The sequence below is a fragment of the Mesoplodon densirostris genome, chromosome 15 (genome assembly GCF_025265405.1).
Source record: "Mesoplodon densirostris isolate mMesDen1 chromosome 15, mMesDen1 primary haplotype, whole genome shotgun sequence".
NCBI classification, from domain to species: domain Eukaryota; kingdom Metazoa; phylum Chordata; class Mammalia; order Artiodactyla; family Ziphiidae; genus Mesoplodon; species Mesoplodon densirostris.
This window is the reverse complement of record NC_082675.1, coordinates 39,688,524-39,760,612: the sequence shown is the minus strand read 5'-3', so window position 1 is coordinate 39,760,612 and position 72,089 is coordinate 39,688,524.

The window sequence follows — 72,089 nt, the reverse complement described above, 5'->3', positions numbered from 1 at the left end:
AGCACCGAGCTGATCTCCCTATGCTATGCGGCTGCTTCCCACCCGCTATCTGTTTTACATTTGGTAGTGTATATATGTCCATGCCACTCTCTCACTTCGTCCCAGCTTACCCTCTCCCTCCCCGTGTCCTCAAGTCCATTCTTTACGTCTGCGTCTTTATTCCTGTCCTGCCCCTAGGTTCTTCAGAACCACTTTTTAAAATTTTTTATAGATTCCATATATATGTGTTAACATACGGTATTTGTTTTTCACTTTTGACTTACTTCAATCTGTATGACAGTCTGTAGGTCCATCCACCTCACTACAAATAACTCAATTTTGTTTCTTTTTATGGCTGAGTAATATTCCATTGTATATATGTGCCACACCATCTTTCTTCATTCATCTGTTGATGGACACTTAGGTTGCTTCCATGTCCTGGCTATTGTAAATAGAGCTGCAATGAACATTGTGGTACATGACCCTTTTTTAATTATGGTTTTCTCAGGGTATATGCCCAGTAGTGGGATTACCGGGTCATATGGTAGTTCTAGTTTTAGATTTTAAGGAACTTCCATCCTGTTCTCCATAGAGGCTGTATCAATTTACATTCCCACCAACAGTGCAAGAGGGTTCCCTTTTCTCCACACCCTCTCCAGCATTTATTGTTTGTAGATTTTTTTGATGATGGCCATGCTGACTGATGTGAGGTGACACCTCATTGTAGTTTTGGTTTGCATTTCTCTAATAATAGTAATGTTGAGCATACTTTCATGTGTTTGTTGGCAATCTGTATAATTTCTTTGGAGAAATGTCTATTTAGGTCTTCTGCCCATTTTTGGATTGGGTTGTTTGTTTTTTTGATATTGAGCTGCATGAGCTGCTTGTATATTTTGGAGATTAATCCTTTGTCCGTTGCTTCATTTGCAAATATTTTCTCCCATTCTGAGGGTTGTCTTTTCTTCTTCTGTATGGTCCTTTGTGTGCAAAAGCTTTTAAGTTTCATTAGGTCCCATTTGTTTATTTTTGTTTTTATTTCCATTGCTCTAGGAGGTGGGTCAAAAAGGATCTTGCTGTGATTTATGTTATAGAGTGTTCTGCCTGTGTTTTCCTCTAAGAGTTTTATAGTGTCTGGCCTTACATTTAGGTCTTTAATCCATTTTGAGTTTATTTTTGTGTATGGTGCTTGGGAGTGTTCTAATGTCATTCTTTTACATGTAGCTGTCCAGTTTTCCCAGCATCACTTACTGAAGAGACTGTCTTTCCTCCATTGTATATTCTTACCTCCTTTATCAAAGATAAGGTGACCATATGTGCATGGGTTTATCTCTGGGCTTTCTATCCTGTTCCATCGATCTATATTTCTGTTTCTGTGCTAGTACCATATTGTCTTGATTATTGTAGCATTGTAGTATAGTCTGAAGTAATGGAGCCTGATTCCTCTGGCTCCATTTTTCTTTCTCAAGATTGCTTTGGCTATTTGGGGTCTTTTGTATTTCATACAAATTGTGAGTTTTTTTGTTCTAGTTCTGTGAAAAATGCCATTGGTAGTTTCACAGGGATTGTGTTGAATCTGTAGATTGCTTTGGGTAGTATAGTCATTTTCACAATGTTGATTCTTCCAATCCAAGAACATGGTGTATCTCTCCATCTCTTTGTATCATCTTTAATTTCTTTCATCAGTGTCTTATAGTTTTCTGCATATGGGTCTTTTGTCTCCTTAGGTATATTTATTCCTAGGTATTTTATTCTTTTTGTGGCAATGGTAAATGGGAGTGTTTCTTTAATTTCTCTTTCAGATTTTTCATCATTAGTGTATAGGAATGCAAGAGATTTCTGTGCATTAATTTTCTATCCTGCTACTTTACCAAATTCATTGATTAGCTCTAGTAGTTTTCTGGTAGCATCTTTAGGATTCTCTATGTATGGTATCATGTAATCTGCAAACAGTAACTGTTTTACTTCTTCTTTTCTGATTTGGATTCCTTTTATTTCTCTTTCTTCTCTGATTGCTGTGGCTAAAACTTCCAAAACTATGTTGAATAATAGTGGTGAGAGTGGGCAGCCTTGTCGTGTTCCAGATCTTAGTGGAAATGGTTTCAGCTTTGCACCATTGAGAACGATGTTGACTGTGGGTTTGTCATATATGGCCTTTATTATGTTGAGGCAAGTTCCCTCTATGCCTACTTTCTGGAGGATTTTTATCATAAATGGGTGTTGAATTTTGTCGAAAGCTTTTTCTGCATCCATTGAGATGATCATATGGTTTTTCTCCTTCAATTTGTTAATATAGTGTATCACATTGACTGATTTGCATATATTGAAGAATCCTTGCATTCCTGGGATAAACCCCACTTGATCATGGTGTATGATCCTTTTAGTGTGCTTTTGGATTCTGTTTGCTAATATTTTGTTGAGGATTTTTGCATCTATGTTCAGCAGTGATATTGGCCTGTAGTTTTCTTTTTTTGTGGCATCTTTGTCTGGTTTTGGTATCAGGGTGATGGTGGCCTTGTAGAATGAGTTTGAGATTGTTCCTCCCTCTGGTATCTTTTAGAAGAGTTTGAGAAGGATAGGTGTTAGCTCTTCTCTAAATGTTTGATAGAATTCGCCTGTGAAGCCATCTGGTCCTGGGCTTTTGTTTGTTTGAAGATTTTTAGTCACAGTCTCAATTTCAGTGCTTGTGATTGGTCTGTTTATATCTTCTATTTCTTCCTGGTTCAGTCTTGGAAGGTTGTGCTTTTCAAAGAAGTTGTCCATTTCTTCCAGGTTGTCCATTTTATTGGCATATAGTTGCTTGTAATAATCTCTCATGATCCTTGTATTTCTACAATGTTAGTTGTTACTTCTCCTTTTTCATTTCTAATTCTGTTGATTTGAGTATTCTTTCCTTTTTCTTGCTGAGCCTGGATAATGGTTTATCAATTTTGTTTATCTTCTCAAAGAACCAGCTTTTAGTTTTATTGATCTTTGCTATTGTTTCCTTCATTTCTTTTTCATTTAATTCTGATCTGATCTTTATGATTTCTTTCCTTCTGCTAACTTAGGGTTTTTTTGTTGTTGTTCTTTCTCTAATTGCTTTAGCTGTAAGGTTAGGTTGTTTATTTGACATGTTTCTTGTTTCTTGAGGTAGGGTTGTATTGCTATAAACTTCCCTCTTAGAACTGCTTTTGCTGCATCCCATAGGTTTTTGGTGGTCATGTTTTCATTGTGATTTGTTTCTAGGTATTTTTAAAGTTCCTCTTTGATTTCTTAAGTGATATCTTTGTTATTTAGTAGTGTGTTGTTTAGCCTCCATGTGTTTGTATTTTTTACAGATTTTTTCCTGTAATTGATATCTAGCCTCATAGCATTGTGGTCAGAAAAGATACTTGATATGATTTCAATTTTCCTGAATTTACCAAGGCTTGATTTGTGACCCAAGATATGATCTATCCTGGAGAATGGTCCATGAGCACTTGAGAAGAACATGTATTCTGTTGTTTTTGGATGGAATGTCCTATAAATATCAATTAAATCCATCTTCTTTAATGTATCATTTAAAGCTTCTGTTTCCTTATTTGTTTTCATTTTGGATTATCTGTCCATTGGTGAAAGTGGGGTTTTAAGGTCCCCTACTATGACTGTGTTACTGTCGATTTCCCCTTTTATGGCTGTTAGCCTTTGCCTTATGTATTGAGGAGCTCCTATGTTGCACATAAATATTTACAATTGTTTTATCTTCTTCTTGGATTGATCCCTTGATCATAATGTAGTGTCCTTCTTTGTCTCTTGTAATAGGCTTTATTTTAAAGTCTATTTTGTCTGATATGAGAATTGCTTCTCCAGCTTTCTTTTGATTTCCATTTGCATGGAATCTCTTTTTCCATCCCTTCACTTTCAGTCTGTATGTGTCCCTAGGTCTGAAGTGAGTCTCTTGTAGACAGCATATATACAGGTCTTGTTTTTGTATCCAGTCAGCCAGTCTATATCTTTTGGTTGGAGCATTTAATTGAGTTACATTTAAGGTAGTTATCGATATGTGTGTTCCTATTACCATTTTCTTAATTGTTTTGGGTTTGTTATTGTAAGTCTTTTACTTCTCTTGTGTTTCCTGCCTGGAGAAGTTCCTTTAGAATTTATTGAAAGCTTGTTTGGTGGTGCTGAATTCTCTTAGCTTTTGCTTGTCTGTAAAGGTTTTAATTTCTCCATCAAATCTGAATGAGATCCTTACTGGTAGAGTAATCTTCATTGTAGGTTTTTCCCTTTCATCACTTTAAATATGTCCTGCCACTGCCTTCTGGCTTGCAGAGTTTCTGATGAAAGATCAGCTGTTAACCTTATGGGGATTCCCTTGTATGTTAACTGTTGCTTTTCCCTTGCTGCTTTTAATATTTTTTCTTTGTATTTAATTTTTGATAGTTTGATTAATATGTGTCTTGGCGTGTTTCTCCTTGGTTTTATCCTGTATGGGGCTCTGTGTGCTTCCTGGACTTGATTGATTATTTCCTTATGCATATTAGGGAAGTTTTCAACTATAATCTCTTCAAATATTTTCTCAGTCCCTTTTTTGGTCTCTTCTTCTTCTGGGACCCCTATAATTCGAATGTTGGTGCATTTAATGTTGTCCCAGAGGTCTCTGAGATTTTCCTCAGTTCTTTTCGTTCTTCTTTCTTTATTCTGCTTTGTGGTAGTTATTTTCACTATTTTATTTTCCAGGTCACTTATCCATTCTTCTACCTCAGTTATTCTGCTATTGATTCCTTCTAGAGAATTTTTAATTTCATTTATTGTGTTGTTCATTACTGTTTGTTTGCTCTTTAGTTCTTCTAGGTCCTTGTCAAATGTTTTGTGTGTTTTCTCCATTCTGTTTCCAAGATTTTGGATCATCTTTACTATTATTACTCTAAATTCTTTTTCAGGTAGACTGCCTATTTTCTCTTCATTTGTTTGGTGTGATGGGTTTTTACCATGCTCCTTCATCTGCTGTGTATTTCTCTGTCTTCTCATTTTGCTTAATTTACTGTGTTTGGGGTCTCCTTTTCACAGGCTGCAGGTTCATAGTTCCTGTTGTTTGTGGTGTCTTCCCCCAGTGGCTAAGGTTGTTTCAGTGGTTGTGTAGGCTTCCTGGTGGATGGGACTAGTGCCTTTGTTCTGGTGATGAGGCTGGATTGTCTTTCTGGTAGGCAGGACCACATCCAGTGATGTGTTTTGGGGTTTCTGTGAACTTATTATGATTTTAGGCAGCCTCTCTGCTGATGAGTGGGGTTGTGATCCTGTCTTGCTAGTTGTTTGGCATAAGGTGTCCAACACTGTAGCTTCCTGGTTGTTGAGTGGAGCTGGGTCTTAGCGTTGAGATGGAGATCTCTGGGAGAGCTTTCGCCATTTGATGTTACGTGGAGCCGGGAGGTCTCTGGTGGATCAATGTCCTGAGCTCGGCTTTCCCACCTCAGGGGCTCAGGCCTGAAACCCAGCCAGAACACCAAGACTCTGTCAGCCACATGGCTCAGAAGAAAAGGGAGAAAAAAGAAAGAAAGAAAGAAAAAAAAAAATAAAGTAAAATAAAATAAAGTTATTGAAATAAAAAAGTAAAAAAAATAAAAAACAAAAATAGAGAAAGAAAGAAGAGAGCAAGCAAACCAAAAACCAAATCCACCAATTATAACAAGAGCTAAATCTATACTAAAAAAAACCCCAAAAAGCGGACAGTCAGAAACCTAGCACAAATGGCAAAAGCAAAGCTATACAGACAAAATCACACAAAGTAGCATACATATACACACAAAAAGAGAAAAAGGAAAAATTAAAAAAAAACATATATATATATAAAGGAAGAGAGCAACTGAATCAGTAAACAAATCTACCAATGATAATAAGCTCTAAATACTAAACCAAGATAAACATAAAACCAGAAACAAATTAGATGCAGAAAGCAAACCGAAGTCTACAGTTGCTCCCAAAGTCCACCGCCTCAATTTTGGGATGATTCACTGTCTACTCAGGTATTCCACAGATGCAGGGTACATCAAGTTGATTGTGGAGATTTAACCCGCTGCTCCTGAGGCTGCTGGGAGGGATTTCCCTTTCTCTTCTTTGTTCTCGCAGCTCCTGGGGCTCAGCTTTGCATTTGGCCCCGCCTCTGTGTGTAGGTCGCCGGAGCGTGTCTGTTCTTCACTCAGACAGGACAGCATTAAAGGAGCGAGTGATTAGGGGGCTCTGGCTCACTCAGGCCAGGGGGAGGGAGGGGTATGGAATGCGGGGCGAGCCTGTGGCAACAGAGGCCAGCATGATGTTGCAACAGCCTGAGGCGCGCTATGTGTTCTCCTGGGGAAGTTATCACTGGATCACGGGACCCTGGCAGTGGTGGGCTGCACAGCCTCCCGGGAGGGAAGGTGTGGTTAGTGACCTGTGCTTGTACACAGGCTTCTTGGTGGCTGCAGTAGCAGCCTTAGTGTTTCATGCTTCTCTCTGCCGTCTGCGCTGATAGTGGCGGCTTGTGCCCATCTCTGGAGCTGGTTTAAGCAGTGCTGTGAATCCCCTCTCCTTCCACACCCCGAAACAACAGTCTCTTGCCTCTTAAGCAGGTCCAGAGTTTTTCCCAGACTCCCTCCCGGCTAGCTGTGGTGCACTAGCCCCCTTCAGGCTGTGTTCAGGCAGCCAACCTCAGTCCTCTCCCTGGGGTCTGACCTCTGAAGCCCGAGCCTCAGCTCCCAGCCCCCGCCCGCCCCGGCGGGTGAGTAGGCAAGCCTCTCAGGCTGGTGAGTGCTGGTCGGCACTGATCCTCTGTGCGGGAATCTCTCCACTTTGTGCTCTGCACCTCTGTTGCTGTGCTCTCCTCTCCATGGCTCCAAAGCTTCCCCCCTGCCCCCCCCCCCCCCCCGTCTCCACCAGTGAAGGGGCTTCCTAGTGTGTGGAAACTTTTCCTCCTTCACAGCTCCCTCCCAGAGGTGCCGGTCCCATCCCTATTCATTTGTCTCTGTTTTTCCTTTGTTCTTTTGCCCTACCCATGTATATGGGGAGTTTCTTGCCTTTTGGGAAGTCTGAGGTCTTCTGCCAGTGTTCAATAGGTGTTCTGTAGGAGTTTTCCCACATGCAGATGTCGTTTTGATGTATTTGTGGGGAGGAAGTTGATCTCCATGTCTTATTACTCTGCCATCTTGAAGGCGCCTCGATTCTTTTTTGTTGATGCAGTAGGTGTTGAAATGAAAACCCATGACTTGAAGGGTCAGGGCACAGGTGAATTAAGGTGGAATAAGGAGTTTAGTTTTCCCCTTTCTGGATTACAGTCAGACCTTTATCATTAACTGTGTGACTACCATTAACTGTGTGACTTCCTATGTTGGACTTTCTTCCTTTTCCTTATTTGTAAAATAAAGGCTTTAGCGTTTCTGTACTCTAGGATTCTAGGTACTTACAAAATCCCACGATTTGAGGATGCTGTGAGTGTAGAGTGTAACAGAGCATCAGTATGAGATGAGTTTAAGAACCAGTGATCAGCACTGTGAACCCCCTGAAGTCAGAGAGCATGGCTCTGGAGTGCATTGGGTGAATTGCTGCTGTGAATCAGTGAAAGGGTCATTGTGAAGAAGTTAGCTGGAGAGGAGATGATTGCCAGAGAAATGTCCAAAAGGACTTTGAGGACATGAGCCTGGCCCAAAGTTGTGGGGTGGGAATGGTGGATAGGGCAGGTCAGGAATATTAGTTGACCTAGTTTGCTAGTTAGAGCTGTGATGAAATGCCTGCTGAGAGAGTTTGGGCTACCAATGAGAGTGAATGAGACACAGAGGGGTTGATGGAGGAGAAAGAAGAAAAGCATGAATGGTCCAGAGGTCAAATGAGGTCAAACAGCAGAGGGAGAAATGATATTCAAGGAACCAGTAGATGCTGTTGAAAAACCACTTCCTGATTCTAAAATAGATTTTACCAAATGGTCTGTAAGAATACTTTTAGCTATATCTAGTATTTTATGATGCCACTGAATCTTTGGTGAATAAATGACGTCCTTATCACCCAAAGAAAGTTTCATAAGGGAATCTTAGCTTTAGTTTGGAAATGCCTCTCTTTTATGAGCATTCTAAACATGACACTAAAGCATATCACTTTACAAGGAAACATTTTATGTTATTTCATTTTACTTTTTTATAAAGTGATAAATGATAAGGACTGAATGATGACAAATGAGCTGGCCACTTCTACATTGTAGGCAATGGATACCACAACTTTTGAATTAAAATGTTACAACCTCTGCATCATTGCTTTGTATGAAACATGAAATCTCTCAATTCTTCTAAACATTCTTTCCCAGATCTTTGATTGCCACAACCTAATTTTGTTTGTTCACATGACTTAATTAAGATGATGAATATCATATCAGGTCTGTGGACACTCGTTTACCTTGACACTAAAACAACAGTGGTGACAAAGAACAGGTCGAGGCGTAATGGATCTCCCTCTTCTGTGGAATTACCCAAGACAGACTAATAGAATCATCAGATACTGCACTCATTATTGTGAAACTTTGTTCATCATGATTGCTTCTGAAAACTCCATTACAGAAAAGCATTTGCTGAGAGTCTTCTTGGTTCTCAGAGAGAAAGGTATCAAATGTACCATTTTTATTTTTAGTGCCTCTGTGGACAAAGACAAAACAAAAGTGAGGAATTAAATGACATCTGGAAAATTTGACCCAAGGTGTCAATGAAATGTAAAAGTGCTGTCCTTAAGGTCCTTCTGGTTTCTTAAACATTAGGGTTTGCTTATTTGTTTGTTTCCTTCCTCCCTTTATCTCTCTCCCTCCCTCTATCAGTTCTTTGGTTAATTACCTTATGTTTTCATTAATTTATTCATCAAATATTTGTTGAGATCTACTCTGCCAGCTGCTGTGCAAGGCACTGGAGCTTTAGCAGATTTAGTGAGAGAAATGTTGAACTTTCATTTGGATTTAACAGTCTAATGGAGAAGACAGATATTAAACAAATAATTATAATGAAATGATGAGGGCTATTGTTAAGTCAAATCCAGAGTATTATGAGTGTCAGGCATGTATAAAACCAACTCTAAGTTTTGTGGGAGATTTCTCTGAAAAATGGAAATATAAATTAGTTATAAAAGACAGCTAGATATTAGTCAGGGATAGTGAATATGTGAGGTACAGGGCAAATATCCTAAATCAAGAGAAGAATATTTGCAATGGTCTGGATGTGAGAGAGAGCACAGCATGTTTGAAGAACACTGGAAGTAATTTAATAATGCTGGAGCATAAAGTGGAATTTGGGGAATGGTGAAAAATGGTTCTGTAGGGGTAGGTAGGGATGAAACCATGTAGAGTCAACAGCCATCATTGCAATTTGGGGCTAATATGATCAGATTTGTGTTGAGGGAATCACTCTGGCTACAGTGTAAAGAATGGATGGCAAATGTCAGAAGTGGAGGGGAGAAACTCATGTTTTCAGCCTTGAGGAATAAATAGGGTTTAGACTTATCCTTCCTCTGTAAACAATGAGAAAACTGGACAAAATATAGGAAACAACTATTTTCAGATATTATACAACAGGCAGCACAGGATTGCAATCACCGAGAAAAGGAAAACAGATGATATAAGGCCTGTCATCATTAAAGCATTCAGTCTGGAGGTTATTTCCAGTCTTAGGTGTAGGAAGCATGAGCTCAAATAGAATTCAGCAATCTTTCAAAATTCCAGGAAGCTGAAGCATTTAGAATTTTGGGGGCAGAGTACCCAAGAGGAGAGAATTATTCAGAAGGGTTCAAGAAATATGCACGGAAGTTCCCTTGAGGCTTTGACTGAATATCAATACACACATGCATAGGGTAAAACCCACGAGGCCAAGCAAGAGTAAACCTCAAGGAAAGAGTTATTACTGGAAAGCTGTGATACAAGTAATTTCCACAGCTCAAACAGAGCTATGAATTGTTCTAATTCCCTTCAGCCAAGAGGAGAGACCTTATTAAATATTTGAGGCATTTAACGGAGACCCCAGAATAGTGATACCTTGGAAATGGGGCTAAATTACCTCCAGATAAAGTACTTTACATCTACTGTAAAAGAACTTAAAAATAAGCCTCAAAAGATTAAACCACTTTACAAATAACCCTCTACCAGAAAAAATCGAGCAATCCTAAAAACAATGCAAAATCCAGCATTCAACATATACAATTCAAAATGTCCAGCAACCATTAAGCAATTACTAGACATACAAAGCAGTGAAAAATGTGACCCATAGCCAGGAATAAAAGAGTAAATAGAAACAGACATAGGATAACAGAGAAAATAGAATTAGCAAAAAAAGACATTAAAATAATTATTATAAATATGCTCCAGAGTGTAAGGGAAAACATAAGATATAATGCTATAAAATTAATGTTATAAATTACAAAAAAGATCATACCAAAGCATATGCTTCTATCATAAGAAATTAGAAGAATGAAAGCAAATTAAACCTGAAGTTAGTAGAAGAAAGGAAATAGAAAGCAATAGAATTAAAAAATAGAAAAACAATAGAGAAAAAAGAATGAAACCCAAAGCTGGTATTTTGAAAAACCAATAAAATTAAAATGCTAAGTACTCTGACTATGAGAAAAAAGGACATCTCTAGAGATCTTATAGATATTTAAAGAATAAGGAAATATTTTTAAAAATATGTCAATAAATTGGAAAACTTAGATGAAAAGGAAAAATTCTTTGAAAGACAGTTTATCAAAACTGACTCAAGAAGAAAGAGAAAATTGGAAGAACCCTACATGTATTAAGGAAACTGAATTAATAATTGAGGACTTTCACACACACACACACAACCTCAATCCAGATGTCTTTACTGGTGTATTATATTCAAATTTAAGGAAGAAAGAATACCTATTCTATACAAACTCATTCAGAAAAGAGAAGAGATGGGAACATTTTATAAATTATTTTTGAGACCAGATTTACTCTTCTACCAAAATCAGATAAAGATATTACAAAAAAGGGAAAACTAAAGACCAGTATACTGCATAGACATGAATGCAAAAATCCTTACAATATATTGGCAGTATAAAATCCAATAATGTATAAAATGATGCCATGCCCATTTGGGATAAAAACTCTCAGCAAACTAGGAATAGAAGGGAACACTCTCAACCTGATACTGACAGAATATCTGTGAAGAACCTACACTTAACATCATGATAAATTCTGAAAAACGAAATGATCTCTTAATAGTATTGGGCAAGGATGCCCACTCTCACTATTTATACTCAACATTGTGCTAGAGGTTCTAGTCACTGCAAAAAGGCAGAAAAAAAAAAAACCTAACCACAAACAAAAGGCATGTAAATTGGGAAGAAAGAATTCTGTTTTTATTTGCAAATAATATGATTATGTTTGAAAAAAATCTTACAGAGTCTACAAAAAGCTACTAGAACCAATAAATGAATTTATCAAGTTTCCAGAATACAAAGTCAATAGACAAAAATCAGTTGTACTTTTATATACCAGCAATGAATAATTGTAAATAAAATTAAAAATATCATTTGCAAGAGCATCAAAAAGTATGAAATACTTAGGAATAAATTTAACAAAATAAGTACAGAGTCTTTACAACAAAAACCATAAAATACTGCTGGGAGAAATTAAAGAAGATATAAATAAGTTAAGAGATAGACCATGTTCATGGATAGGAAGATTCAATAGTTTTAGGATATCTATTCTCTGCAATGTGATCTAATTAACACAATCCCAGTTAAATTCTAGCAGGACTTTTTGGGTGGAGCAAAAATTTCTAACCTCATTCTAAAATTTTTATGGAAATACAAAAACTATAAAACTTCTGGAAAATGATGAAAATCTTTACATCGCTGGGGTGGCCAAAGATTCCTTAGGACACAAAAAGCATGAACCATTAAAGAAAAATTTGATAAGCAGAATGGTCAAAGTTAAAAACTTCTGCTTTTTGGAAAACATTGTAAAAAATATAAAAGTTTATACTAAAAACTGTGAGAAAATATTCACTATATATATTTAGCTGCCAAAGGAATTCTATTCAGACTACATAAAAAACTTACAATTCAGTAATAAGTATACAAACAACCCAATTTTTTAAATGAGCAATATATTTAAAGAGACACAACCAAAAAATTATATACAAATAGCTAATAATCACATAAAACGATGTTCAACATCATTAACTATCAGGTAAATGCAAATTTAAACTACAATAAGATATCAATATACACCCTCCAGAAAAGCTAAAATTAGAAAGATTGATGATACCTAGCACTGGCAAGGATGCTGGCAACTGGAATTCTTATACATTGTTGATGGGAATGCAACATGGTACATCCACTTTGGAAAAAAATCTGGCAGTTTCTTATGAAGTTAAATATATGTGTAGCATACAATTCAGCAATCCTCCTAGATAGTTACCCAAGAGAAATTAAAACACATGTCTAAATAAAGACTAATACAGAGAAATTAAAACACATGTCTAAATAAAGACTAATACATGAATATTGATAGCATATTTATTCATAATAGCCAAAAACTAGAAACAACTCTAGTGTCCATCAAGAAGTAAATAAAACAAGGTTGTGGTATTTCCATACAATGGATTTACTAAGATTGGGCACAAGGGAAATTTTGGGATAATAAAAATGTTCTATATCTTTATAGTGGTGGTGCTTGCACTGAGGTGTAAATTTGTCAAAACTCATTGATATGTACAATTAAGTAGCTGCACTCTATTTTTAATTTATTTTTAACATCTTTATTGGAGTATAATTGCTTTACAATGTTGTGTTAGTTTCTGCTTTATAACAAGGTGAATCAGCTATACATATACATATACACCCATATCTCCTCCCTCTTGCATCTCCCTCCCACCATCCCTATCCCACCCCTCTAGGTGGTCACAAAGCACCGAGCTGATATCCCTGTGCTATGCGGCTGCTTCCCACTAGCTATCTATTTTACATTTGGTAGTATATATAAGTCCATGCCACTCTCTCACTTTGTCCCAGCTTACCCTTCCCCCTCCCCATGTCCTCAACTCCATTCTCTTCGTCTGCGTCTTTATTCCTGTCCCGCCCCTAGGTTCTTCATAACTTTTTTTTTTTAGATTCCATATACATGTGTTAGCATATGGTATTTGTTTTTCTCTTTTTGACTTACTTCACTCTGTATGACAGACTCTAGGTCCATCCACCTCACTACAAATAACTCAATTTCGTTTCTTTTTATGGCTGAGTAATATTCCATTGTATATATATGCCACATCTTCTTTATCCATTCATCTGTCGATGGACACTTAGGTTGCTTCCATGTCCTGGCTATTGTAAATAGAGCTGCAATGAACATTGTGGTACATGACTCTTCTTGAATTATGGTTTTCTCAGGGTATATGCCCAGTAGTGGGATTGCCGGGTCATATGGTAGTACTATTTTTAGTCTTTTAAGGAACCTCTGTACTGTTCTCCATAGTGGTTGTATCAATTTACATTCCCACCAATAGTGCAAGAGAGCTCCCTTTTCTCCACACCCTCTCCAGCATTTATTGTTTGTAGATTTTTTGATGATGGCCATTCTGACTGGTGTGAGGTGATACCTCATTGTAGTTTTGATTTGCATTTCTCTAATGATTAGTGATGTTGAGCATCTTTTCATGTGTTGTTGGCAATCTGTATATCTTCTTTGGAGAAATTCTATTTAGGTCTTCTGCCCATTTTTGGATCAGGTTGTGTGTTTTTTTGATATTGAGCTGCATGAGTTGCTTGTAAATTTTGGTGATTAATCCTTTATCATTTGCTTCATTTGCAAATATTTTCTCCCATTCTGAGGGTTGTCTTTTCATCTTGTTTATGTTTTCTTTTGCTGTGCAAAAGCTTTTAAGTTTCATTAGGTCCCATTTGTTTATTTTTGTTTTTATTTCCATTACTCTAGGAGGTAGGTCAAAAAGGATCTGGCTGTGATTTATGTCATAGAGTGTTCTGCCTATGTTTTCTTTTAAGAGTTTTATAGTGTCTGGCCTTACATTTAGGTCTTTAATCCATTTTGAGTTTATTTTTGTGTATGGTGTCAGGAAGTGTTCTAATTTCATTGTTTTACATGTAGCTGTCCAGTTTTCCCAGCACCACTTATAAAAGAGGCTGTTGTTTCTCCATTGTATATTCTTGCTTGCCTCCTTTATCAAAAATAAGGTGACCATAAGTGTGGGGGTTTATCTCTGGACTTTCTATCCTGTTCCATTGATCTATATTTCAGTTTTTGTGGCAGTACCATACTGCCTTGATTACTATAGGTTTGTAGTATAGTCTGAAGTCGGGGAGTCTGATTCCTTCAGCTCCATTTTTCTTTCTCAAGACTGCTTTGGATATTCGGGGTGCTTTGTGTTTCATACAAATTGTGAAATTTTTTGTTCAAGTTCTGTGAATAATGCCATTGGTAGTTTGATAGGGGTTGCATTGAATCTGTAGATTGCTTTGCATAGTATAGTCATTTTCACAAGTTGATTCTTCCAGTCCAAGAATATTGTATATCTTTCCATCTTTTGTATCATCTTTAATTTCTTTCATCAGTGTCTTACAGTTTTCTACACACAGGTCTTTTACCTCCTTAGGTAGGTTTATTCCTAGGTATTTTATTCTTTTGTTGCAATGGTGAATGGGAGTGTTTCCTTAATTTCTCTTTCAGATTTTTCATCATTAGTGTATAGGAATGCAAAATATTTCTGTGCATTAATCTTGTATCCTGCAACATTACCAAATTCATTGATTAGCTCTAGTAGTTTTCTGGTGGCATGTTTAGAATTCACTATGTATAGTATCATGTCATCTGCAAACAGTGACAGTTTTAATTCTTCTTTTCCAGTTTGGATTCCTTTTATTTCTTTTCCTTCTCTGATTGCTGTGGCTAAAACTTCCAAAACTATGTTGAATAATAGTGGTGAGAGTGGGCAGCCTTGTCGTGTTCCAGATCTTAGTGGAAATGGTTTCAGCTTTGCACCATTGAGAACGATGTTGACTGTGGGTTTGTCATATATGGCCTTTATTATGTTGAGGCAAGTTCCCTCTATGCCTACTTTCTGGAGGATTTTTATCATAAATGGGTGTTGAATTTTGTCGAAAGCTTTTTCTGCATCCATTGAGATGATCATATGGTTTTTCTCCTTCAATTTGTTAATATAGTGTATCACATTGACTGATTTGCATATATTGAAGAATCCTTGCATTTCTGGGATAAACCCCACTTGATCATGGTGTATGATCCTTTTAGTGTGCTTTTGGATTCTGTTTGCTAATATTTTGTTGAGGATTTTTGCATCTATGTTCATCAGTGATATTGGCCTGTAGTTTTCTTTTTTGGGGGCATCGTTGTCTGGTTTTGCTAGCAGGGTGATGGTGGCCTTATAGAATGAGTTTGGGAGTGTTCCTACCTCTGTTACATTTTGGAAGAGTTTGAGAAGGATAGGTGTGAGCTCTTCCCTAAATGTTTGATAGAAATAGCCCGTGAAGCCATCTGGTCCTGGGCTTTTGTTTGTTGGAAGATTTTTAGTCACAGTCTCAATTTCAGTGCTTGTGATTGTCCTGCTTATATTTTCTATTTCTTCCTGGTTCAGTCTTGGAAGGTTGTGCTTTTCTAAGAATTTGTCCATTTCTTCTAGGTTGTCCATTTTATTGGCATATAGTTGCTTGTGGCAATCTCTCATGATCCTTTGTATTTCTGCAGTGTCAGTTGTCACTTCTCCTTTTTCATTTCTAATTCTATTGATTTGCGTGTTCTCCCTTTTTTTCTTGATGAGTCTGGGTAATGTTTTATCAATTTTGTTTATCTTCTCAAAGTACCAGCTTTTAGTTTTATTGATCTTTGCTATTGTTTCCTTCATTTCTTTTTCATTTATTTCTGATCTGACCTTTATGATTTCTTTCCTTCTGCTGACTTTGGGGTTTTTTTCTTCTTCTTTCTCTAATTGCTTTAGGTGTTAGGTTAGGGTTTTTATTTGTGATGTTTCTTGTTTCCTTAGGTAGGATTTTATTGCTATAAACTTCCCTCTTAGAACTGCTTTTGCTGAATCCCATAGGTTTCGGGTTGTCATGTTTTCATTGTGATTTGTTTCTAGGTATTTCTTGATGTCCAGTTTGATTTCTTCAGTGATATCTTGGTTATTTAGTAGTGTATTGTTTAGCCTCCATGTGTTTGTAGTTTTTACAGATATTTTCCTGTAATTGATATCTAGTCTCATAGCATTGTGGCTGGAAAGGATACTTGATATGATTTCGATTTTCTTAAATTTACCAAGGCTTCATTTGTGACCCAAGCTATGATCTATCCTGGAGAATGTTCCAGGAGCACTTGAGAAGAAAGTGTATTCTGTTATTTTTGGATGGAATATCCTATAAATATCAATTAAGTCCATATTGTTTAATGTATCATTTAAAGCTTGTGTTTCCTTATTTATTTTCATTTTGGATGATCTGTTCATTGGTGAAAGTGGGGTGTTAAGGTGCCCTACTATGACTGTGTTACTGTTGATTTCCGCTTTTATGGCTGTTAGCATCTGACTTGTGTATTGAGGTACTCCTACGTTGGGTGCATAAATATTTACAATTGTTATATCTTCTTCTTGGATTGATCCCTTGATCATTATGTAGTGTCCTTCTTTGTCTCTTGTAATAGTCTTTATTTATTTATTTATTTATTTATTTATTTATTTATTTGCAGTACGTGGGCCTCTCACTGTTGCAGCCTCTCCCGTTGCGGAGCACAGGCTCCGGACGCACATGCTCAGCGGCCATGGCCCATGGGCCCAGCTGCTCCATGGCATGTGGAGTCCTCCCGGACCAGGGCACAAACCCATGTCCCCTGCATCGGCAGGCAGACTCTCAACCACTGCGCCACCAGGGAAGCCCATAGTCTTTATTTTAAAGTCTATTTTATCTGATATGAGAATTGCTTCTCCAGCTTTCTGTTGATTTCCATTTGCATCGAATATCTTTTTCCATCCCCTCACTTTCAGTCTGTTTGTGTCCCTACGTCTGAAGTGAGTCTCTTGTAGACCGCATATATCTGGGTCTTCTTTTTGCATCCATTCAGCCAGTCTATGTTTTTGGTTGGAGCATTTAATCCATTTACATTTAAGGTAGTTATCAATATGTATGTCCCTATTACCATTTTCTTAATTGTTTCGGGTTTATTATTGTATGTCTTTCCCTCCTCTTCTGTTTCCTGCCTGGAGAAGTTCTTTAACATTTATTCTAAAGCTGGTTTAGTGGTGCTGAATTCTCTTAACTTTTGCTTGTCTGTAAAGGTTTTAATTTCTCAATCGAATCTGAATGAGCCCCTTGATGGGTAGAGTAATCTTGGTTGTAGGTTTTCCCCTTTCATCACTTTAAATATGTCCTGCCACTCCCTTCTGGCTTGCAGAATTTCTGCTGAAAGATCAGCTGTTAACCTTTTGGGGATTCCCTTGTATGTTATTTGTTGTTTTTCCCTTGCTGGTTTTAATTTTTTTTGTTTGAATTTAATTTTGGATAGTTTGATTAATATGTGTCTTGACATGTTTCTCCTTGGGTTTATCCTGTATGGGACTCTCTGTGCTTCCTGGAGTTGATTGACTATTTCCTTTCCCATATTAGAGAAGTTTTCAACTATAATCCCTTCAAATATTTTCTAAGTCCCTTTTTTATCTCTTCTTCCTTTGGGACTCCTATAATTTGATTGTTGGTGCATTCATGTTGTCCCAGAGGTATGTAAGCCTGTCCCAAATTCTTTTCATTCTTTTTTCTTTATTCTGCTCTGTGGTAGTTATTTCCACTATTTTATCCTCCAGCTCAGTTATCTGTTCTTCTGCCTCAGTTATTCTGCTTATGATTCCTTCTAGAGAATTTTTAATTTCATTTATTGTGTTGTTCATCCTTGTTTGTTTGCTGTTTACTTCTTCTAGGTCCTTGTTAAACGTTTCTTTATTTTCTCAATTCTATTTCCAAGATTTTGGATCATCTTTACTAACATTACTCTGCATTCTTTTTCAGGTAGACTGCCTATTTCCTCTTCATTGGTTTGGTCTGGTGGGTTTTTACCTTGCTCCTTTATCTGCTGTGTGTTTCTCTGTCTTCTCATTTTGCTTAACTTACTGTGTTTGGGGTCTCCTTTTTGCAGGCTGCTGGTTCATAGTTCCTGTTGTTTTTGGTGTCTGCCTGCAGTGGCTAAGGTTGGTTCAGCGGGTTGTGTAAGCTTCCTGGTGGAGGGGACTGATGCCTGTGTTCTGGTGGGTGAGGCTGGATCTTGTCTGTCTGGTGGGCAGGACTGTGTCCGGTGGTGTGTTTTTGGTTGTCTGTGACCTTATTTTGATTTTAGACAGCCTCTCTGCTAATGGGTGGGGTTGTGTTCCTGTCTTGCTAGTTGTTTGGCATAGAGTGTCCAGCACTGTAGCTTGCTGGTCGTTGAGTGGAGATGGGTCTTCGCATTGAGATGGTGATCTCTGGGAGAGCTTTCACCATTTGGTATTATGTGGAGCCGGGAGGTCTCTGGTGGACCAATGTACTGAACTTGGCTCTCCCACGTCAGAGGCACAGGCCTGACACCCGACCGAAGCACCAAGACCCTGTCAGCCACACGGCCAGGTACGTGGACAGTTTCTTGCCTTTTGGGAAGTCTGAGGCCTTCTGCCAGCATTCAGTAGGTGTTCTGTAGGAGTTGTTCCACATGTAGATGTATTTCTGATATACTTGTGGGGAGGAAGGTGATCTCCACGTCTTACTCCACCATCTTGGAGGTCTCCTCTGCACTCTTTTGTATGAACTGTATCCTAATAAAGGTCTTTAAAAAGACAGATGGAGGGACCATTTAGGGGATTGTAGCTGTGTCCATGTTGGAGACAATAGTGGTCTCGGTTAGAGGATTGGCACTGGGGATGGAGAGAAGTGACAAGAAGTAGATGGATTTGAAAGATGATTGAAAGTGAAAGAATCTTGCACTCTATTTCCTTTTCATCTGAGTGAACACATCTGATATTTTAAAAATGGAGAAGTCAGAGTGGAGAGGAAGTTTCTGCAATATTTGGTGTGGATGAATAGATAGATAATTTTTTCAGAAAATAGGAAGTAATCTTTACTGATGATTACATTGAGCTCTGAAGGTCCTGGAGATAAAGTTTCATGTAGGCATGATTTGCTAGGAAATGCCAAGTGATACTAACTTATATGGAAAATGCATTAATATTCCATGTCTATAATAAACAATGGCATGTAGATTTTTATGTAATTGAGTTACTTTTCTCCACCCTCTGGAACCAGGAATTAGTGAGTATCTTCTCACCTATTCATATAGAGCAAGGATTTATTTAGAAACTCCTTATGTACTCTTCAAATTGTATATGCCAGAAAGAGGTAAATTGACTATATATCCTCAAAAAATTTAGATGGAAACATTTTGTAATAAATATTTGGAGATCAAAAATTTATTTTGTTTTGTTAAGTAAGGAGGATAATTATATAGGAAGTAAAGATTGTTCTCAGCATTTAAAAGTATATAATTTTCAAGTTTTATATTCTCATTGAGGAAAATTTGAAAATCCAGAAGAGCAAAAAGAAAAAATTCAAATTACGCCTAGTCCCATCACCTAAACAACTACTGTTAATATTGTTTTGTTTCCTTCTAAGCTTTTCTTTCCTTAAAGATTGGTCTAACAAAATGGTTGTAATGATAATATCCACACCATTTTCTAACCTATTTTTTCATCGACAGTTTAACCTAGAATATTGATTTACTTGTTTATTCACAAATAATTCATTCAACAAATATTTATTGAAAGTTTACTCTGTACCCAGTATTGATGAAAAGAAACAAATAAAAAGAAATGATTTCTGTCCTCGGGTATCTTCCAATCTAGGAGAAAGAGAGGTGGTAAGCAAATATACAACAACAAAATAAATGTGTAGTTACAAATTGTTTCCAGAAAGGAAATAAACAGAGTATTATGAAAGAGAATAATGGGGAAAATTAAATTAGATTGGGAAATAAGGAAAGGCAGGTTTGAGGAAGTAAACTGAAATGGAAAGATGAAGGATGTGTGGGACTGGTCAGTTGGAGTGAGGAGAAGATCATTCCAGGCAGAGGGCATGGCAGGAAGGAAGATACAGGAGAGTGACAAGAGTTCAGTGGAGCTGGAGCACAGAGTGGGATGGGGAGAGTGTCCTGGGGGGAAAGCAGAGTTGTAGGCAAGAGTCTGATGATGCAGGACTTTCTCATCTAGGCTAGAAATTTGCAATGTATTTTAAGAGCAATAGGGAACCATTGATCAGCTTTAAACTAGGGAGAAGAAATAAAAGTAGAAATAAGGGGCTTCCCTGGTGGCGCAGTGGTTGAGAGTCCGCCTGCCGATGCAGGGGATACGGGTTCGTGCCCCGGTCTGGGAAGATCCCACATGCCGCGGAGCAGCTGGGCCCGTGAGCCATGGCCGCTGGGCCTGTGCGTCCGGAGCCTGTGCTCCGCAATGGGGGAGGCCACAACAGTGAGAGGCCCGCGTACAGCAAAAAAAAAAAAAAAAAAAAAGTAGAAATAAGGAGATTGGTTAGGATGGCATAGAAGTTGCCTAGGTGAAGGATGAGGTTGCTTCCACCAGGAAGCAGAGAAGAAGAAAAATGAGAGGATTTGAGAAATATTTTGCAGATAGAAATATATGTTGAATCATGTGAAATTGTCATTTTTGTTAAGTCAAAGAGGTCACACTGACAATTTCACACAGTTCTGCCTAATAATAGGATTTAGTGTTGCACTGGATGTGGGGGACAAGGAAAAGGGGACTAGGAGGAATGGTTCTACAGTTTTGGCTTGAGTAAGCTGGTGGACACAGGAGCCATTGAGATGGGGGAAATTAGAGGACCAGGTCTGTCAGGTCCTATCACACGTTCAACCCCCTCCCACTGTGTAGCAGGGACAAAGTTTTAGGAACTGACTCTAGCCCTGGGGGTCATTAGTGATTACTCTTGGTTTTCCCATTTTTCTTCCAATGGCTGGTTTGAAACAGGCTTTATATGTTCTTATATGTTGAACTATAACCAAAATACTGATAATTTCTACTGCCTTGATTTCTTAGCATAAGGGATAGTTTATATGACTGTATAAACTAAATCAATACATAAGTCCAAGTTCCAAAACTGTCTAACTTTATTCACAGCATTTAGGAACTGAAATCACATTTTTTTTCCTGATAGAAAGTTCTAAGCCAGATTTACAAGAAAGGTACAAGACTTCCCAGTATTTCCCACCTGTTCATTTGCTCAACTCAGAAATGTTTTCTTTGCACTGTATTTAACCTACCAAGTGATAGTGCTTTTTGTAATCTGAATTATTATTCTTTAGGAACAAAGAAATGAGATACTCTGATTGGGCTATCTTTCTGTCTTTAATCCTCGAAGTTTTCATTTGTTTAATTTATTTTTCCTCTTCTTATAAATTGAATAAAAAGAAACAATTATTCATTCATTCATTAGTTTTAATATTTTTATTTCTCACAATGAGGGGCCTATCCTCTGAGTTTACTGTATTCTGAGACATCTATATTCCACATTATTAAGAGAATTTTTCTGGAAGAGCTGTAGAAATCTATTTTCTGTGATATATCTTGCTCCCAAAATCAAAGGTATCAGAAGAAGTAGCAAGAACTGACCCTCCCTCCCCAGCTTCCACGGGTTCAAGGTAGAATTTTACATGGAATGAGATAATGGCTCACGTTTCTCTTGTCTTTTTGCTCCAAGTGACACACAAGCTTACATACTATGGTAATCTACTTATTTACACTATTCATGTACTCTTATTTTATATTATCTTGTAATGTTATTTGATTCTATGTATTTTACAACATTACATGTTCTCTGTGAGCAGCGACCTGTTTTATTCTTCTGTATAACTCCCCTAACATTAGTGCCTGGAGCAGAGTAGGCACTATAAAAATCACCATTTTCATGTACAGATGCAGTTGAAAACGCCAGTGGTTTCCCATGAAATCTGTTTTGCCTGGAACTCTTTGCACTTCTGCAGAGTCCTGCAGAAACTCTTTCTAGGTATTTATTATACAGAATCATAAAAAATATTGAGGAAAATTATTATCATCAAAGAGTTGCAGACATCTCCTCAGTTTGGTTTTTCTCTAACATCCTAATGCTGTTGATTACTATCCCAGTCAATAAAAGTCTCTTCCTCTGCCTCTTCTAAAAGTTGTTCTAACAGACAGAGTTTTCTGAGAAAAAGCTAGAACTGGGATCCAACTTGTCAGGCTCTGAGGTTTACATCACTCTTTGGTGTGGTGCCCAGAAAAATACAGTTCGCTTCAAAGAACTGACACAGCTTCCAGAACAGCAAAGGGGCACATGCTGAGAGACTTCTGGTGGTTTCTGACAGCTTGACCAGACACGTCCCTTCCTTGAAGTGACGATATTGTTCTATAAGTGTACGGTCTTTGTTTTGCATGTATATCTTCTAGATTAAAAATTCATGAACATGTAAATTTTCCCCCCTCCAAAAAGGGGAAAGAAATAACAGGTGGATAGAACTCCTCATGCCACGTCTACTACCTCAGACTCTGGTCTTCATCTGTATCTCATTTCTTTCTTACATATTAAACCACCCACTTTCTTACAGGCTCCTGAAGAAGAACAAGAGAGAAACCACTTCCTGCCCTCCCACCGTGTCTTGATGTCATCTTCTCTGGTTCTCTCATCCTCCCCCATTTCTCCCACAGAGATTCAAAATCTGAACCGCTGTGATGTCATACCACTCTAAGTTTCTCACTAAATGTGTGGCCAGTTTAAAAAACACAACAAATCCTTCAATCTAGTTAAAAGCCACTATTTGAAATTTGCCCTTCCATCCCAGATATATTAATGCATGAGTACATATAAGTCTTACTTATTTATAGTCATGGAGCAACAAGTAGAATGTTTATTATTCAAATCTACCAGTATTTTGTTGAATACATGGATCTTTCTCCCCTTCAGTTTTTTACTGTGTTTGCTCAGAAGTGAAAAAACAGATTCAAAAGCATGGTTTGCAGTTTCTTTTCTTCTTAATAGGTAGCACTGTATAATAAGAATTGGTCAACTGAACTGGCTTCCACTGCTGGTCCTGCATGGACTAGTTGGAATGACCTTTGGCAACTTATTTCTGAATGATCCTACCTTATGAAAAATGGAGATGATAATCAGGTTCTCATAGGCTTGTACAAGAACAAGGTGGGTGGTGTATGTCTTATGCCTAGCATAGTGCTCTAGGCTTTCAATAAATATGAGCTCCCTTTCCCCCCTTTCTCTTCTCCATTTATTTCCTCTGCACCTCTGCATCAATAGTAGAACATCTCAAATATGGACAATCTTTGAATAGAGCAAACACAGTGAACATATATCCTGCAACTGGATAATAACAAGTTGACTGTAGCCAGACAGTTCTTGGCAGGCATCATGCTCTGCCTCAGTTTGCTTTACACTCAAACCTGCTTTATAAACACTCCCAGTGAGATGCAAGCTTCAGGTCGATCCTCAAAGTTTGCCATTATTTAGACTCACGCTGCCTATCCAATGCTGCCTCTTCTCACATGGATCCCTCCCAACAAGGCAGGCAGTCTCTTCACTGTAGCATGAACTTGAGTGTTGCACGGGATCTTCCTGTGTGTTTGCATATGTTGCTGGTAATGCCTGAAATTCTTCACTCGTCTTCTCTGTCCTTCCAAGTCCTAGTCACTCCTGAAGATTGTCCAGTGCTGTCCTATAGAATATAATGCAAGCTGCATATGTAACTTTAAACTTTCTGCTAGGCATATTTAAAAAATCAAGTACAATTAATTTCAGAGATGTTTTATTTAATTCACTATATCAAAAATATTATTTCAACTTATGATCAATGAAATATTGTACATTTTTAAAAATTAGGTATTCAAAATCCAGTGTCTATTTTATACTTACAGTACATTTCAGTTCGGACTTCCAACATTTCAAGGGCAAATACCCACATGTGGCAAGTGGCTACCATACTGGACAGTGCACATCTAGTCTGTCAGATCTAGCCCATCTTTGTAATACTGTGTCACTCAGAGACTTTTAACTCGATAAACATGACACCTTACAGTTTTGAAGACTATAGTTTACAAAGAAACACTTTCAATATACTGTCTTCAATGGTCCTCACAGCAATGCCTGTGAGAATGGAAGGGATTTTTATTACCATTTCAGAGAAATAGTAAAGAAACCAAGACATGGTTACCAAGACTCTAAGACATTGGGTAACTTAACTGTACAGAAAGTAGAATTTGTTCTTGAATCCAGGACCTTATGTTCCAATACCCAGTAACAGACTGCTTCTCGAAATTGTATTTGCATAGACTTTAAAGTTTACAGACTTTCCTATAAATCATCTCACAAAAATGAATCTTCACAAAACCATCTGAAGGCAGTTTAATTTCATTTATTTATGAAGAGTTAACTTATGCTCAAGCTACAAAATCCAAAAGGCAATCACATTTACCAGTTTCTTGTAACCTTTTTTTCCCCCTCTTTTTACTAAATGGCTGCACACTATGTGCAGTATTCTACACTTGACTTTTTTTCATGACAGTATGTTTAGTATATTAAGTATATGAGACGATCCTTGCTTATGGTCCAGAAAGGCCTGCCTCATTCTTTGTAGCTGGTGTCATATTCCATTGTCTGGGTCTACCACACTTTATTAACCAGTCCTGCTGAGGAACATTCAGGGTGTTTTCAGTCTTTTGCTATGACAAGTAACACTGTAGTAAATAAACTTGTGCATATGTCATTTCAATATTGAGTATAGCTACAGTATACATTCTACACCAACATTTCTGGGTCAAAGTGTATACGCATTTTAAAATTTGGAAATACTTCCAAACTTCCCTTAAAAAAGATTTAATGATTTTCACTCACACTCAGAAAATGTAAGCACCTGTGTCCTCACACCCGTGAAAACTCTGTGTGCTGTGAACTCACCCTGGTGAGCTTGAGCATCTTTTCACATGTTTAAGTGTCATTTGCATTAATTTTTCTGCAGCCTGACCATTTGTGTCTATATCCTATCCTGTGTTCCTATTGCATTGTTATTCTTTTCTTTTTTATTGTAAGAGCTCTTTACATTTTAAGAAAATTGTGAGGTGAGGTGTGATATTTTGACTTTGGCTTTTTTTTTTAAGATTTTGGGTTTGCTTTGTTGTGTTTGCTATTTATACAGGCTAATTTATAAATCTTTTCTTTCATGGCTTTTGAGTTTTGTATCATGCTTAGAATTTTAGTGGTATATGTCCAAGTTTAATATTTTTTTTCAGATGATTATCCAGTAATGCAATGCCATCATTGAATAATCCACCTTTTCTTTACAGATTTAACATGCCACCCATATTCTATGCAATATTACCTTGTATTTTTAATTTATTTAAAAATTTTTTTCTTTCACTAATCTGTCTGTTCTTGCACCAGTATCACAATATTTAATATCTACTAGGGCTTGTCCCCTCACCATTATCCCTCCTCCTCTGATTTTTTTGGGGTGTCATGTATACTTATTTGTTGTCATATGAAGCTTATCTGGCTTAAAAAGAACACTTCTGTATTTTATTTGGATTGCCTTTTATTCTTAGACTACATTTTGGAGAAGGGTTAGGAAAATCACCTGTATGTAATGAGGCTTACCACCCAATGGTATGCTTTTTCATTTGTCAAAGTCTTCTACTGTGTCTTTCAGTAATGTTTTAAAGTTTTATTTTCATATGCTTACTACCCATTTTTCTAGGTGTTTTATATTTTTGTTCCTATTGTAAAGAGAATCTTTTCTTCCATTATAACTATTTAAGATTTTTATGATAGAAAATTTCAAACACATCAAAAGTAGAGAGACTAGGATAATGAAGCTCCTTGTCCCCATCACTCAGCTTCAATAATTTTCAACTTACAACCAGTTTTATTCCATCCATCCCCCACTTCTCTTTCCTCCCCCACCCAGATTATTGTGAAGTAAATCTGAGACTTCATACCATTTCACCTGTAAATATTTAAGTATGTATCTCTAAAAGATAGTAACTTGAAAAAAATACAACCATATAAGTTTTATATCTTAAAATATTTTACAATAATTTCTTAATATCTTCAAGATTCAGTGAATGTACATATTTCTTTATCTTTAAAGTCTTTTCTGGGTCATTTGTTTGAATTGGGATCCAAATAAAATCCATATATCACAATTGTTTGATATGTCTCTTAAGTTTATTTTAATCTATAGGGTCATCCTCTAGTCCTTTTTTACCTTGCAAATTTTTATTGAAGAATTTGGATCATTTATCCTGTAGAGTTTCCCATAATTTGGGTTTTGCTGATTGGCTCCCCATGGAGTTATCATATTCCTTTATTCCTCTGTATTTCCTATAAATTGGTAATTGGATCTAGAGATGTGATGAAATTCAAGTTGGGTTTTTCTGAAGGAAGACTACATAATATCTGATTGTTTTTCTTTTTGTGGTATTAGAAGTCACTGATAATTACTTCCTATGTCTATTGATTCATTAGGGCTTGCAAATGGTAATATTCTAATTTTATTAATTTTCTTCATTTATTAGATTGGGCTACTTCTAAATAGAGATATTTGTATGTATACTGAGGTACAATAACTTGAGGTGCATTCTTACAGGAAAGGCAGAATAAATACTTCATTCTTTCCCTTTGTTTATTAGTTTTCAAAACAAGTTGGTTCTTAACATTTATCAAAGGTGACCAGCAAGATCTGTTCTGTTTTGTTTTGTATCATGATGAATACATGGATTTTAAACATGTTTGATGTGTTTTAGTCCATTGAAGTTATTATCCTTATTGATGTTCAAATCGTTCTATCTTTGGCCAGTGGTAACCTATTGACATTGGCTCATGAGCTCTTTAGACATGATAAAAATCACTGATGGCTTTTTACTTTCTTGTACAAAAAGATGTACCAGGCTTATCTTGCACATTTCCTGTCCCAGATCCCAAACCGGATATTTTTCCAAGAAGCCTTGGTTACTTTTAGTGGGAAATTATTTTTAGAGACTACAGTCTGGACATTAGGGGTGCTTACTGCTAATGTGTTGGCCATGATTTGTAATCCTTTTCAGTTGATAGAGATGGGAAATGTACGCATGTGGGTGTTTCAAAGATTAATTATATCATGAGTTTATACCAATACTTCCAGCTCAAATTCAGGTCTACAGGGTTTTTACTCAGCCTAATTGATACTGAATCTATATCTCCTTTCTTCTTTGGTAAACATTCTAGTTTCAGTAGGGAGGTTAATACCACAAAGTGAGAGAAGGACAAGAGAGTCTAGCTATATGTAAAAGAGTGGTTATAATTAATTAATAATTAATTAATTATTACTGATCATAGAATTTAAGCTAGGTAAGGAAGGAAGAAGATGAGGGAGATGATGAGATGGAGATGTTAGCTAATGCTATGGTGGTAATCATTTTGCAGTATATAAATGTATCAAATCAACAAATTGTACAACTTAAAATTACACAATGTTATATGTCAATTATTACTCAATAAAGCTGGAAAGAAAAAATGAGAGAGATGAAGAGCCATGACTCTGACGGTATTGTGTGGGTCTCAGTAGGAAGGGATGAAAAAGTGTTGAAGTCAAAGGAATAGAGAGAGAACCGGAAAGGTTGGAGGTGGTAGTCAGAGGGCAGCCATCCTTGAAATCGAGATGATGGAGGAGGTGCAGTTGAGGTAATTATAAAGCCTGGGGTGTTAACATGGGGGTGAGGGGCTGAGGACAGGAGGAAGAGATCCCTGGATAAAGGAAGATGGAAGAACAGATTGGCCAAGATCCCAGAAGGCTCATCCCTGTGGATCTTGAAACATGAAGAATTATGGCAGGAGCGTTGGAGAGAGTGACAGTGAGGCAAAAGCAAAAACATCGAGATGTAAGAGCAGTGACTTGGGAGTGGTAGGTGAATGCAACAATGAGGAGGATGGGTGTTAGAGCCTGAAAAAGTGAAATTCTAGGCTGTGAGTTTTAAGGAAGACAGAGGAAGGGTGGTTAGAAAATGGCAACTCAGAGCAGGGGTAACCATTCCCCCACCACAGGCCCCATGGGAGAAGGTTGCAGGGGAAAGCTGTCCTCCTGAGAGGGCTGCAGGGGCATTGTGTCCTCAGGAGGAGAGCCAGTTCTATGAGAGTGAGAAGCTGAAGGGACTTTCAGAGAAGAGGCTGAAGACTTGAGGATTTTGCTGAAAACTAGCTTTCAGTTCCAGAGGGGAGCAGTGAAAACGTTTCAAAGTTTGGAGAGGGATATGGGGTCAGAAGAAAAGACAGATGGATGGTTAAAGTACAGGGGTTGAGTGATGGTGCAGGGGACCTGGGTTTCTTGTGATGAATGTAAACACAGATAAAAGCATAATAAAATGTTTCCCATTGGTCCCTTGCCACTTCGCGGTGGCAAAGCTATGAGAATTGTAGGCAGGGTGGGCACAGAGGTGTGGAGACCTTGCCACAAGCAGGCAGTCCTGGACCTTCTCAACTCCTGCCTGTGGCAGTGGTGGAGTTGGTATGGAGCAGGTAGCAAGGAGGAAAGGGGTGGCCTTATCCAGAGCACCAGGGGTTCAGGGGTGCCCTTTTTAAAAAAAAAAAAAAAGTTAAACTTTATCTTGAAGAATAAAATACCTGCAGCAAAGTGCACAAGTATTTGGTGTTTTGGCTCATAAATGAACTCAGGTTCATTCACCAATAACCAGGTGAAAAAACAGAGCATTACCAGTATCCCCTGCCCAAAGTTGGTTAATTTTTCTAATAAATAAATGAGTCTAGGAAGAAGGAGTTAGTGGTACAGAAGAATTAGCTTTGTTGCCAAATAAAGCTTATGTTGCCTGCACACTATTTTACAAGTAGAGTAAAACAGATACAGAGAACAAAGTTGATTTGCACCTTTACCGAGTTATTGATAGGTCAGGAAAATTTCAAAACTAAAGAGCAAGGATTCACATTTCTGCATAATAAAACACATTATATAGATCTAATAATTTGAAGAGTGTCACAATGAGTCAAAACTAGTGAGTCCTGAAAAGCCTTGAAACAGATCCTAATATTTACAAATCTTAGCATTTGATTGATCTTTTTAAAAAGCCTTCCAAATTTGTATGAAGAAAGTGACATTAGCATGCAAAAATGAATCTGGGAGAACTGTTAAATGCTTAGGGAAAAATAAAACAAAACCAAAATTATATACCTACTTTCACCCCATCACACATATTAAGCTGGATTATAATATTAAATTTTTAAAAAATCTTTAAAAAGGTAGAAAATACATAGGTGATTTTCTTATCTGATATTGGAGTGGGAATGGCTTTCCTAAACACAAATGGAAAAGAACAAAATACTGGAAAATATTTGACTTTTGACAGGTTTAATTTATACATTAAATAAAATAACTGACAAAAAACAAATAATAAACTGAAAATAAATATTTGAAACATATATGACTAACAGTTATTATATCCTTAACATACATAAAGTACAAATCAGAAAAAAGAAAGATGTACATCCTAATAGAAAAATTGGCAAAAGACGTAGACAAACAATTCACAAAAGAAGAAATATAACCCCCCAAATATGTAAAAATACTTATTTCAACTATACTTGTAATCAAAGAAATGTAAATTAAAACATTTTCCCCACCTAATTGGCAGAATTTAATACTCAGTGTTGGTGAGGTAAGAGTGAATGAACAAGCTTGTATTTTACTGGTGGGAACTTATCCCAGCACCTCCAAAGGGCAATTTGGCAATATATATCCAAATCTTGAAAAATTCATATACTTGTGTCTAGTCATTTCACTTCTAGAAATTTATCTAAAAGAACTAACTAGAGGTCTGTACAAATATTTATATGCATGAATTTTTAGTGTTGTAATATTTATAACACAAAAAATTAGATAAATCTAAATAACCCCAAAAGAACATTGGTTAAATAACTTATGATATATTACCATGATAGAATACTATGTATTTTAAAATGTATTTTAGAAAACATTTAAAGGTGTGAGAAAATGTTCAAAATATAATATGAAGTGGGAAAAGTACATTATGAAACATTACATATAATATAACCTTAATTTTATAAGTACCATTTATAACACTTAAATGTACTTATATTTATTTACCTTGTACATTGTACATATGGAAGACTAAAACATAAAACAAAATGTATATATGTACATATTAATCAACCATATTTTATATTTTATAATAAAATTTAGACTAAAAAGAGACCAAAATGTTAGCCATTATTATAGCTGGGTAGTGCTATTATATCTAATTAAAAACTAAAAAGCATTAAATGAAAGAACACTTATTAATAAATAAAAATTTCACAATGAAATACAGTAATTATTATCTTTTAGTGAGTTTTGTCTCTATATATACAAAAGCTCTTGGCAGAAGAAAAATGATCAGAAGCACAATTGTCATGGGAGCTTTCTAAGTCTTTGTCAGGTCAAACAAGGACAAGAAATTTGAATCATATTACAAGGTCAGGTTTGATCTATATTAAACTTTATGCTGTATAGGTAATCTTCAAATTCAAGAAGTTGGATATATAACAAAATACATCTTAAGAAAGAAGGAGGTACATAACAATGATGCTGAGATCGGGAATTACCGAATTAAAAAAAAAACAAAAACTCAGTAGTATAAATGTAGATGGTTCTGTAAAGAAAATAGCACTATGGGAAAAAAAAAAAACCCTAAAAAATTGATTCAAAGAATAACCACCAGAAAGGCATTGGATTTAAGATAGACTATATAATAGCAGATACAGAAGAGGTGATAAAATTATAAGAGAATTTTATGTAAAATTCTTTGATATTAAATTTGAAGAATATCATTTCAAGGAAAGTAAAGGTGGCCAAAATTAACTCAATAATAGAGTAACAACCATAGGAAAAAATGTGAAACATATTAAAGAAATAATTCAGAAGGCTTTATGCCAGATAATTCTGGTGAGTTTTCTCCAAACTTTCAAGGAACAGATAATTTCTATGCTATTCTACTTCAGAATATTATAAATCTTCAGTTCACTTTATGAAATTCACATATGCCAAAACCAAAACCAAACATTAAAAAAGAAAGTTTAAAAAGAATTGCATTTGATTATAAATATAAAAATCCCCAATGAAATTCAACTCTATACTATTGTACACTGTATCCCCAACATGCAACTTTTTTAATATTAGGAAGACAATAGATTCAATGAGTAAAATACAAACGTAAAAAAAAAAAGATGTATGATGAAATATAACATGTACTTCTAAAAATACAAACTCTTGGAAGATTTGGATTAAACTGATCCTACCTTAATATGGTTAAGAATATTTGTCTGAAACCTGAGTCTGCCAATGGACTGAATATGGACCATTGTTTTAAATGTTTTTGTTCTGGCCTATATATTTTGGGGAAATGATTTTAGTTATAAACATTTTATAATTGAGAGATTTTATAAAAAATCAGAAATTTTCTCTTTTGCAAAAAAAAAAAAAAAACTTAGGGGTTAGGGTTAGGGTTTCCAGTGTGAAAAAATGGCAGATCTGTTAGCAGTAGGTCCACATTTTCATAGAGTATAATAGGCTTAAGCTGAGCATCTCCTGTGTGCTCCATTCAGAAAGAGCCCTCTCCAGTTTGTCACAGTTTGCACCAAGCTCGCTATTCCAGTATTAAATTTAACAACAAAGATCATATTTAGCAGTATAATATATAAGATGTTATTGTCATTGTTATTAGGAGCACATCAAAAATGTCACCTATCACCTTTACTACTTAACTTTTCTGAAAGCTGTGGCCAATGGAAGAGACAAGAACTCAAAAAAAGGGTATAACTATTGGAAAGAAAAAGTCAAAATATAATAATTTCAGCTGGAATGATTATATGTTAACATATACACCAACTTGTTGTAAATAATAAGATAGTTAAATAAACTGGTTAGAGGATAAATATTTCTAAAATTAGTAACTATTTTTTGTATCCCAGCAACCTCCAGTTAAACAATAAGATTATATTTATAATAGCAACAAAAATTTTAAAATACAAGGAATGTGTGGGAACAATATGAAAAAACTACAAAAGTTTATTGAGGTATAAAAGATTTGAATAAATGGACATACATACCAAGTTTCTGAAAATTGTAAAAATGTCAGTTCTTCCCATTTGAATTTATGGTTTTAACATTATCCCAATAAAAATTCTAAAGAATGTTTTCTAGAATGTGAAAAATTTAAATAAAGTGCATCTGGGAATGTAAACAAGTAAGAATAGAGAAAACTTTGGAAGAGGATATTTAAAGTGGGAGAACCTTAAAAATGTTCATAAACTTTTCCCTAATAATTTCATTTCTAGTAATGTATTTTAATAAAATAATAGGAAATATGGATAAAGATTTATTTATAAGATGTTCATCACTGCATTACTCATGATATTGAAAAATTAGGTTTATTAAAAACATCCTTCCACAATATGAAAATGGTCTATAAATTATGGTTCATTCATATGATAGACTATTAGACATTCACTAAATGTCATGTTTGTGAATGATTTTTTTATGACATAGGATAAAGCTCATGAAGTATTAATGCTTTGTAAAAAAAGAAAAAGCAAGCTATAAAACTATGTTCAGCATGACTCCAGTTTAAAAAAATCTCAGGGTGAGAGAGTTATAGGTGATTTTTGTTTTCTATAGGTCATATATTTCTAATTTTTATAAAATAAGAATGTATTTTATAATTAGAAAAGAATACAACAGTTTTTATCTTCTCCAGGGAAAAATATTTCTTAACCAAGAAATACCCTTAGTAGTGGGGTGATGTTTTTGGACAAAGGCACAGAACACACTTCAGTGGGGACCGTCTGTACTTGCTCTTCCCTCTCTTTACAACCTTTTCTGTTCGTAGGGGATTTGTGTAAGAACTAATTAAGGAAGGCCAACATTAATCTATATTGGTTTTCACCATCAGGGCCTATTCTTTATGAAGCTAAATGAGAAAGGACTGTTTATATATAAATGCAAATCCCCTTGTCAATACATCTCCATATTCTGGTATGTTAGCTCCAACTTTTGTATTTTTAATAAGATCTTATCTCCCTTGTAGTCCAGCAACTGCTGGATCATTTAAAGACCATCCCGTAGTGTTTATGACAGCACAGATGGTTGCTATGGAAAAAATTGAGCTGTCCCTGATCCCATAACAAAAATGGGTTCGAAGCAGTTGATTTGGCCAAATTCAGAGCCTCTGTGAACCCTGGGAGTTCTGAATTTCCAATTTTCTTGAGCTCTTAGAAGTTTGTTTGTTTACTGTTAGCAACATAAAACTCTGTTTTGTTTCTTTTTCTTTCTTTTCTTAAAGAAATGTTTATTTTTTAAAAGACTCAAAATTCTGCTTGTATATCATGCTACTCTATCACAGTAAGCTTTCAGTGTGTTTTAAAACCATATACACAGTTTGTTATATATACATACATATATGGAATATTCTATTTTTATATAAGATTTTATAAAAACCATATATATCTATATACATATATTTTTATCCATAAAATAAATATAGGACAACATGGAAATACTGTTCCCTAGATTTGTGTTCAGAAGCTACTGGGAATGATAGTAAAATCCTTTATTTTTCATAATTTCATGCAAGTGGAATGGACCATAGGTAGGGTGACCACATCGTTGATTGTTCTAAGAGTTGGATGCTATTGAGAGTGGAAGTAGGCACAATTAGTAATGAAGCAAGGGTGACGTGTAAATTGAGACTATTCTGAACAAAGTGAGTTGTTGGATCACCCTGATCAGAAGAGATATATGAGATATAAGATATATATATATATATATAAGATATAAGATATAAGATATATATATATATAAGATATATATATATATAAGATATAAGATATAAGATATATATATATATAAGATATATATATATATATAAGATATAAGATATATGAGATATAAGATATAAGATATATCTATATGTGTTATGAGTTGAATTGTGTCCTCCAAAATTTTCCATGTTTGTAACCTGATTTAGAAATAGGGTTGTTGCCAATGTAATCAGTTAAGATGAGGTCATACTGGAGTAGGGTGTGTCCTAATCCAATGTGACTGGTGTCCCTATACAAAGGGCACATTTGGACACAGATACACGCAGGGAGAATGCCATGTGGCCATGAAGGCAGAGATCGGGGCAATGCATCTATGAGCCAAGGAACACCAAAGACAGCCAGCAAACCACCAGAAGCTGGGGGAGAGGCATGAAGAGATTCTCCCTCACAGCCTCAGGAGGAATCAACTTAGCTGACACCTTGATCTCAGACTTCAAGCTCCAGAACTGTGAGACAACACACTTCTGTTGCTGAAGCCATGTAGTCTGTGGTACTTTGTTACAGCAGCCCTACCAGACTAATACAGGATGCTCAACAGCTTGCTCCCTAGCAGTTCTGGGGACATCACCCAGAAGTGCTCAAGACCTCCCCTCTCATGATGGCCAAGTAATAACTCTTTCATTCTTTCTTTGCTCAAATATCACCATCCAACGAGGAGAGCAAGAAACACACACAAGCTCCATTTCTAATGATACTTCAAGACCTCTGTAATCATCAGCCATCCAACAAAGGAGAGAGGGGGGAACAAAAAAATGTCTTCAGAGGGCCACACTTAGTGACAAGGTGATTCACCCCAGGAAAGGCGCTGGAGCAGACCAGTTTCTGCCAAAGGTTGGGAGAGGTGTGCTAACAATAGGGGTCTCTTAAAAGTCCACATAAGGAGCTGTAGACCTCAGAATTCTTTCCACTAATTGATGCAGCCAGATGCCCCATGCTCACCCTCTAAACAGGAGACAGGAGGCTTAGGTTCTGAAGAGATTGAATCAGAAAGTCTCTGAATTTAAGGACACCTATTACAGAGGAGGTAGCGATGGACTGAAAAAGGAAAACTAGGAGGTGAAGTGAAAACCCATACCCCGATCTTCAGAATGCAGCCAGGCTTACCACAGGTAAGAGGTAGGACGATCCTTCTCTGGGTACCCAGAAACCGTTCAGAGCAGGGACCTAAAGATACAGACATATGGGAGCATCTAGCAGAGGTGCAGGTGCCACCCAATCACTCTACAGTAGAGGCTGCTTCCCACAGAGCTCCTAATCAGATGTTTAGTGCTTCATTCTTAAGTAGAATTGGACAGCCAGCAACACCTAGCATTTGAGGGAATCCCGCAACATAAAAGACAGAGTTCAAAATAAGCAGGAGGGCAAAGGAGCTTGGAGGAAAAAGAGACATTTCAAGAGGAGAAGAAAGCTTCATGAAAGCAAAATATAATCAGTATTCTCAGATATTGTATCCATGAAACAGACAAGGATGATATGAAAAGAACAAGAGTTCTTACAAATTAAAAATATGATAGCAGAAAAAGAATATTCTGTTAAAAGATCTAGAGACAAAGTGAAGGAACTCATCAGAAAGCAGAATCAAAACACATACAGATGAAAAAGAAATGAGAGAAGAGAAGAAAATTGAAGAATCAGCCCAATATCTTACTAATAAGCATTATGGAAAGAAAGGTAAAATAAAGAGAGAGCAAATTATCTCGACAGACAAATTTTTCTACAACTGAATGACAGGAGCCTTCCAAGTGCTAAACCAGTGAAATTAAAGAAGACTCACACTGAGGCATATCACTGTGGAACTTAAGAATACAGGGGATTAAAATATACTCTAAAAATTTCCAAAGATAGAGACAAGGGACATTTACGAAAGGTGAAGAATAAGAATGGAAATGAACTTTCCAACTGCACCGCGGAAATTAGACAACAATAAGCAATAACTTCAATGTTATCAGTAAAATAACATTTTCACTTAAATTTGATACCCAGTGAAACTACCCGTTGAGTGTGAGGGTTGAATAAACTAGCAGTCGAGTGTGAGGGTATTTTCAGACATGTAAAGTCTCAGTAAAAGTTATCTTTCATGCATCCTTTCTCAGGAAGTTCTTGAAGGATGTGCTACAGCCAGAAAAAAAGGGTATTCCAAGAGAGAGGAAGACAGAGAATCCTGGAAAGAGGGAATCCAGCACTGCAGAGATGCAAAGGGAAACACCAGGGCAACAGCTGTGCAAGCGATCCAGTGAGCAGCCAGGCAAACCGGAGCAGGTGGAGGAGGGATGTTTCCAGAAAAAACAACATGAAACTGACAGAGCAACTTCTAGATTTGACTTGGTGGAAAATTGTATTGAGAGTCATTTTACAAAGTTGTTGGAATGTGTTTTAAGATTTGGCCAGAGCTTCAAAGAAAACTAAATAAGTGTGAATATGAGGCAACAATTAACTTTAAGAAAATTTAAAAGTTTTACAAGAAAGAATATTAAATCATAGAACACTACTTTGCTGGAAGATCCAGTAATATAGTAAACAATATTTCCATAGTTATAGTAATGAAAACACTGATTATGGACATAATCAAAAATTGGTTGAATAGAAAGGGAAAGAGAAAAGGTATATAAGAGAGCTAAAATTTTTGTCTATCATAACATATGATCTCTAAATGGATAAATCAAGAGATATAAGTATATTATTTAGAAATACAGAAATACATACTAGAATAAATGAGTATGAGTTGTGTGTGTGTGTGTGTGTGTGTGTGTATGGGAAGGGAAAATGAAGTTGCTGCTCTTTTTATTAAAAGATTTTTTAGCACAATTTGATTTTTAAAACAATGTGTGTGTAAGTTATATTGATAAAAATATCCAAAAAGGAAGACAACAAAATTATGTTTGGGGAAAAAAAATCTAGAAACAGCATGTGTCAGTATGTAGACTTTGATCTTGGGTAAGTGATTACCAAACACGAGTGGTTTCTCCTTTTTTCTTCTTTTTGGAGACTTTTACTTCTAAGCATCTAATTTCTGTGTTTTGTTTTTGTGTATTACAGGATACGCTGTATCAAACTTATGCTAGATAACCATGCTGTCTTAATGGGTAGGGCAAGATATTATTAAATCCAAAAGACACTTCTGATCATCATCATTTTTATATGAAGGTAAATAGCTGTTTAAACTGCAGGTGTTGTGGTATATTGTGATTTTTCTTGTTGCAAAAAGGATTTCATTCAAAAGAGCTCTTTTGCCTCAGTCTCTGTATATTCTATTCTCTGTTCATCAGGGCATTGCATTTAATTTGCCACCATAACCTAATCATAATTTCACTTGCAGTAAAAGCTTTAACATTATCCTTTAAATTATGAGTGAAGAGGGGAAAAAATCCCCTTTTGTGAACAATCAATGAACTTATACATACTCAGTCATAAGATTCCTTTTTCCCCTATTTTGCTTCTTTCACAATAGAAATTATAAAGTTGGTAATATAAACTCTTTCAGGAGCATTATAATGACTAAACTTGGGAATTCAGGGACTTGATTGCAATCAGTTGAGTGCTATGTATTCTGACTATGAATCTGATCCAAGTCATGCACAGATAACCAGTGTTATGATGCTGAGTCTTTCATTTGTCAGCTGGGTGACATTGGTCAAGACTTTGGTTATTTCATGCTTTTCAGCCTCCACCTATGTGTAAATTGAAGAGCTCAGAATACCAGGGATGGCAAATAGTTTCTTTACATATGCCAACTCTGAGTGAATGATAGAGGCTACAGAGCTCTGGAAGAAGAATAATGAGACTACATATGTCTGGGCTCAGCTGGAAACTGCTGAGTTTGATTAGTTATGTCTGCCTTGGACAGAAACTAGGGAAGTGCCTATCCTTACCCCCATGTATTTGTCAACCCTAGTTTAGACGATCTTGAAAATTTATTTCAGGCTAAACATTATTTTATTCTAGCCTATGACTTCTGTTTTCTACTTTGGACTCCGTGATTTTCTTTTTTAAATAGTGCATTTATTAGATTACACTAGATCTTTTTAAAGGTAAAAATGTATATAGTGCTCTTAGCCATTTAAAAAAATTTTTTTTAAGTTTTGAATTTTATTTTATTTATTTTTTTATACAGCAGGTTCTTATTAGTTATCCATTTTATATTAGTGTATATAGGTCAATCCCAATCTCCCAATTCATCACACCACCACTAACCTGCCCCCCACTGCCCTTAACCATTTAAAGGAAGGAAAATTCTGCTAAATAACATTTTAATGAACCAAATTAGTTAATTATGTAACATTACACCAGGAATGTTTGAAACATTAAACTTTTTTTCCTCCATCAACTTTAGTATATTTAATGAACCAGTTTTGTAAACATAGATCATAGGTAGTTGAAGAATCCAAGGACTAATGCATAGGGCAAAATGCTTGATATTTTACATATCTCTTGGTGGGTAGATTTCCTTGACTTTCTGTGTGACTTTTTCAGGAATGGAGTTGCTTGAAGGTATTCAGATGTATAGGTTTTTATAGAAGTTCTTTTTTTTTTTGGAAATCATGACAATTTGTGACACTTAGGGACTGACCCACTTGAGGTAATTTTGGGAGAAAGTCGGCTGTAAGATGAAACTGGATTCTTCTTACTCCAAGCTTTTTTCTATCGTGATGCATGTGACTGCCTTTGTGTTTGTGTTTTGTGTCTCCAGTAGGTTAGAGCCAGCAATACTAGCCCTTTGGGAGTGATTTCCTTCCAGACATATATCTGTTTTGCCTGGTGGTATTTCACTAAGGGAAAAGGGGTCAAATAATAAAATGTGAATAATAGAAATAGAAGTTTTGACATATGACACATCTTCTGCTTTTCCAACTTGAATATACTTTTAAAATAATAATATATTATTCATATACATAATAATATGTATTATTCATATTTTACTATCAAAATATAAAAGAAAATGTACAGGAATTAATGCAAGAACAATAATTCAGACATCTAAGTACAAGGTACGGCTCCTTCCTTAAACATTTTAGCTGCTACCAATTATTGCTTAATCAAGCTCTAGTTTCCCTTATCAAGGCTGAAGCTATTTCTAGAGGGAGAAGTTCTCCAGTGATGCTTTGTAGGTTTATAATAGCAGTGTGGGCTGAATGAACTGGCTGAAAACTTGCCGATTCATTCTGCTCTCTCCAGATCAGGTGTTAATGGTGTTTGAAAATAATTACTGATTCTAATTATTCTAGTTAGGATTTTTATGTGTTCCTCTGCCATATAATATTAGGGAGCACATAGTGTTCTTATCTTCAGTAGAGGCAGCCCAGCTCCTTTTGAACACCCTTTTTGTGTGGTGAATTGTCTTCCTCAAGTGTCCCACCTCCTTCAGGTAGAAAACACAGAACTTGCTTCCCAGCAAATTTTTTTTAACATCTTTATTGGAGTATAATTGCTTTACAATGGTGTGTTAGTTTCTGCTTTATAACAGAGTGAATCAGCTATACATATACATATGTCCCCATATCTTCTCCCTCTTGCATCTCCCTCCCACCCGCCCTATCCCACCCCTCTAGGTGGTCACAAAGCACCAAGCTGATCTCCCTGTGCTGTGCGGCTGGTTCCCACTACCTATTTTACATTTGGTAGTGTATATATGTCCATGCCACTCTCTCACTTTGTCCCAGCTTACCCTTCCCCCTCCCCGTGTCCTCAAGTCCATTCTCTACATCTGTGTCTTTATTCCTGTCCTGCCTCTAGATTCATCAGAACCTTTTTTTTTTTAAGATTCCATATATATGTGTTAGCATATGGTATTTGTTTTTCTCTTTCTGACTTACTTCACTCTGTATGACAGACTCTAGGTCCATCCACCTCACTACAAATAACTCAATTTCGTTTCTTTTTATGGCTGAGTAATATTCCATTGTATATCTGTGCCACATCTTCTTTATCCATTCATCTGTCGATGGACACTTAGGTTGCTTCCATGTCCTGGCTATTGTAAATAGAGCTGCAATGAACATTGTGGTACATGACTCTTTTTGAATTATGGTTTTCTCAGGGTATATGCCCAAGTAGTGGGATTGCTGGGTCGTATAGTAGTTCTATTTTTAGTGTTTTAAGGATCCTCCATACTGTTCTCCATAGTGGCTGTATCAATTTACATTCCCATCAACAGTGCAAGAGGGTTCCCTTTTCTCCACACCCTCTCCAGCATTTATTGTTTGTAGATTTTTTGATGATGGCCATTCTGACTGGTGTGAGGTGATACCTCATTGTAGTTTTGATTTGCATTTCTCTAATGATTAGTGATGTTGAGCATCCTTTCATGTGTTTGTTGCCCAGCCACTTTTGCAGCTGGGCATGTGCCTGTGATCTGCACCCCATCAATCACTGTACTTACCTGAGACATGCTTACAGTTTGAAGGAGGGGCTCTATGGAATCCTTTTTGCTTTTGAGGTGGATGTCCAGACATCCAGGTTTGGGAGATGGCGGGAGCTGCAAGGTTTGCATCCTGGGCAGAAACGGAAGACGTGGTGGTGGTTAAGTGCAATTAAGTTCTGGCAGCCATCAAATGGGACACCCACTGCTCAGTGCTGGCCTAAACTTTGGTGATTTAGGCCACTAAACTCCTCATACCATTTTGGACATTGTTTGGAAGCCTCAAGCCTGGTTCTCCAGCCATCCAGCAGTTCAATGAGTTCTACAATATTCTTTTATAAACTCCTTTGATACTTGCTCCATTAGAGTCACTTTCAGTTGCTTGAAATTAAGAATTTTGATGGACACATTGTTCTCTCAGGAGAATATTCTTTCTACTAGATTTCTGCGAGGAAACTTTGTGTCCTTCTGCCATATGATCAATAGAAATATTTTTTTAAAAACCATGGTAACATAGACCATGTTCGATTTTCCCAGTGCTTGACTTGGAAATTTAACATACATTTATTGAGTACTTACGTGTGAGCCTACGCTGATGCTGGGATAGCTTGGGAGGTGATGGCAGAGACTGTAAAGATAAGAAAACAAAATCCCATAGCTTTAATTTAAAACAAGTCTACATGGGGCTTTCCTGGTGGCGCAGTGGTTGGGAATCTGCCTGCCAATGCAGGGGACACGGGTTCGAGCCCTGGTCTGGGAGGATCCCACATGCCACAGAGCAACTAAGCCCATGCGCCACAACTACTGAGCCTGCGTGTCTGGAGCCTGTGCTCCACAACAAGAGAGGCCGCGATAGTGAGAGGCCCGCACACCGCGATGAAGAGTGGCCCCCACTTGCTGCAACTAGAGAAAGCCCTAGCACAGAAACGAAGACCCAACACAGCCATAAATAAATAAATAAATAAATAAATAAATAAAAATTGCCCCCCAAAAAAACTTTAAAAAAAAATAAAATAAAAAAATAAAACAAGTCTACATGGAATTATTAAATTATTTTTTAATTACTCTAGCAATCTCCAGTAGTCTTTAAATATATATAGTTTCAGGTTTCTTGCAGAAGAAGCTTCTTGACTTCACTTCTTAAAGAAAATCTGTATTTATTTTTCTTGTGCATTTGAAATATATTTTCCACAAATGCTCACTGACAGATAAACAAAATGTGTTATATACTTACAATGGAATATTATTCAACTGTAAAAAAAGAAGGAAATTCTAACACATGCTACAACATGGATGAACCTTGAATACATTATTCTAAGTGAAACAAGCCAGTCGGGAAAGGACAAATACTGTAGGATTCCACTTACATGAGAGACCTAGAATAGCCTGACACATAGGGTTAGAAAGAAGAATGGTGGTTATCAGGAGCTGAGAGGAGGTGGAATGGGGAGTTATTGTTTAATGGGTGAAGAGTTTCTGTTTGGGAAGATAGAAAAGTTCTGGAGATGGATGGTAGTGATGGTTGCACAAAAATATGAATGTACTTAATGCCACTGAATTGTGTACTTAAAGATGGTTAAAATGGTAAATTTTATGTTATGTATATTTTGCCACCATAAAAATTAATTTCTAACCAAACAATATATACTACTATGAACAAGGCTAAGAAACTGATTTCCTTACAATCACTAAGGAAATTCTACCTGGGAGATGAGAGTGATGTAAGGGGAAGAGCAGGAGCCTGGGTGGTGTAGAGGGGGCTCTTGCTGGGTATCAGCTTTGTAATTAGCTAACACTACCTAACTTGGCCAAACCTCAGTTTCTTCTTCTATCAAATGGTTAAGACAAGGAGAGGGGCATTTCATTTCTACAACACTGTCATTATTTGACCTCAGTTTTAGAACCAAGGTTATCCTTGACTTGAAACATTCAACTCCTCTTCTAATGAATAAACAGATCTTCAGGAAATTATATTTGTCTTCTGGAGAAATGGTTTCTTTCAGAACATTCTCACGGAGCAAATGCAAGCACCAAAAATGTAGGATTTTGAGAATGTGGAGTATTTCCTGTACCCATAATCCTTCCCTCCTAGAGACTGTCTATGATGTAGAAATCCAATTCCCATCCAGATTTAAAAATGCAATTCTTCAGGTACCTGATAAGATGGATGCAGGAAAATCATGTTATTATATTTTGAATCTCATAATATGAACACATTCAAAGCCATACTTCATTTTTAGTGTTATATTTAGGCCCCTACATTTAGGCTCCTTATACCACAGTAAATATCGAGACAATATTTATTGGTCCACAGCTTCCCTAGGCAGATCAGATTATTCAACACAGGAATGGTGTTTAATTGGCAGGTTCTACATTACCAGCTAAATAGTTGGGCACACTCAGTAGGCCTGCAGACCGAGAGAGCTTTCAAGGCCAGTCTGGAGGCAAATAACTTCTTGGAATCTATTGCTTAGAACTATCTCAATTGTAGGAGAAGTCTTTCTTGAGGGAATATGTATTGTTCTTGAAAATGCCACAATACCAGTAGGAAACACAAACAGTAGACTCAAAAGAAGCAAGGAACTGTAGACTGAATAAACAGCCCACGACCACCCATTTTCCTGGGAAATACATACGCAAGACTGAATTGTCCTGATGCAGGCTTATCGGTCATCTACCTCTTCGAGATAGGTCAGTCTTGGATGACATTTGCTCTTGTGCCCCACAGGAGGCTGCCAACTGTTATCATAGATCATCCACTAGAGGGTGACAACCACATATGCTTAGGGATGGATGGCTATTCCATAGACATGGTACCTAGGCACATTCCAAAGTCCTGAGTAGTTTCTTGAAGCTCATCAGCCTAAGTGGTTGGACTTTCACTTCTAGAATCTCCCATATGGAGGAGAGGGGAGGAACTATGATTTTTCCTCACATTTATGGGCTGTGTTGTACTTCCTTTTCAGACTTAGCTAAGAAAAATAGATAGATAAATAGGTAGGGTTTTTTTGTTTGTTTTTGTTTTTTAAGCAGAAGGAACACCTCTCATCAGTTTAGATTGGGGAGGAGAACTCCCCAACAGTTGGAAGGAGAACTTGCTGGCAATTATTTGTGATCTTTTCTTGATACTGTTATGGATCTTTGTGACAGTTTCAGTAAGTAGTTTCAGAGAGGTTACTTGGGCTAAAATGTGTGCTACGTATTATAAACCTTAGAGCAAAATTCTTAAAGTGAAACAGGGGAACCTTTGATTAGAAGGTTTTGTGCATTTCCAGCTGGTATCATAATATACTAAAATGTGTGAGATAAGTTAGTGAGTCTGAGTCTTAGCTGGGATGTGGGTGTGGAATCTGGGATTACTGACGCAAGAAATAATAACCATTTAATGGGCACCCAGGCAGCAGGCTCAAGCCCATGCAGACACCACAGTAGCTTTCAAATACATGGGATATATTCTTACTTGCATTTCTCCCCAGCCATGTTTGGGGAGCATTTAAGCAGTTCTTCATAGAATTCTGGACCTTGTCCTTCACATTCCACAAAAATATTTCAATTTTAGGAACAAATCTTGGGAAACCAGGACTTTTCAGATTATGTGTGTTTAAATCTTCTGTATACTACTTAGACAAATATATTGAGTACTCTTTTTTTTTTTTTGAGCGGGACAATGGCCTTTATAGCAGGCGTGAGTATAAGCCTATGTTCATTGCTTTTATAGCGCTTTCCAGTGCTTCACTCAGGGCTATGTACATGGTCGGTACATATGTTGGTAATATTATATAATATAATTATAAATTAGATATATTAATATAATAATTTTAAATAAGAAAATCCATCATCAATTAAGTGATGTGTTTATGATGCTTCTTGACACTTCTTTCAGTTTAAACAGAAACCAAATTGGTTTCCTTTATGTGTGACTTTGGCAGAGTATCTATACATGTTCATCAATGCTCCCTCTTGCCTTTGTGGTTACTGGTTTTCAGAGGCAGTGTTTATTATAGACTAAAGCTTTGGGAGCCAGACAGACTTGGGTTCAGTAGGTTTACATTGCTGGGTTTTATGAGGATTAGAGACAAATATATGTATAGTGCCTCAGACAAAATGATAAAATTTTGTGTATTAGTTATTATTTCTAGCTGTATTAGTAATGATAATAATAATAGGTATATTGGAAAGCTAGATAGAAGATGCAGAGAGGAGATGGTAGGGAGAGCATGGTACACATCTGAATTAGGCCAGTCTGGTTATTTGCAAGTTCTCTTTCAGCAAATATTTGTCCAGTACCTTCAATAAGGAGCACTGTTCTAGGCACTAGGGGCCAAGTGGAGAATGACAAAGTCCCCACCCTGATGGACATTACCTGCTGGTTTCATTGTCATGGAGAAACCAGCAGTGTACTTAGCAAGATAATCTTTTAATAGCATTTTTTCTGGCCTGTTTCTATTTAACTTTTTGAGAACTTTTTTTTTTGTAACAGCTTTATTGGGGTACAATTCACATACCATACAATTCACCCATTTAAAGCTTATAATTCAATGATTTTTAGTATATTGAGTTGGTCAACCACCACTACAATCAATTCTAGAACATTTTCAGCACCCCTAAGAGAAACTCTATACTCTTAAGTAGTTATTTCTCCTGCTTTCCACTCTACCCCCCTTCAAGGCAACCACTAATCTACTTCCTGTCTGTAGACATTTTCATATCCTGGACATTTTATATAAATGGAATCATACAATGTGTGGTTTTTTTGTAACTGGCTTCTATCACTTAGCATAACGTTTTCAAGGTTCGTCCATGTTGTAGCATATATCAGTATGGTCCTTTTTTATGGCTGAAAACTTTTTTAAAGTCTCCTTAATGCATATTAAATACTAATATGTTGATGGATTGATGCATTTTTTTTCCAGTCTGTGGGGTACTGTCTTGATTTCTTCCTCACCGCTCCTTCTCCTACCCTCCCTAAGAAGGGTTTTCTCTCCTAGTCTCTTTGGAAGGCAACTACACTCCTGTTGCTGCTGCTGCTATGTATTCCAGCCTTAACTTTAACTTCTACTGAAATCTGGAGCATGTGGCACCTACTTTTGCAATGACAGGAAATCTGGTTTCTGTCCTTTATTTCTTCCCAGTCCTTTCATTTTGCCTCTGTGCACCCTCCAAATGTAATGGCGCCAGGATTCTCTAAAGAACTCTGTAGAATTGGCCTTAGAATGGAAGCTTCAAATGATATCCAAAGATACATGAACCAGCCAAAGGAGAAAGTGGTGGGATGAAGAAAATCAGGAATGACAGCCAGGGAATTTTCACAAAATTGGGACAGACTGTTGTTACTTATTCTTATGCCTGACGGATTGAACATTTCCCACAAGGGCTTGGTACCATCTAGGACCTGAAGATATGCTGCATTTTTCCTAGCGAACTCCAGACTCTATTTTACTCTCACTTCCTTTCTTCTGGGTTTGGCCCATGCAAAGCCCACTGATAAGTTATAAATGACTTATCAAGCATTAGTGTTTAGAGAGTAGACGGCTCCATAAATACCTACTTGGCCTCATTAAAAAGCTACAGTGATTAAAGAGAATGATTAGTGTGGTGCCAGAGGGGAAAGAAGAAAATCCAACATCTGACTCAAACCCAGCCAGACCTCTTCTCAGGACAGACTGTTCGTGTCATGGAGGAGGATCTGGCCTGCGCGCTGTGAAACAGAACTTAGGAGGCGGCATCTGAGGAAACTCCACGCTGGGGCCTGTCAGGGAAAGAGTTATGAAAAGTGCACACGTTCTCAGAGACGATGACCCTCTTGCCCTCCACGCCTCCTTCCCAACCTCCCTTTCCACTCCCTGTTGCCCCCCTGGAACTTAAAACATTATTAAACAGGGAAACCTATAACTGGTATGAAATGACCCTCAAATGACTGCTTAATTACAGCGAAATGAAAGCCGGGGGGCTACAAATAACCAGTAACTGTCCCGGCTGTCACTGAAGAGGAGCCCGCGCATGAGTCATGAGTCATGAATTAGCCGCTAAGTGTTTCACTTCCAGCCACGGGCCGCCCGCCCCTGCCCTGCCCGCGCTGTCCCCTCGCGGCCTCCCACGCCAGGCCCCGCGCCGCGCTCCGCGTCCCAGGTTGGGACCGGGCGGCGGGGCTTCTCCTCGGAGGCGTTTGTTGTTACTCCGAGGGCGCAGGAACTCGGCGGCCCGGCTCCCCCTGTAGCCCCCGGCCGTCGGTGGGGGAAGTCTCCCAGGCTGCACAGGAGACAGGCTGACTGAAGGAGCGCAGCCAGCGCGGCTGCAGATAAGTTAATGTACACAGAAAGGATGTAAATTACCACGACCCTCAGCAGCAGGACATTGGCCAGGGCCCTGTCAGGGAGAGGACAAGCGTCGGCGGGCCGGGGGCTCGCTGACATCCACCCCGAGATGGAGCCGCCAGGCGGCCCGGCCGGGGAGGACCTTTTGGAGCCAGGCTTTCCTTGAAAACAGCTGCGTGTCCCTGACACCTCCAAACTAATGCATTTTTAATCAGGGGAATTAGCTCTAGGCGTCCCATATTTTTCCAAACCCCCTCTCTTGCAGCCACGTCCCCGTCCCCGCCCCACTTTAGTGACTGGCAGTCCCATTAGGTTTCTTTATCGACCCTGAAGTCTCCCGCTGCTCCCACGCACTCCAGACCCCGCCACCTTTGAAAACCTCCCGTGCCCACCCCCATCCTCCTCCTCTGCCTGGTCCTCTCCAGTGCAACTTTCGCCCCCACCCTTCCCTCTGTTTATACAGTGACATCACAGCCCCTGGCTCTTCAAGGCTCAGAGAAAACAGTTCAAAAGGCAAACAGGAAAGCCGGCTTGTCGTAGGCACCGGGCGAGATTCGGTCCAACTGAGGCGGGGCTGCACGTGCGCGTCCACCTCTGTTGGAGCCCAGCTCCTGAAACTATCAAGTCGTTGGGACACTGCTTCGCGGGAGTATGCCCCATGTCAGTTTTAGGGGAAATCTTGTGCGAGCCACTTAGAGGATTTACAGTTTTCGAATAGCCAACACAAGAAAAAGTGAAAAGAACAGGTGAAATTAATTTTAATAATATTATTTAACCCAGTATGTCCAAAATATGCTTTCAACACATGATCAATATAAAAAATTACTAATGAGGTATGTTATATTCTTTTTGTTACGCTAAGTCTTTGAAATCCAGTATGTATTTTATGCTAACAGTACAGCTCAATTTAGATACTAGTTTTCCATTGGAAGTACTCGATCTGTATTTAGAGTTCATAAAACTTGCAGTTGGAAAAGTTGATTTACATACCCAACTTGCTCCAAACGTACTTAAACGTTTCCTAATAACTGAATTCAGTATTAGTTTTTAAATTTAAATTAATTAAAATTAAGTAAAATTGAATTTAAATTAAATTAAATGTAAAACTCCCTCAATCGCACATTTCAAGTTCTTAATAGCCAGTACAGCTAACGACTATCCAACAGCAGATATAGTTACTTAGCCTCTCCAAGTTTTGCTCTTGTTATTATAAAATGGGCATGTAACAGCTACCTAATGGAGGGTTTTTGTAAGAATTAAATTCAAAAGAGCAATACGTATAAAGCTCTTGGCACAGGCAGGGCCTGGTGCGTAGAAAGTGCTCAGTAATGAAGGCCACTCTGAGGATTATTTCTCTTCCCCGCTTGGGCAATTGCCCCTCCGTCATCTTTAAGCCACATGTGACATACTGCTTCCCTCCAGCTCTTAGGGAAAGGTTGTTAAATGAATTTACACTAAGCTGCCAAGAATGAACAGAGTATTCAAACAGGCATGTGCCCTTCTGTCTCTCCTTACTAGACAACCTCCCCTCACCCCCAGTACACCTACAGCTTCATTTATCATCTACGTGTGAATCACGCCCAGCTCTGTAAGTAAAACACAGATCTTCAAAGCTGTATATCCAACTGCCTAGTAAAGATCTTGACTGAGATTTTCCAAACATATTTTTAACTCAACCCACCCAAACCTGAATTTATGATTATCATCTCTGACGTGCCTCTTGCCTCTCCTGGGCTGCCTTATTAGCTTGGTGCTGCCATGCCTGATGACTCAGCCAAAATCAGGCAGTCATTCGAAGCTCTTCTTTCTCTTTCATACTTCTCCTCCACCCAAATCCGTAATCAATCACCAAGACCTGTAAATTCCTCCTCCTAAAAAGCTCCCAAATCCATACATGTCCCTCAGCCTTCATGACCACTGTCATCCTTCGCTTGGATATTACAACTGGTCTTTCTGCCTCTACCTTTGCCTGCCGTCAATCCGCTCTCCATGCTTCAATGAGAATACTTTTTTGGAAGCATGAATCCAATCATTCAACAGCTCTGCTTAAACAGTTAAATAACTTTCAACTCTTCAGAAGAACCTACGAGGCCCTTCAGGAACTTGTCCTGCTTACCTGTTTTTACTTGTCTTTTACAGTAACCTTCACCACCACCTCCTTCCCTATTCTAGCAACTCTGAACCTCTTTCAGTTCTTCTAACACACCACATGTTCCCTGATGGAGGAGCTCCAACACATGGCCACATTGGCTGTGCCTGTGCTTCATATTTATGTGTATCCTACAAGTCATGTCTCCATTCTGAGAAGGCAATTTATATACACAGCTAGATATTTCTTCCCATTTTGCCATATGGCAACCTGACTGCTCTATTTGACTCTGTCTGTTTCAGAGAATCCCTCAGTCCTGGGCTTCCAATTAGAAAATTGCCACCTCCTCTCAAAAATCTACACATGACTCCTCAAGAAATCTTTTGGGATGCTAAGACTTTAGGTCATTAAATGTGCACACTGGCTATTGTTTATTGTGTCTGTTTCCATTATACAACACCAATTTTTATAAAGTTTCCTTTCTTTGTTTCACTTTGACTACAGAAACTAGCTAAGATACATTGGCACTAGGACTATCTATTGCTTGTAAAAGTTTTGGTCAAAAGAAGTGTTGATGTTGGAGCTGTGAGAAAAGCAAGGATCCTACCTTGCAGGGTTGGGGGTAAGAAAGGAATGCTAAAAGTTAACTTTAAAATGGTAGACGTTTGGGTGCCAGGCAGCAGCAGCAGTAGAACCTTTCAAAAACCAGCCTAGAGCCTAACAAGGCCGGCCAGAGCTCTGGGCAGGCGTCACTAGCTGGCTTTTCTCCACACCTCTTGTCCACCCGTTCCTCTTCTCCCACCTCCCAGACACACAGAGTGTTAGGAGTCAACATTTGTGCTGACATTGGACCCAGACGGGCAACCTGAGACTGGTAGATCAGGGTAATGATGGGTAGGTATTTTCCTAGAGGCCCAAAGTGAGCAGGATTTGTACATCTGGTTTCTGCCTCTAACACCTCCAGGCCTAGGGATGGATTCCCAGTGATCTCCTTCCATCAAAGAGCTTGATCCCTGGAAAGGCGAGTGAAGATGAAACTTCAGCTCTTTGTCTGGCTCCAGGATAAAGCTATGTGAAACTGTCAAAGCAAATATCAAGTTGCCTTGGAAAGCTGTAAATTCCTTTGGCTTTGGGTCCAGGGGGTTTGTCATGTAGTTCAACGAAAGATGAGTCTGTTGATCACAGGTCATTAGCTGTAAGGTTCTAGAGCTCGGGGCCAAGTGCCAGCTGCTTTATATAACACCAAGTATAATGCTGGCTTCCAGTAGTGCTTAGCAAATGTTCTTTAATTACTGCTCGAGATGACGACAGTGAAGGCATTTGTTACGTGCTTGCCTACTGATGCACATTTCATCTGATTAAGTAGAGGTGTTGATAAGTTTTATCAAAGGGACTACAAATAAAAAATGGAATAATTATAAATGCTGTTGTAATAGGACATGGCTGAAAATCTTCAGAAGGAGATGGAGAATTCCAAAATATTTATTTGTTGGTTGGCTGGTTGGCTTCTTTTTGCTAGATTCTTTATATATTGAAGTAGTATTAACATTAAATTCATGCTACAAAAGTCAGATTGAAAAGTTTAGAAGTTACCATGAGTGAAAACTCCCTTCCTCTTTTATAGTTTGGTAAACAGGAATGATGGATGCTTAAATAACGTTTTTCCAAAGCTTCTTCTTTCATTGCTGTGCTGTGTTCAGAAAGAAAGAAAATACTTAAGAAATTTTGATCACCCATAGCTGCAACATTAACTATATCTTACTAGTCTTTTTGTGCTATATTTAGCATTCTGAATTTCTAACAATTATTTTACCCATAACAATACCCATATTTCACAAGTATTTCCCCCATGTTATTATAACTCTTTATGAATATTATTTTTAATGTCTACAGACCGTACTATCATATAGATTTGCCTCACTTAACCACTTACCTAATATTGGTTATTTAGATTATTTTATTTTAAAATAAGAGTTTTCAAAATACTCACTTATGGGTAAATTTTCATTGGTTTTATAATCATGGCAATATTTAATGTGCATATGGTAATATTTAATCTTAATGTGTGTCCTGTTGGCAAAAATTAAAAGAACCAGAAGTTTTATGTTGAAATCTTATGAAAATCAGCACAATACAAAAAGAAAAGCAATCAATCAGTTTCACAGAGCTTCCAGTTTCACAAATTGTGGTCTTTTCAAGTAGAGATTTTTTGCTCCTCCATGGGAAGAGCCAGACAACTAAATAATTCTAGGAAAGATGCACTGTAGAAGCACGACAGGGGAGCAAACCCAGTGTAGATGACCTTGACATGTCCCCTAGAGAGGTGACATTTAAACCAGGACCCAGAGGATGAGGAGGCATTGAGAGCCCCAGTTATCCTGGCATACTCAAATACTTTGGGGGATAACAGTGGCTAAAACCTTTCTAGAAAGCAATATGCTAATACGTAAGGAGGGTCTTAAATATTTTTATAAATTTTAGGAGAAACAAATATTCCGAAGTAATCAGAAAAGGTGAAAAAAAAAAGTTAGTGAACTAAGATGTTCATCTTAACATGATTTGTAATCGAGAAAAAAAAAAGAAGCAATTTATATGTGTAAAGCTAAGAGAATGGCTGTGTATATGTCTACGCTAGAATGTATGCATCACTAAAAAGTATGCTTAGAAGAATGGAAAACTAGTGAGAAGATTGTTCTGGAATAAAAGACACATAACTAAACACAATGCATGAACTGGTTTGCTGGAAGTAAAACAGCAAATATCATTTGGGGGCAATTAAGAAAATCTGCATATGAACTGAATATTAAATGACATTAGGGAATAATCACTAATATTCTGTTGTGGTATGGGTATAGTGATTATGTGGGAGAATGTTCTTATTTATAGCGGATGCATATTGAAATATTTAAGGTTGAGATGCAATGATTAATGCAATTTAAAATATTTCTGCAAAAAATACAGATATATGTGAAAACATGCACATACACACATATATAGATAAATAAAGCAAATATGGCAAAGTATTTATAATTATTAAATCTAGGCAGAAGATATGTAAGTAATCATTGTATTTATCTTTTGACTTTTGTATGTTTAAAAATTTTTATAACAAGGAAATGCATTATGTAGCCTTATTTAGAAAACCAGAAAATGTTATAATGGCACAGTGATTATATTGAAATGGTAGACTTATGGATGATCGTTATTTCCTCCTTTATACTTGGATGCATTTTCCACAATGGGTATATTTTGTTTTTATTATCAATAATTAAAGCCATATTCTATCGAGCACTTATTGGGCTCTATGCTTTGCATGAATTATTCTATTTAATTCTGACAACAGCTCTAAGAGGCTGGTATTGTTACTCCCTTTTTATAGCTGAGGAGACTGATATTTAAAGAGAATATATGGATGCCCACTGATATATGGCAATGTCAGGATTTAACCTCAGCACAAATTATGCTTTTACAATTCAAATTTAACTTTCAAAATATTTAGTAAAATAGAAAGAAACTATCTACATAAGTGGAGATTTCACCCTAGAGACAGAGTAGTAATATGGATTTGGAAGTTGGAAATTATGATTCAGCCCTGGCTTTGCAGTTTGCTGCCTGTGTGGTCATGAAGACAGCCTCAAGTTCTGTACTGGGGGCAGCATTTAAGCCTGCTCTGTCCTCCTCACAGAGATGTCACCTCTGAGCAATGCATGTTTGAGTGTATCAAATTCTCCTACGATGTAAGGTGTTATTGTCACTGCTCTGAGGTCTCAATAGTGTATCCCAGTATCTAGAAGAATACCAGCTATAATTTTGATGCCTGGCTTTTTGAGTTTTTAGGATTTGATTCCATTATCATGAAAACATCTTTTAGTGATATCTTTGTTATTTTTTTTACATTGAATTTTTTAAAAATTTATTTATTTTATTTATTTATTTTTGGCTGTGTTGGGTCTTCATTGCTGCGCGCAGGCTTTCTCTAGTTGCGGCGAGCAGGGGCTGATCTTTGTTGTTGTGTGCGGGCTTCTCATTGCGGTGGCTTCTCTTGCTGCGGAGCACAGGCTCTAGGTGTGCAGGCTTCAGTAGTTGCAGCACGCGGGCTCAGTAGTTGTGGCTCACGGGCTCTAGAGCACAGGCTCAGTAGTTGTGGCTCATGGGCTTAGCTGCTCCGCAGCATGTGGCATCTTCCTGGACCAGGGCTCAAACCCGTGTCCCCTGCATTGGCAGGGAGATTCTCAACCACTGCGCCACCAGGGAAGCCCTTTTTTTTGGTTTTTTTTTTTTTTTGCTATAATTGCAAAGAATAAGAATAGGAAATTCTTCCTCATTTCTTGGTAAGCCCTGGCTGGGAAATCTACCCTTCTCATTTGTTGGGCATAGCTGATGAGCTAGGAGTAAGTGTCTCTGAAAGATAGCCTCCATGAAAGAGAGGGGGACAAAAGAGGAGTGGGTGTGTAAGGCTGCAGATCTATGAGGAGTGGGCTTTCATTTCTCACTTGGCAAATCTGTCAGCCTATTTCCTTTTTTCAATATTTTAATCTAGGCACAGGCAACCCAGTAGAAACTACAGTGAATTATTATTGAATGGATGAATGGCTGTTGAGAAAACTTGTTCTTTTTGTGTAATTTCCTATCACTAGCTTGAAATAGTCAAGAAATTGCCCTTGTTGTGAAAACTTCAACTCAGTAACTCAGAGGTAAAGCAAATTGGCATAAGAACATTAATTCTCCATTTGGACAGAACGTCTGAACTTTGTGAGGTTCACCCATCATTGTTGTAAAACTCTAAAGATCAAGTTTATTTTGGAAGTTCTGCTACAACCTCAAGTATCACGTTACCAATAGCACAGCAGTGGGGAAAACAGAAAAGACCAACATTCTATTTCCGAATACACATCTCTGTTGTTTTAAAGTTCACAGTGTTTGCTTTACTAATTCAGAGAAGATCACAAATTATGTCTTAGGTTAGTGTTTAATATTTTGCTTTTCCAAAGTAACCTTCTTATTACCAATGCCACTGATGACGATCACAGGAATAATAAACTCATATCTTGAATGGGAATAAAAAGCATGACCTGAATTATCTTTGACTAGGATTGGCCACCCTCAAACCTCTCAACGTTTGTCTGTTTCTTTTTACTGATATAAGCACTGATGTAAATGTACCCATTTTGGGGTAAGCAAGCAAGAAAGCTAGCTAAAATCTCCTATGGCAGCGTGTATAGCATCAGGTTGTATGTGGGTGTATGGTGGGGGGAGCAGGGGGCTAAAGTCACACCATCTCATTGGGATACCCTAAAGTTTGTGCAACCAAGAAAATAGTTGGCTTCCGTGGCAAAAAACATCACACAAAGTTACACAGCGTTCTTGGAAGGATAAGGTTGTAGCCCTGGGGACACCGGAAGCCAGTGATTGGCAGCAGAAAATAATGGCTTGTGATTAATGGTTGGAAGCCTTCTGATAAGCTCCTTAGATACCAAAACATCAGAGGAATGTATGACAAATATGGCTCCAATTTATTTAATCTTACAAACCATAATAATCTGAGCTTCGTAAGGTTTACTTGAATTGTTTCTCTTTGTCTTGAAGATTTAAATTAAATTTATTTTTTTGACTTGAGTTAGTTCAATTTCTTTAAAAATATTTTTACTCTGTAAATTAGTATACTGTGATGTTTAATTTTATGTATCAACTTGACTGGACTGAGGACTATCCAGATAATGGCTAAAACATTATTTCTGGATGTGTCTGCAAGGGTGGATCTGGAAGAGATTGGCATTTGAATCAATAGACTGAGTAAAGACCATTAATCTCCCCAATGCAAGTGGGCATCAACCAATCTGCTGAGCACTTGAGTAGAACAAAAAGGCAGAGGAAGGGCAAATTCTCCCTCTCTGCTTGAGCTGAGATGTACATCTTCTCCTGCCCTCAAGTACTGATGATGCTCCTGGTTCTCAGACCTTGAGACTCAGACTGAATTATACCACTGGCTTTCCTGGTTCTCCAGCTTGTAGAGGGCAGATCATGGAACTTCCCATCCTCCATAATCATGTGAGCCAATTCCTATAATAAATCTCTCCATATATATATATATATATCCTATTGGTTCTGTTTCTCTGGAGAACCCTGACTAACACATTAAGTGACATTTCTAACACTAAACTAAGTGTGGTAAAGAATATAAAGAAATGAATGTCATGATACATCCTCAAGGAACTTTGTTAGGGCCAAAGGAACAAGAAATAATGTTTAGTGTGTGGTTAGATTGTCAGTAAAAGCTACTGAACAGCTACTAATGAATCCTGTTTGTTGATTCATGTCATCTATTCATTCACTGTAAAACCCTTCCTGAATTCCAAATGGCAGTAGGTGATTATGCTAGTGAGGAATGTCCATTCTTATCAGAACCTCAGTAGTTTGCAGAAGCCACCTAATCCACCCTTTGCATTTGGATTGGCAGTTTTTCTTTTTTCTCTATTTTTTAAAATTTCCATTTCCACAGGCTTAAAGGTAGTTGTGGAATGTGCTTTTCCTTTTCAGAAAATCCAGTGCCAGCATTGTTCCCTCAAGCTAGCAAGTCTCAGGCTTTGAGATTTTAGTTTAGTGCTGACCATTATATTTGTTTTCACAGTGAGAAAATCTAAGTCATTTTGGGCACTGGTTCAAGGTTACATGATGAGGGCATGAACCCCATGCCTGAACTCACTAACAAACTTGAATCATAGTTCCTGAGCATTGGTTATGCCAGGAGATGAGATGGGGTCCAAGTCACACCATCACTTTTCAGAGAACTTGCCAAACAGACTTTAAATTTTTGACATTGATCCCATTTCCTCATTTCTCAGCCTGAAATTATATGAAGCTTATTTTCATTTCTTGCTTAAAGTATTACCCTGCATGATAATTGGCACTGGGACTGTCGGGGTCACCGATATCCTCCATGGCTAAATCCACAGATCTGTTCTCAGTCCTCATTTTACTGGAATTATCTGAACAGCTGACATAGTTGATCAATCCCTCCTCCTTAAAGCACTTTCTTTACTTGATCTTTGGGACACCACATTCTCTCTGTTTTCCTCCTACCTCGCTGGCTCTTCCTTTCCATTGTCCATTGCTTGTTCTTCCTCATCTTCCTCACCTTCTAACATTGGATGCTAAACCAAGCTCATGATCATTCCTCTAAACTTTTTTGTGATCCAGTTTTTCCCACCTCAAGAAATGACAACTCCTTCCTTCTAGCTGCTCAGACTAATAGCTTGAAGTCATCTTTGGCCCCTCTTTCCTCTCACACTCCACATCCTCTCTGTCAGGAAATTCTGTCAGCTTTTCCTTTGAAATGTATCCAGAATATGACACCTTCTACCTACCTTCACTACTTCCACCTTAGCCAAGCTACCATGATTCCTTCCTGGACGATGGCAGTAGTTTTCTCCCTGCTTCTTCCATGTATCTCTAAAGTCTACCTATAACACAGCAGAGTGAACCTTTGAAATACTGTCGCCTCTGTGCTCAAAACTCTCCGATAGTACCCCCATCTCACTCAGGGTAAAAGACAAAATCTTTGCAATGCTCTACAAGGCCTTCTGTGACCTGGTACCAACAACTTCTCTTATTTTGTCTCCTATTCCTTTTCCCCTAATACCTCTCCAGCCATATGCCTGCTTTTTGTTTCTCTGACATTCCAGGAATGCTCCTGACTTGAGGATGTTATACTAACTGTTCCTTCTGCCTGCGATGCACTCCCTTCATGGAGCCACATGGCTGAATCCCACACCTCCTGCAGGTCTTTGCTCAAACGTCACTTAATCAGAGAAGGCTTCCCCAACCAACTTAAAATTGCAACGGCATTCCCCATCCCTGCACCTTCTTCCCCTTTCTTTTTAATTCTTTCCCATTGCACATATCATCATTCAATACACTAATTTTACTTGTTTATTGATGCTCTCAATTCCACCTACAAAATGTAGACTCCATGTGGACAGAGAAATTTTTGTCTGTTTTCTTTAATTGCTTTATGCCTAGTCCTTAGAACAATGTCTGCCACATAGTAGGCCAGAAAAATATTAATAAATATTTTTGAATGGTCACATCTTACTCGGAGGCCATGAAACAAACTTCAAGTAAATCTCAAAGCCTCAAGTAAGGCTCTGAGGAAGTTGTCTCCATGACCACATATCTGCTTACACTACCCCAGAGAACAAGAAGCTGTATTGTTTTGCTTTATTTTGTTTTGATTCCCTTGTACATCACGTCCTTGTATAAAGTATACAGCATGTTCTTGTACAGTGTATACAGCATGTCCTTGTATAATGAGACAGCTGTCCCTTCCCATTTACTTGGCTCTGTTCTCCCTCTATCATATGGTCTCTTCACTATAGAATAGTCAGTTCTATTTTAAAGAACAAAACTGTCTTACTAAAATGTGAAGAAATCTTAGAGTTTGCCTGTATATCAGAGATAAGTATGAGGCAATAAGAATGAAGCAGAATTATTTAATTGTAAAAAACCAAATTATTTGAAAAACCATGGAGCCATTTTTTTCCTGCTCTTGACCTTGAACAAACAGGGATGGTTATTATCACCAAATTTGGGTTAATCAAAAAGAAAGAATGAGATGTAGTGAGTTAGGGTAGGAATGGAATGGGACTTACAGATGGATGAAGGTGTAAATTGGGTATATTAATTGCTAATTTAGGATCGTGAAATGCTTCAAACTACAACATTTAAATATCTGGTATGTTCTGCTTTGGGAAAGTTCTCAGTTATATCCTTCTCACTCTGCATGTCAAATGTCCAAGGCAACAAAATAGCCAGAACAGGTCAGTAATGTATAAGCTTCATGTACTCTAATGGGATGGTTTTTACTGGTCACACACATATGCCAGTTTCTGTTATGATAATGCACATGATCACTCACAGTACTTTGATGTAGCTTAGCTTACTGACCGTGATTTATATTACTTGTAGTTTCTGCTAGTTGACTCATTCATTCTATCTCAATCCTTGAATTATCCAAGCCTCCCTTACCAATTTCACCTGCATTTTTTCTCCTAGTCCAAGACTTTCCTTTTCATTTTTTTAACCCACTGAGGAAACGTGAGCCAGTTAGCATCACACAGATCACTCCATTTGCCTTGCTCTTTCTCCAGATTCTGTTTGAGGCAATCCAAACATCTACAGTCTTTTGACAGAGTTAAGCTTCCATAAAGCCTTGTCCTTCTCACTCTTTTCAACATCTATGGTCCCAACACTGCTTATAAGAGCACACAATATAAAATAAGTCCCCAAACAGACAGTTTTGCCCTACACTTAATTTTCATAGACTGCCCCTCACCACCACCACCCCACCCTCACCCCCTAGCCTTCCTGTCTCATCTAAGGGGGAAGAGGGAATAGCTAAGAAACATCTGTGAAGGTCACAGCTCAGGGACACAGGCCCACTAAAAGACTGAGGTTTAATAATAAGATTATAGAATGCTTCCCCTGCCCCACATTTACCCCTACCACTGCCACTAACAGGGCTTCAGTATAATAACAGTGGCCTCCAGCTGAAAGAACTGCAAGATACAGATTTTGTCTAAGAAGGATAACTTACAGAAGCCTAAAGTTTACAGGGGAGATAAAACGAGGATGAAAGAGAAATATGAAGCCTCTAGTACCTAGAGCTACAGCAAATATTAAATACACCCCAACTCCTAGCTAGATTAACATAAAATCTCACATTAAAGGCCTATTGATACAACATGTCAGACTTTCAACAAAAAATTACAAAACAAGGAAAAACACAGCCTGAAGAAACAAAGCAAGCAAGAAACAAAGCAAGCATCAGACTTAGATATGACATAGATACTGCGATTATTGGGCCAGGAATTCAAAACAATTATTTTTAATATTTTAAGAGCTCTAACGGAAAAAGTTACACAACATGCAAAACAAGTGTGTAATATAAGCAAAGAGATGGAAACTCTCAGAAAGAATAAAAAGGAAAGGCTAGATATAAAAAACACTGCAATGGAAATGAAGAACACCTTCAGTGAAACCATAGACTGGAGATGAATGAGGAAAGAATCAGGGAGCTTCAAGATATGTCAATACAAACTTCCCAAACTTAAATGCAAAGAGGAAAAAAAATTGAAAAAAAAATTAAAGAATAAAACATCCAAGAACTGTGTGACAATTTCAGAAGGTCAAACATATGCATAGTTGGAATACCTAAAGGAGAAGAAAAGGAGAATGGAATAGAGAAAATATTTGAAGTGATAATGGCCAAGAACAAACACCAAACCACAGATTCAGAAAACTTAGAGAATACCAGCTAGGATAAACACTAAAAAGTACACACCTTGGCATGTCATATTCAAATTGCAGAAAATCAAAGACAGAAAGAAAATCCTAAAAGAAGCTAGAGAAATAAAACACCTTGCCTATAATGGAATATGGATAAGAATTACATTGGACATCTCATCAAAAAACGTGCAAGCAACAAAAGAGTAGAATGAAATATTTTAAATGTTGAAAGAAAAACCCACCAACCTAAAGTTCTATATCTTGCAAAACTATCATTCAAAAGTGAAGGAGATTAAGAGAATAAAAAACAAGTCACAGACTGGTAGAAAATATTTTCAAAAAACATATCTGATAAAGCACTTGTATCCACAATATGGAAAGAAGTCTTAAAATTCAACAATAAGAAAATGAACAACTCAATTAAAAAATGGACCAGCACCGAACAAACACCTTACCAAAAATGATATACAGTTGGCAAATAATCACATTAAAAGATGCTCAACATATATTTTTAGATAATTGCATATTAAAATGACAATGAGGGCTTCCCTGGTGGCGCAGTGGTTGAGAGTCTGCCTGCCAATGCGGGGGACACGGGTTCGAGCCCTGGTCTGGGAAGATCCCACATGCCGCGGAGCAACTGGGCCCGTGAGCCACAACTGCTGAGCCTGCGCGTCTGGAGCCTGTGCTCCGCAGCAAGAAAGGCCGAGATGGTGAGAGGCCCGCGCATCGCGATGAGGAGTGGCCCCCACTCGCCGCAACTAGAGAAACCCCGTGCACAGCAATGAAGACCCAACACAGCCAAAAATAAATAAGTAAATAAATTAAAAAAAAAAATGACAATGAGACCCCACTACACACCTATTAGAATGGCGAAAATCCAAAACATTGATGACACCAAATGCTGACAAGGATGTGGAGCAACAGGAACTCTCATTTATTGCTGGTGAGAAAGCAAAATGGTACAACCACTTTGGAAGACAGTTAACAGTTTCTTACAAAGCCAAATATATTCTACCATATGTTCAGCAATTGTGCCCTTTGGTGTTTATCCAAATAAGTTGAAAATCTATGTCCACACAGAAACCTTCACATAAATGTTTATTCATGATTGCCAAAGATTGGAAGCATCCAATATGTCCTTCAATAGGTGAATCGACAAATTGTGGTATATCCATACAATGGGATATTGTTTGATGATAAAAGGAAATGAGCTATCAAGCCATGAAAAATCATGGCGGAACCTTAAATGCTAATTACTAAGTAAAAGAAGCCAATCTGAAATGGCTACATACTGTATGATTCCAACTGTATGACATTCTGGAAAAGGCAAAACTATAGCTACAATAAAAAGATCAGTGGTTGCAAGAGGTTTGGGAGGATTCAGAGGGAGAATGAGAGAACATTTTAGGACAGTGGAACTATTCCGTATGATACCATAAAGTAGATACATGTCATTATACATTTGTCAAAACCCCCAAATCTTCACAAAGTGTGAAGCCTAATGTAAACTAAGGACTTTAGATAATAATAATAAGTCAATAGGGAGATGCAAGAGGGAGGAAATATGGGGATATATGTATATGTATAGCTGATTCACTTTGTTATAAAGCAGAAACTAACACACCATTGTAAAGCAATTATACTCCAATAAAGATGTTAAAAAATAAAAAAAATAATGTGTCAATACTGGTTCATCAATTGTAATAAATGTACCTTGCCAGTGCCATTTGTTGACAATAGGGAAAACCATAGGTGAGTGGGGAGTGAGGGGGTATAGAAGAACTATGTAATTTCCACTCATTTTTTTCTGTAAACCCAAAGCTGCTCTAGGAACTAGTCTATCAATTTAAAAAGTGAAGGAGAATAAAGACCTTATCAGACAAGCAAAGCCTCCAATCTGGAGGCTTCTGAAACTGATGTAGCCTGTTGGGTTTTGGGGACACTTGGCTGACTGTAGAGATTTAGTCTACCTGGGTGTGAAGAGACCACCACTTTGCTAAGTGTGGAAAAAGTAATTATAGGACCTGGTTAAGAAAAGTAAATATGTGTGCTTTATCAATATAGAGTGAAGACTAACATTTGTTGCTATGTGACTAATTCTGTGCTAGGTGCTTAACATGTTGAATTATTTCCTGCCTTCCTGCCTGCCTGCCTTCTTCCCTTCCCTACCCCCTCCCCCACTGCCTCCCTTCTTCTCTCCCTTCCTTGCTTTATACATAGTCATTGAGTGGTCTGATACATACTACCGAAGATACAATATCCTCAAAGAGTTTACAATCTAGTGGAGGAAAGTTACTGGTACAGGAAAGTCCAGTATGATGAGGTCCATGTGCCAATGTTAGGGAGATTACAAGGTACTTGGCAGCACAGGAGATGGGCACATATCCAACCTTGTGGGCACAGGAAAGGCTCCCATGGGAGGTATCTAAGTTGGGATCTGAAGGATGAGTAGCAATTAGTCAGATAAGGTGAAGGGAGACAGGGCAAGGGAAGCAGACTCCAGGCAGAGAGAACAACCTCTGTGAAAGCCCAGAGATGAGTGAAAGTCAACAGAATCTAGTTTAGAAAGAACTCATAGTGCCAGGAACTATGGGGACTAAAGATGACACTGGGTTGGTAAGAAAGAAACCAATCTTGGCTAGTCAGAGTAGGAGATATCCTGAGGGTAGTGAGTAGCCATTTAGAAAGGGGAGTGAACCAAACCAAACAGACTTGCTCTTTCCGACGGTGGATGGAGTGTGGAGACTAGGCCAACGTAGGGGCAGGAGATGCTTACAAAAATCTAGGCATGAAATGGTGACTCTCAAACTAGGGATGGAGATAGCTAGAAAGCTTCAAAAAGCTGGAAGCAAGAGCTGAAATATGGAGATTTTTTTGATTTGAGAATGGTGATGGAGCACACAAATTAGAGAGACCTCTAAGTTTTCTGGTGGCATGTGATAACATCTTTAACTGAGGAGAAGACAGGTCTGTGAGGTTAGAGGGAAGAAAGATGATGATTTCAGTTTGGAGCATTTGGTTTTGAAGAGCCTGTGGGAGATGGGAGAGAGTATATGAATGTGAAACTCAGTAAAGACATTTTGGCTGGAGAGAAAAGACCTGGAAGTTGTTGGCATAGAGGTAGTGATTAAAGTGGGAGATTTATTTTTACAACAACCATTAAGGCAGATATTTCTCTTCTTGTTTTCAGAGGAGGAAAGCAAGATTTGGAGAGCATTAATAACTTGCTCAAAATCAGGGAGTGGTGGAGCCAGGATTTTTAATCTATGTACTTCTACTTCACACCACTATTTCTGGGTAAATGCACTGTTTTCGAGTAATCTGATTGTATTACTTCTATGGGATTTTTCTTTTCACATCTGAGAATTCTGGAAAACACTTCTACTTTTCACAGGAACTCCCTTGGAGTAATGTCACCATTCACAGCCTCAAAAACTCCTTTTCAAAGCTAGGGTAAAACATGTTAACGTCTTTATGGGAATTTCTTTTCATCTGGACAGAATGATCCCAATGATACGTGGTTTCTGAAAGCAGCCCCGAGTGTGTCTTTCCAAGCCAGGTATGTAGTGGGTGACAAACCTTGGCATTACGTTGACCACCTGCCTCTTCATGCAGTAACCTGACATTGGACACATCAGATAAGCGATGGCAGGAGCAGACACCCATTTCATTAGTTGATGCAAGGCTGGCTCTGTATTTGGTTACCCATCCCTCTGGGACATTCACTGATGTCACCTGTCTCCTTCTTACAGGATTCCCTCATCTCCATCAACTTGACCCTCAAATTCCATCTCCTTTATGTCCAGATAGCACCAGAGTTGAAGTCTTTTCTTATTTCCCATTCAGAGAGAAGCTGGATGCTCATTGTGGTGACTTCATCCCTCTTGGCATCCCCCTCCCACCCCCTCCTCCCAGACACTGTCGTTTTCATTTGCATGGCCTCAGGGGTCTTTGACTGTGGAGGGACCTGCTTCATAGCTGACACCAAGGCTCAAGCTCTAACCTCTCACACTTTCTCATATAACATCTCATCTGCTGGTGGAATACATTTGTTTGTGATTACAGGCTGCACACAATACCATTGCACAGGGCCTTATGTTATGGCCCAGCGCCATGAGAAAACACATTAGTAATTTTTTATGACCCTAGTGCAACCATGCAGGATTTCCCTAAAACAGAAAACATGAAGAGATTTTATTGTCTTGCACTATTAGCCATCCCTCATGGCTGATGCATGTATATTAGAACTAATAGAACACAGGACTTTCTAGACATTTTGGGTTGAGAGGTTTCTGACTCTAATTAGTGAACACCCCTTGTTTATCTGTTCTGAGGGACGTAAAACACACAAGGAAATTACAAACAAAAGGCATCAAGGTCTTGAATGTTTCTCTTGGTATATTGACTTACTCCTGGGTTTAAACGAGATTCTCTTAGGAAGCCACTTCTGAAAGTAACTGTGAAATGATAAAAATTGGAAGAGACTAGTGAATTCTAGGGATTCTCACCACTCTTCTTTGAAAAATAACATACAGATTGGACTTCCCATTAGACCAGGACAAGATCTTGCTCTCTGCAGTGGGCTTTGTCTTTCTGTCTCTGTCTCTGTCTCTGTCTGTCTCTCTCTCTCTCTTTCACACACACACACACACACACACACACACACACACACACACACACACACATATCATCTAATCAAAATGTCTAAAAAGAAAATAGTGGACTTTCATTTGGCCTTAAGAATATATATAATTCCTATAGAAAACCAATCTATTTTTGGCACTTTTAATGGTATTCAATGTCCACCCAGGAGTTTTTGTTAAACTAGCAGGAGAGAACTTGAGAGGTTCTAGTCCTCTTAGAGGAACTGCATTAGAACATTTTAACTACTTTTCTGCGAAGGACGAAATCAATCTGAATCTGGCAGCTCTTAGAAGCCACTCCACCCAGCTAGGAGTGTGTCCTCAGGGGTCCAGGGGGTGAAGATGTCAACCAAGAGTATGAGAAGACAATAGGCACCATGGAGTAAATGGACAAACCCAATCCTATAAAAGGGTTTAAATTAGAAACATTAGAAAAAAATAATGTTTCCTATTCCATATAGAATACTAGTAGTTGGCATGATGGTGCCAACTCTTTAAGCTCCACATAAATGTGTAATGACTACTTTTCCAAACTATACTTCAGCCTTCAAAACTATGCATCCCATTGAGGGGCAGACACAGGTGAGAACCTGGCTGAGCATTTCTGTATTAAGAGCCATGGGAAAAACGTGGTAGACAAAGCAGAATAATAAAGCACAATGATGTTTGGGTTTCACATTGACTGTGCTATGGTTATAGTAACAAATGTACCAAGGCTCAAACATTAAGTTCCCTTAAAAAAAAGCCTAATATATTTGTGAGGTACTCTGGGGGGAAAGCTGTTCATGGCATCTCACTCCTAACAGAAGGAAAAAGCTGAGTTTGCACCCTACCCCCTCACCTATCGCCTTCCCTGGGCTTCAGTGTTTTCACCCATTGCTCATGGCTCCCAGGCAGCACTTTGGGCTCACACTTAGTGCAAAACGGCATAGACGGGCAACATTAAATGCCCTTAACTTATGAGACTGATTTGTGTATTGCCTTTTTTTTTAATGGGCAGAAATATACTAATATTTACTAATCTTTCAGCTTTTCTTTTTAAAATATTCAGACTGGACTCATCCATGTTGCCATTTCTACACATTAGTTATACTGGAGGCTAGGCTGTGAATGCTATTCTGTATATATTGAAAGGTATTTTTAGCTAACCAGCCAAACATCGGAAAGGAGCTCCAGCTCTGCCAGCCCCTCCAGCATCTCACAGGGAGAGGCTGCCAGCAGAAGGAACTGGGATTATCTCAGGAGCTAACCCCAGAGGTTAGGTTTCAGGCCATCCATGCCCTTGCCTGTCTTTTTCCTTGGAGAAAAGATCTTTTCCAGTTTGATTCACTGGGCCGGTAAGTGAAGTGAGTAGCTAAGCCCCGAGGGCACACCCAGAGCCTCACTCATTAATCCCATTGTGAAGGAGAGAGGGCTGCATATTTCGTCTGTGATGAGGCTGGTTACATGGTGGACACAGATGCGATGTGTGGCAACTCGATCTTAACTGTGTTGTAATGAATACAATGTGTTCAGTGCTCACTTGACAGGGTGATGCCTCTGAGAAGCATTGTCATGAACTTACGACTGGAAGCACATTTTAATCATGTTTGGCTCCTTGTAGATCAGTTTCAGATCGTGTAATCTGTGGAGAGCATCTGTTGATTGGCATGTTTTCCTAAGTTCAGCTCTAGTTTATGAGACGTGGAAGAAAGAAATTCTGCTCACAGCTATTACACTAAGATTCACAGGACTTTGCTCAATTTGCAAATGCTCTTTCAGTGGTTGACTTATGCTTGCTCCTCTCCAACCCAGGTTTGGCTATTCATAGACCAGGAATTAAATCACTGAAGTCCAGCCTTCTCAGGTTTCCCTTCCCCCAGGGAGGGCAGTTTTAGAGTGGTTATAAGAAAATCGACTCCTCCCTAATCAGTTGGCCCAAAGAGACCCAAAGTGTTCCTCCCCCTTCCTTTTACAATCCTTCCAATAAAACTTCTTTACTTTTTTTATCCTTAGGTGGGGAGCCCTCTTCGAGAGTTCACACAGTGAGTGTGGTTTGTGCATTCAATATTAAGATCTGATCATTGCCTCTTGAGGGCTGAAAAATGAAAACACTGGATAGGAGCCCACCTTCTGGCTTCATGCTTGTCAAGAACAGGATCTATTAGCCTTTTAAAGAAATACTGATAATAAAAAGCAGACTAAGTGAGCTATGTGAATTGGCATCTAATCAATTATTTTCTGAGCTCTTCCCCCCCTTAAGTTACTCAGAGCCGCGTGAGCAAACAAGATTTTACTGTTCCAAGCCCTCCTGCTTTCCACAGAGCTTGGATAATATATAAGCCTGTGCACATCCCTATTCTTTTTTGAGATGTTTTATTAACATCATCATCATAGGAAAGGTCGTATTCCCTTTAATTAAAGGGTATACAAGTCAGAAACCTCCCCACCCCACATTCCCCAAGCATCAAGAGGTGCAAGGCCAGAGCATCCCTCCCATTGCCCACCAGCTGGGCCAGGACGTCCGTGGTGTGAGGACCAGGACAGCCGCTGGGGCCGGGCTGCTTTCTTTTTCCCACATTAGTTCCTCATTGTGTCGACCTAGAACTTTTGGATGTGAACGAGATCACATACTTGGAATGATACTTTTTTTTCTCCGTAAACCTTTTGCCCTATAGTTGATTTATTTCTCCTGGGCTAAAATTGGACTCATCCTGAATATCAGTCTTTGACATGGAAGACACTCCAGCATTTGGAGGCTCTCCTCCTCACAAGCTGGTTGCATCAAATGCTCTGGTTTGCCTTTGCTTTTCCTGTCTCATCCACGCCTCACCCTCTCTCCTACTCTCTCCATACTCAACCTCCACCCTTTGACTTCTAGGTCATATATCACTGGAAGAAGAAATGCATCTACGATTTTCCCTGAGTGCGGGCCAATTCCTTATTTTAGCATGGGCGGGCCTGGCTTGGGGAGGTGCGTGCCAGGCAGTTGAATGATGTTGGCATTGTCCGGTCATTTCTAGTCCCCACCCAGGAGGTGTTCGGAAGCCCTGACTCAACTAGGGGAAGTCATCTTTGTTAACCCCTTAGTGGAGCAGCATAATGCCAAAAGAAATCACGAAACACAAGAAAAAGGCAACTAGAGGGTAAATAGTCATTTAAAAGGATTTCTGTTTTTCTATTAAAGAAAAATAAAAGCTACTTTCCAACCTGGGGCTTGAGATAGGTGTGATTAGTGTCATTGGCTGGTCTCTGCCACAGAAATGCTTCTTTTGAGAAAAAAAGTAGAGGATTATCTAAAGCACTCAGTTTCTCATATTAAGTTTGGATTTTCTTAAAATTAGATTGAGAAAAATTCATTTCTGCATGGAGCGTGCATTCTAGAATAAGCTTAAATGCACAAGTTTCCAGGCTTGATCTGCAATCCTGTTGGGTAATTCCAGCCAGGCCTTGACCCTGGAGGTTGTGAGGACCAGAAGTGGCATTACCAGTTACTGTCTATTTTGTTAGAAGCTGGAATTGAACTTGGGAGCATGAATAATGCTAACTCAATTTTCCCCTCCCTCCAGCCAACCGCTGAAATCACTGAGACTTCTCATAGGATAAACATGTCTGTTAGATTGTTCCCAAGATTGCTCCTATACTTTACCTTGTAATATTAATTTGCTCCTTTCATCACTTTCCCCTGACCCACTGACACCTTTCCCCTCCACTCTTTACCTAATTGAACCTAAATCCAAAGCCACAGATTCTTCTGGGTGTCTATTGACATATGTGAAAGCTCAGTCAAGGTGCCCCTAAGCTGGAACAGAGCTAACCATTCCTGCCTTAATTCCCTGGGTCTTGGTTGTCTGTTTCTGATGCTTATTCATAATTCCCATAGAAAAATGCAGTTTTTAATATTTTTCATAAAAAATTCAGAAATCTGATAAATATCCACATTTTCAAAGAAGTCAGGCCCAAGGCTTCCTTTTTCCCAGTTCCTCCCCATAGTCAATCAGCATTTATGGAGAGCATTTTATGAGGCAGCTGCTCTGCTGGGCCCTCACTTACACTGTTTTCTTTAATCCTCACCACCATTCTTTAGCATGGTACTACGCATAGGGCAGGTTCTCGGTGAATATGTTACATGGATAACCTTATGGAAAAGAGTTATTAACCTAACATTAGAGCTGAGAAGACTGAGGCCCAGAGTAGTTAAGTGATTTGTCCAACATACTGAGGTTTGACTGAATTCACCCTCTGCCTAACCCGTTGGTCTTTGTCACCTGCATGTCGGTTAATTAAAGCCGCCATCCAGCTGGTACCAGAAACAGGTCTGCCTGATGCACTGTCTCATTGCTTCAGAAAGTCCTGGTGCTATTTATGGAGAGAATAAGGGTGACAGGCCGGCGTGGTGTTTTGCCTCTTGGCCTTTGGAATGCAGTCTACAGCATTTGCTCCAGAAAACCTCACACAGATTTGTGTTTGCACAAAGGGGTCCAAAGACTTAATTATTTTTTGAGAACTCTACTATTTGTCCTTTGCTAACCAGGTCATCCTTCAGACAGAAAAAATGCTGTGTATGACCCAGCCAAGGCTGCTGCTCAATGGGGTTGACAGCAGGCCAGAAACTCAAAACCCTGCCCACAGGCCTGAGCATGTCCAGAAAGTGAGCTGACGGAAGGCAGTTCTCTGTGTGTGCCCTGCATGTGTCTCTCTCCCCTACGCCATTGTTCAAGCTGGAAGAGTTACCAAAAGCAGTGCCTACTTGACCCTTTTTGATAGGTGGTTGCACTGAACTAAATGAGAAAAAGGCAACCTGTCTCTTCTGACAGAAATAGGCAAAGCAGAATCCATCACCGTGGCCTGGATGTTCTATGACTTGCAACGTTTCAAAATGTGTGTTTCTATCACTGTCATGGCAGCCGCCACATCTGTCTCTCCTGGGAGGCGGATGTAGAAGTGCCCTTAAGTAAAAACTTTGAAATTTCAACGTTTGGTTTTTCTGCTTTCCCAACAATTGTTTTGTGGCTATGTGCACATGACTAAGATTCTTACTCAAAAGCCCCAAAGCACTTGAGAATAAATTACAAAGGGCCCAAGTGGTGGTCCCCCTTATTCTACAGCAGTGTGTTCTTGGCGGTCTCTTGAGTGTCCATAACAGGGGCACAGACAGAGCTGCTTGATCAGTGAGTCCATCAGAGCCATTAGCCATGCCGATCCTGAAAGCATAGAGTCACGAGCAGAGTCCAGTGGATTTATTCCACAGATATTTCTTTGTCTTCATGGCTGCATGCAGAGTGCTAGGTAAAGAAGCACTCACAGGCAGGCTGCCTCAAGCTCTCCAGGCCAACCAGCACTGGTAAAGGAATCGCTGTGCTCCAGAGGGTGCTCCAGTTCCCAAAGTGGATGTCAGTCAGTGTTCTCTAGTCAATCTAGACGTGATTTATTTGTCCTTAAGTATCAGCAAAACTACGGCTAGAGTGACAATAATCATGTGGGCCGGCGAGTCCTCTCATGAAATCAACACAGATTTTACCCTTTCTTACATGTAGACATTCCCAATGTCTTCTCCTTTAAAAAAAAATCTTCAGTTTATTTGAAAGACCACACACACAGCTAGCCATTTGTAGAAGTTGTTGTAATAGATCCAATGGGAGGATGCATTGGAAGGGCTTCATATGTGTATGTCCTCAGTAAATGATAGCTGCTATTATCACCCTGTCACATCATCATCACAGTCATCATCACTGCAGTTTTTTGCTTGCCTTTAACCAGGAATTAAATCAATGGCAGCTCAGAGCTCTGGCGTTAAAACCACCTCTTTGTACCTTGACATATACTTTTTGAGAAGTCCAGTGAAGTCCAGTTTGCCTCTGTTTTTAAACTGAAGACCTTTAGAGGAGCAGCAGTGGGCATCTCATTTTAGTATCTTTGTGAAGGAACCTGAAAAATCCACTCAAGGAGCCGGCGCTACATGCCCTGTGTCTTCTTTATACCAAACCTTGGAAGTGGGGAGAAGGGAACCTAGGTATTTCACCTGGGTTATGGGCTAAATTGTTTTCCCCCTAAAATTCATATGCTGAAATTCTAACTTCTACTGTCTCAGAATGTGACTGTATTGGAGATAGAGTCTGTAAAAAGGTAATTGAGTTAAAATGAGGCTGTTATAGGATGGCCCCTAATCCAACCTGACTGGTCTCCCTTCTACAAAGAAGAGATTAGGACTCAGACATATACAAGGGAAGGCCATGTGAAGACTGAGGGAGAAGACAGACATCTACAAGCCAAGGAGACAGGTCTCAGAAGAAACCAACCCTGCCTGACACCTTGATTTAGGTCTAGCATCCAGAACTGTGAAAAAATACGTTTGTTGTTTAAGCCACCAGTCTGTGGTATTTGGCAGCCCAAGCAAACTAATACAACATATGTCATCTCATTGACTCCTCTGCACAAACCAATGTGTTATTATCACCAATTTGTAGAAAAGAAAACTGATGATTTGAGAGATAAGTAAGTTGTCCATGGTCTTACAGGTGGTCGAGTAGCTTGGCCAGGTTTTAAATCCAGTTCTGCTAGAGGGTACCTGTCATATTTTAATATTTTAATAAATATTAACACTTAATATTTACCATTACTATTGGCTTCAAGAAGATAATATCCAATTCAGGTAAGCATACCACAAAGAGATGAAGTTTATGTAGATCAATAGAGGTACTTCCCATATAGCAGGAGAGAAACATGTTGACTTGTAGGAAAAGCAGGAGCCCAAATCCCATAAATATTGTTCAAACTCAGCATGAAGTAAAACTTAGCATTTTATAAGCCATGTCTTGTTATAGAAGTCTCCAAGAAATGAAGTTTTAGAAGTCAAATATGCATTGATTTATAGACAGAATAAGAGGCATTTTGGTGGGAATATGTCGTGTAAGGTGTTTGGGTGCATTTACACCCACTCTGAAACTAAAAATGCTTTTCCAAATAAGATCGTAAAAGTCTTTGTCCTAGTCAGTCAAAGATAGCCCTTATAACATGGCCAAAGATTAAAGTTTATGTTCACAATTATTTTAAACCAAGAAATTACTCTCTGGCTTCTCAATCATATTTCTATTCCTTTTGTACATCTCATCAAAGCATTTCGATTAGAACAAGTCACTGAGGACAGAAGCCAAAATAAATAGTTGAGTTTGAATTACTACAGTGAAGGGACCACAGTTTAAGTCAGGCCCAAGTTAGGGGGACTTTTCATGATTCTATGAGATTCTAGTATTTATGGAATTGGCTTGCGTGTCAATTTTTTTTCTTCCTGATTTCTAAAATCATCCGTGAATTTCTTAGTCTATCTTGTCAAACTTTTTCTGATGCCCTCTCAAAAGTTCCAGCCAGTTGATGGTTTGCTTTTCCTTGGAGCTCATTAACTTGGCCTGCAGCCAGCAGCCTCTGCCCAGCTGTCTGGCCATGTCGCCCACGTTGGCTACATGAGAACCAGAGGTGCCTGCCAGCTCCCCTGCTTCCATCCCTGCTTCCAGAATGGACCGGGGGTAGGGGGTGCTGCAGTCAAATGGAAATAAAGCTAGGGTACACATCTACCCACAAGTCTAATCTTTGTTCATGTCCTTTTGGGCTGGTCAGGGGACATCATAGAGTGGTTAAGTGCACAAGTTTTGGAGATGGACAGAGTCAGTTCAAATCCCAACTGCCACCTACAAGTCATATGACTCTGGGTACGTTGTTTAATCAGCCTGGGCCTCCCATTTCCTCATTTAAGTGGAGATAACAACTACTTTGCAGGTTAGTTGAAAAGGTTAAATGAAATAACAGGTGAAGCATCTAAGAAAGTATTTGACAGAAGCCAGGTGCTTAATAAATGAAGAGTATGAACAGAAGTTTGATGACTTCCCCTAACATAACTTCCAGTGCTTTCTGTGTCGTTGATATTTAATTTTTGACACAACAAAGCCAGTCTGTATTTCTCCAGAGGAGCAATACCATGGCGACCTGATGTGCAATCAGCACTTAACCTCACATAAGACCCAAGAGTCCCCACGGAGGGCATTCTCCATGTGTTTCAAACTTGGTGCATCATCCACCAAGCATGTTCCCTCCGGAAAAGCAGGAGACCGCCCAAGGTTTGGATAAGTTCAGGGAAGCATCTGAACTTTTTGGGAGCTGTCCCATCAAAACTGGAGTTGTCTGGGTTTTGACCACTGGGGCCAATATTCTCTTCTGTCTGGGCTTTTAAAAAAGATTAGAACATTTATTCCCAGTTCTCTATGTCATTAGAAGCTCTTAAGCATGAAGACTAATTTCAACCAGAATTTTGTGGGTAAAAGAGATGAGTAATGTGAGAAAATGAATGAGGAGATTGGCACTCACTGGGGGACATTAGGGACCCCAAGGAGAGAAATAAAAGCTATCTTCATCAGCTGGCCCAAGGTGGAGAGGCGTTTATGATATGTGATTGGTCCCAGCATTCTGTTTTGAATCTCTCCCTCACTGCATAAATTAGAATTGGAAAGATTTAAGTTTGAATTCTA